The sequence below is a fragment of the Leptodactylus fuscus genome, chromosome 6 (assembly GCF_031893055.1).
Source record: "Leptodactylus fuscus isolate aLepFus1 chromosome 6, aLepFus1.hap2, whole genome shotgun sequence".
Lineage (NCBI taxonomy): Eukaryota > Metazoa > Chordata > Amphibia > Anura > Leptodactylidae > Leptodactylus > Leptodactylus fuscus.
The window spans coordinates 79,150,042-79,222,130 of NC_134270.1; the positions used below are offsets into that span (position 1 = coordinate 79,150,042).

General features: G+C 43.2%; 2 protein-coding genes across 2 annotated transcripts in view; one reads left to right on the forward strand and one right to left on the reverse strand.

Moving 5' to 3' along the window:
- The first annotated feature begins 12,665 nt into the window (after nucleotides 1-12,665).
- On the forward strand, nucleotides 12,666-58,496 carry LOC142210017 (C-X-C chemokine receptor type 3-2-like). Its single transcript, XM_075279047.1, has 4 exons — nucleotides 12,666-12,873; nucleotides 16,297-16,347; nucleotides 19,882-19,958; nucleotides 57,489-58,496. The coding sequence occupies exons 1-4, from the start codon at nucleotides 12,666-12,668 to the stop codon at nucleotides 58,494-58,496; spliced, it is 1,344 nt and encodes a 447-aa protein (XP_075135148.1).
- A 13,492-nt stretch (nucleotides 58,497-71,988) lies between these two features.
- Nucleotides 71,989-72,089, reverse strand: part of LOC142209587 (trypsin-3-like) — a 13,092-nt gene continuing 12,991 nt past the window's right edge. Inside the window, exon 5 of the mRNA XM_075278595.1 lies at nucleotides 71,989-72,089. This exon is cut by the window's right edge and continues 104 nt beyond it. Coding sequence (XP_075134696.1) covers nucleotides 72,044-72,089 — 46 coding nt within the window. The 3' untranslated portion in view covers nucleotides 71,989-72,043.

Here is a 72,089-nt window from a genome sequence, read left to right on the forward strand (position 1 = left end):
CACATTTGCATCAGAGATTCAATAAGCGACTCCATTACAATGTCTGTCTGAAATCAGTGGAAGAAAATGTCCTGCATACATGGCTTTTTTGTCTCACATGTTCAGTTTAAAAAATGGACACCTGGTAAAAGTTCCGTATGTAACCGCTATTTTCAGGGTCTGCTTGTCCGTTGTTCTTATCCTCTGACAACAGCCAGCCATCACTAATGTGAACCTAGTGTAATAGTGGGTTTGAAAATATAAGGTCAAACATGTTAAAATAAACAACAATTTTAACAAATATAACCAGAAACACTAAAATATACTAATAAACATATAAAAAACACAAATAAAACAAAATATAATATTTGTGTCCTTATAACCGCCATGACCCATACTAAACTGGATACAATTGCTTCCACTTCTCAGCTAAGTGCAAGACTAGCTGTAAAAAAAGCATACTCTTATACACTTACTACAGACTCATAAGGATAAAAAGTCCAGGAATTGAAACAGAAAGTAGCTAGCTGAGGAAAGGTTTCTTGTAAATTGTCATTTAGTTATCTATTAATAGAAAACCCCTTTAGGACTGAATTGGCCTCATCAAAGGGTTCATGTACTACCCCCTTTCTGTGTACTGTCCTGTGTGATATTTATAATGGCCAAATTAGGACTCATAGTAGTCCAAAGGCAGAGAAGGCAATGGTTAGCTGAAGCATTTAGGCCACTTTTTACTTAAAGCAAATGTCACTGCAGTCATAGAGTCTGGCAGAAGGAGAAGGCATTTATCATATCCTGGACTCACCCACATGACATGTTTAGAAATAACAAGTTTTCATTTCTATCTCCAAATGCAAATCCAAAACCCTTGACAGCTCCGTACACTATGGGGCTTTCCAGAATGCTTTCTTTTACCTGATTTGACATTTTTTAGCTTTCTTGTTTCCTCTTAACATTTTGCTGCTATCGTGTGAGGTTATTCCTCCTTTTGTACTTTCCTCTAGTGCACTCATAAAGCAGTATAAAACACTGGTAATAAAGATGGCGTAAGAACATGTAGAACATACCTCCCAACTTTAGTAGAAAGAGGGACAAAATGTGCCCACTTTTATGCTGACTCCGCCCATTCTCATTCATTTTTCACGTGCTCCCACACAGCATAATCTTCCTACAGTCAGCCGTAAATTATATGTCCCCCTCTATCTCTCCCTCAGTTTCATATACACCCTTCATCTGCCCCCAGTTTCATGTCCCCCCTCCATCTCTGCCCCCAGTTTCATGTCCCCACATCTCTGCCCCCAGATTCATGTCCCCCATCTCTGCCCCCAGTTTCATGTCCCCCATCTCTACCCCCAGATTCAAAACCCCCCATCTCTGCCCCAGTTTCATGTCCCCCCCATCTCTGCCCCGAGATTCATGTCCCCTCCATCTCTGCCCCCAGATTCATGTCCCTCCATCTCTGCCCCCAGATTCATATCCCCCCATCTCTGCCCCCAGATTCATGCCCCCCATCTCTGCCCCCAGATTCATGTCCCCCCATCTCTACCCCCAGATTCATATCCCCATCTCTGCCCCCAGATTCATGTCCCCCCATCTCTACCCCCAGATTCATATCCCCATCTCTGCCCCCAGATTCATGTCCCCCCATCTTTGCCCACAGTTTCATGTCCCTCCATCTCTGCCCCCATTGTCATGCCGTCCCCCCCTTCATCTGCACCCAGTTTCATGTTCCACCTCAATGTGTACACACATTAAATTCACCTTTTCCTCGCTCCCCCGCCGCTCTCTCCGCAGTCTCGCTAATACTGATGTAGGCGCGATGTGACATCATCACATCGCGCCTACACAGCCAGTAGCCGGAGCGACGCGGCAAAGCAAGGAGCTGAGCTCTGACAGCTCCTTGTTTCGTTGCATATGAGTTGAAATCGGGACATACCTCCAGCCAACGGGGACCGCGGGACACGTCACTGAAATCGTGAATGTCCCGCGGAAATTGGGACAGTTGGGAGGTATGATGTAGAGTTTACACCATCTTACCTGAGACAGAAGTAAGGTGATGCATTAGAAGAACCTCTGGTAGACCATGTCAGCTACAAAGTAATAAGCCTTAAAGGTCCAGCAACACCATTTGAAGATGATTTTGGAACCCGTCACTTACCACTAGAGTCTATTTCTTATGAGAAAATTTACAAATAATCTACTAGCCCTTCTTCATGATACATCCTGTGTGCATCAAGTGTTTAAAAATAAAATTTGAAATCCATTTTTGGGAATTTTCGGGTTTGCATGCAATTGAGCAAAATAGTGGCCATTTTCCAGGCAGGAAAGTTACCATTACTCAATTTATCTGGGTTCTGTTGAAGGTAAGTAGTGTTTTTTATTGGCATCTTCCTATCCCTCTGGTTATTATATCCTGGGGATTGATGAGACCACAGAGTATAATTAATAGAGATGAGCGAACACTAAAATGTCCGAGGTTCGAAATCCGATTCGAACAGCCACACACTGTTCGACTGTTCGAACGGATTTCGAACCCCATTACAGTCTATGGGGGGAAATGCTTGTTTTAGGGGTAGGCAAAATTCGATAAAATTATACTTGCCAAGTCCACGAGTGACGGTCGGGCGGGATTCTCCTTGAAGTCTTCTCCCGGCGCAGCATCCCCGCGTCTTCTTCCGGCTGGAATTCACTCTGCCTAGGACATGCGCTGTCGGCTCTGCCCGGCCCAACGCCTGAGCAGAGCCGACTGCGCATGTGCAGTCGGCTCTGCCTAGGCCAGATGCCTAGGCAGAGTGAATTACAGCCAGAAGACGCCGCGGGGACGCTGCACGGAGAAGACTTCTAAAGGTAAGAGAAACTTCGAACAGCTAGTAGTGTTCGATCGAGTACGAGAATTTCGAATACCGTAGTATTCGATCGAACACCTACTCGATCAAACACTACTCGCTCATCTCTAATAATTAACAACTTTTCCAGGTGCATCTAGTTTTGAACCGAGAAAGGAATTTTACTTTTGTGAACTGAATTTTGTCAGGCTCACTCAGCTTCAGATAACACAATTTGGAAGAAAACATGAAATGAATTGTTTCCTTTGTTTAGGTCAAGTATCCCAGCCCAACACAGTACTTATCATTAGAATAACAACTTTAAACTTTAAAAAGGCTATTGTATGCCTACCTTCCATTCTTTTCTTCTCCCCGCCATTTCTGATAAAATCCATTTCTTCTGTTATGCCAATTACAATCACTGAGAACTAGAGGCGTTCCCCTGGTGCTCCGAGCAACACCCGTGTCATTTGTGCAAAATTTCACTGAAAAGAGACACATTTGATAAATAACCCCAGTGAGTCAGGAAAGTATAGGATGACATAGCTTTGAGGGTCCATTCACGTGAGGCAGTTACAATTAGATCAAAACTGAAATGGGAAAATGCATGCAGTTTTGATGTGGTTTTTGGTGAAGTTTTCTGAATTTACAAGTGGAATAAATTTGTGTTGTGACTATAAATTCAAAAACTGCGCTAAAATAAAAGCCACATCAAAAAAAGTTTTTTGTTTTTCTTTTGTTAAAAATGATTTGGTAGGGATTTTTTTTTCCTGAGTTGTCTTGAGACTCAAGTTGGGAAACGCAGTGTTACAGGCTTGTTATTTGGGAGATAAGGCTGTGTTTGTCTATTTAAAAAGTGATGAAGAATTGACTTTTCATAAAAAAAAAAAAAAAATTATAAAAAATGAGCAGACGTGAAATCAATTTTTTTTTTTTATGCCAACACTTTGGCACCAGCAGTGTGGTAGCAGTGGTGGTAGCTGTAGCAACATGATTGGCAGTACATCAAGAAATGATATGATGGACCATCAAGTAGGATATTTCTGACTGAATGGTGGCATTGGTGGTAACTGTGCCACCATGATTGGAAATGTGGCATAGAATAATGTGATTGGCCTGGTTGCAGAGGTGATGTTTGGTTAGAGATGGGCAAACCTCTCAAGATTTATTTCAAGAAAACTCCAGCTGGTAACGGGCCCTATTTACTTACTGATCCTGGCAGGACCAGAATCAGTAAGTGACGCCAAGGGCCCCACAAACACTATCACTATCACTTTTCAGACCCCCGAGTATAATGATCGGAGGCCAGGGATAGGTAAGAAACATAAAAAACACTGTTACTTACCTCTCCACAATCCGGGGAGGCTTCAGGCCTAGTCGTCTGACGTCTCTGACGTCACATGACCCTGGCCTGTGTCCCGGGGTCATGTGTTGTCATGGGTGGCCGCAAAATTACGTGCGTTATACGCCCGTAACGACATATTGAAATGAATGGGATCTGTTTTGAGCGCTCACATTCTGACACATGTATATGTGCCAGCATGTGCGCGCGTTAACTCCATGTGAACTCGCCCTTAAATCCAGTGTGGATATGTGACCTGGAAAAAGAAATAGGCACTGTTTTAACAATGTTCAAGGTTACTACCAGCCTGCTATTTTAAAAGCAACAGACACGGTTTTACCAGCATGCTAGGTCGCTATGAATTTGCTATTACAGCGGTCCATCCATGCTATGAATGCTGACAACTTCCTAACCTAGAAGAATAACAGACACAACAGCAGCTTCTTGGTCGCATTTGGAATAACAATAGATGCTGTTTTAACAATGCTCCAAGTTTGCTGTTTAACTCTTTAACAGGGCACAATAAAACTGTATGCTTTGTGGTCATGTGACCTCTGAGGCCAATCAGCAAGCTTCAGGAAGAGGACCTGTGATGTCACAGGTAGTGACATTCAGGTCAATCAGCGGTTTCAGCGCAACGCCAGACGAGATCTTCCGGAACAGATAAACTGAGAGGTGCACGGGAACACTGGCCCCAGATTTAAACTTCAAAAGGGTTGTCCATTTTTATGCCTGGACAACCCCTTTAAGAGACTTAATGTAACCATGCATATTGCTACAGTAATTATCAGATATAGTATGCCAAGTACATTTATGAGCTAGACTCAACACATATCTGCATAAGAAATATACTCTATCCTAGCGGTTGATGCCATTAACCAGGGGATAAGAATATTTATACTTCTTTAACATTATTCTACCTGGTATAAATACAGCGCATCATTAGTTACTAACTACTACACTAATATCAGAGCACCTCAAGATATATTTAGTAGAGTATACAGGTTAATATATTTGAGAGGTTTGTATGCAAGGGACAGTGGTACACTGGCTAGCAAACCTATATATAAGCCATTACATATTCTATGAGGAATTCCAGTAGATACTGAATGCTTTTCCTCATAGACATTATATACCTCTGATGAATCAGCTTTGACATCTTTCTAGCTTGGGAAACGTGTCAGGTGTAGAGTGCAGCATCCCAGAGCATGCTGCTATATGTTCTGTGTTTGTTACAAGTACCCCAGGGTTGTCTTGTGTGTCTTGTATCTGTATGTGCATATGGTGAAGCACATTGTATCCGCCATTATACTGTACATACGCACTTATCTTTATACCTTCTTACTGTTTGAATGATGCATACTGCCTCTTGACCAATCACAGGCCACAGGGCGGGGTTTAAGGAAAGGGTTTATATTCTCTTGCAGCTGTAGGAAAGTTAGTTCCAGCGGTTAGTAGTCCGGTCCAGTGGTTGGAAGTTCAGCCCTTGGTAGTCCAGTGGTTAAGAAGTAATAGAAGTTCAGCTCTAGTACTAGACACTTTGCTGAGTGAAACAGCAGAAGAACTCATCCTAGAAGCTAAAGGTCAAAGCCATTTTATTCCAAGGTACAACTGGAGGCTGCCCCGGAGTTAGTGAGAGAACTTTGGGGATTCCCGAGAGACATTGGGGTCTGTGCCATTAGGAGTTACAGAGGTACCTTACCGAAGTGTTCCATATCAGGACCCACAGCTCCTTACAGTTCCCTATCTGCTGAGTTAGGGAGTGGTACAAGAGGAGGAGAGGAGAATAGTATGCTAAGTACAGTACTACAGTATCTATTTTACCGTGGCTAAACTCTTAAGTCTTGGACATTGTGCATTAAACTGTATGCTGTAACCATCTTGCAAAGCTGGTGGAGCGCCTGTTGGCATAGTTCAATAAAAGTTATCCTGGTTTAAGCTTCAACCGCTGGGCTCCTGAGTCGTTGCCTGCATCACCATCAGGGCACCTCCTGCACAATATCCATATGGCTCAGTACTGAGAGGTCCCCTCTTCTACAAGGAATGCCCCGGGGAAAGACAAGAAGTGCAGGCATCTCCATTTACTGCACAGCCTCGTGGAGGATTCGGAGTGTGTGAGTAGCGCACCAGACCTAGCAAGCGGCACATCCCGTGTCGCCGTATTTCCGCACTCTCTTATCCCCCTCCACCGGGTTGCTGCAAGAGTACGCATGTATATGAATAGCGTAATATGCTACACATGCAATACTATTAAATGGCTTTATCCTCTATGATACTGATGAAACCAATTAGAATATAGCGGACATAGTGTATTGTAGTTTGGAGGGCCTGGGTGAGTTCCACTTCCAGGATCCCCCATCTGCATACAGATAGTTAATATTAGTCCTCAATTATATGCTGCAGAAGGGATAGTGACATATGCCCGCACTTGAGAGAACACCCTGCAACATTATCCTGACGGTTATTCCTGTATGGGACTAAATATTACATCAACATTGTAGTGGTGGAGTGGCAATTTACAAAATTTCAAGGAAAAAATGGACTACACTACCAGCATACCTGGCATGTAAGCTGGAAAAATTATACCATGTTCTGGATGGATGTTGGATGGAATCTTTATTCTGACTCTGAAACAACCCTTCGGAGGAAGAAAAGATCTTGGACTAGGAATTGGTTATCCCTGTATGGGACCAGATGCCTCCTCACCACCGTGTTGGGGTTGGAGTGTCAATTTAGAACATTTTAAGAAAAAATTGGAGCCCACTAATAGTCCAACTCTTTCAGCAGCCAGGCCAAGCATGCACTATTTTCCAAAACCAAAACTGGTGATCCTGCTAGGTAGTTCTTTTTCTTCTCACAGAGCAATTATCCACTCCATTGTGTCTGTGGTTTACTGAATGAAGTGAATGATCATTCAGTGTATATTGCTGCTCAAAGTGAAACTCCAACATATGCAACAGTGCCACGCAATGTGTACTTTACCTTGCAACCATCAAATGAGGGAGGGGAGTATAAGAAATCGATTGCCCGCTGAAATCCTGGGTCAGAAATGGTCCATAATGGAGGAGTTGGAGAAAATGGATGGGTCTCAAATAGTGTTAAAACTGTTCCTGTCCTGCACCCAAGAGTTGATGTCAGTAAGTAGTACTAGAAAGCACTGGGCATTGCAGTGGTTCTATACTGTGACCGCTGACATTCAAAACAGTGACTCAGGGACGTGGCTTAGCATACCGGCATCCAGATGTTCCTAATCTGAGCTCGGTACCTGACCCAATCAAACAAGGGGAATATGCAAATCTGTTTCCAATCAAACAAGGGATTTTTCTACCCGATAATGGCAAAAATTCATTCCAAGAAGACTCCTAAGAGGGTGCTGACTCCTCTAGCTTCGGAATTGGCTATTTCTAATTATTTCCAGCCGCTCTTGAACCTGCCGAGCTCTGCGGGCAGTGACTCTGGATCAGACATCTCTGCCCTGCTATCTTCTTTACAGGTGGTTACATCGGCTTCTCTCCCTCCTCACCGCAAACTCATACAGAGCTCCTACCTCCTCAGCAGCTTTCTACGCAGTGTACTCTGACTGAGCCAACGTCTCATCCCTGCTGATCTGTCCATCTGAGGAAACAAGCCATGTGCGTACACATTCCTCCAGGTTTGCAAATGCCATCTTGGTCTGAACACGTCACCATTCAGCACTATGTGGGGAGCCTGCCATCACTGTACAGGAGAGCAATGAAACACTGCTGACACCTATTCATTCATCTGGCCAAAAACTTGCCTCTGGCTTTGGGGAATGTTACTGGGGTGTCAGCTCTCCTACCAAGAAGTCCCTCTTATGGTCCCCGGCTTCATTCTAAACATTTTAACGACCATGCCACTGACTCCGCTTCCCTTTCCACACAATGGGAGGCCTTGAAGTGTGTGGTACTGGAAGTTTTTATCAAGCATGGCTAATGAAAGACAGCCAAAGCTAGTACCAAACTTAATTCTTTTTTATTCACATTAGGCACATTTGAAGTCCAAAACAGTCTTTACAAAAAGACTCCCTCCACAGTCTCATTGCCACTCACCATGAATTACTCCAACTATTCAACCACAAACATCAACAGATCTGTCATCTTAGCTCACGAATGTTTTACAAGGGGGAAACCAAGCTGGATGACTCCTTGCTCATGCTATCAAGGAGCACCAGGCTTCCTCCTACATCATCACTTCCATCAAAACTCCTTCTGGCATGCCTGTTAATTGTACTAAAGATATCACCAGTTCTTTTAGGGATTATTATTATACCACATATTGTTCTCCTCCCCCACCCCCACCCTAGTCTCACTAACCCAGCACCGACCCCCTACTCTATATCTCTCTCAATACATCTCTGACACAGCCCTCTGTGTCTGTCCTTAAAAGTCCGTTCCCAAAGATTTCCGACTTTTCAAGCGGACAACAAAAACCTGTCGCTTGAAAAGTCGGACATCTTTGGGAACGGACAGTTAAGGACAGACACGGACTGTAAAAGAACGCACCCGATGTCCATTTAAATTAATACAATATGTCACGGACACAGCTAGTGTCCGCTGCTAATGTCCGCACAAGATTTTGAACAGACATTATCAGCGGACACTAGCTGTCAGACACCGACGGTAGTGTGAACGCCCCCTTAGAGATCATCAACAGTATAAAGTCCCTTTAGTATCCTCCATACAGTATAATGCCCCAAGTTGCAGACAGCAGGGATCACAGGGTGAATGATGGAGTGAACTATAGACTTAGGAAGTACTACCAACCAGTGGGAGGCATTAGAATTCTTTCTGTTTGTCTTTGTCCCACTCTAGTGGCCAATACACAGATTGCTGAAAAATGTAGGAAAATAAATGTAGACATAGGTAATTGAAGTAAACTATGGAACAACACCGTAGCCAAAAAAAGAAAAAAGAAGCAACATCTTAGTTTGACCAATTTCTTTTCATTAAAGCGTAACTAAACTTTCAGACAACTTTTGACTTTGACAGTATTTGTGTCAAAAATAAACTTTGCAATATACCAGGGGTAGGGAACCTTTTTTGTTTGGCGTGCCAATTTGAATTGAAAAATCAAAGATGAGGTACTCGGAGTGCTGGTTAAAAATTGTAAGGCTGATGACCCCTATACTAAAGTCATATATCACAAACCGAAACATAGAGGTGCTGTCATACTGCACTCCCAGCCACATATGTTTACCGCTATTTGCCTGGGTACACATGTTCTCTTCCAATAGAAGGGATGTAAGGGGGCATTCACACGATGTAACACGGAGTTGATTCTGACACAATAACTCGTGTAAGATTCAGCGCTGCAAAACAGAATCCCATTGACTTCAATAGGTTCCGTTTAGCGCATGTAACACATTTAAATCAATGGGAGGCTTTTTAACCCATTGATTTCTATGTGTTACGCGCATTATACGGAACCCATTGAAGTCAATGGGATTCTGTTTTGCAGCGCAGAATCTTGGACAAGTTATCATGTCAGAATCAACGACGCATTACATCGTGTGAATGCCCCCTCAGTAGATGTGTAACCCGCAATTAGTGGTAAATGTATACGACTGGTAGCATAGTGAGGTAACACCTGCAGGGGGAGACACACTATGTAACTGGATGCTGCATCCCCAGCAAACAGTATGTTCATTTTTCTAAAAGTGAAACATGGATTAATTTCAGCTATATTTAATTCCTTGCAGTGCGATAACAGAAATTAATAGGTGTCAAACCAGTGGCGTAACTACCGTGGTAGCAGTGGTAGCAGCTGCCACAGGGCCCGGGACATTAGGGGCCCGGCGACATCCGCTAACGCTGCGTTTACCTCCAGCCGGTAACGGGCCCTACTTACTTACTAAGTGACACCGCGGGCTCCACAAGCACTATTATACTCGGGGGTCTTTTCGGACCCCCGAGTATAACAATCAGAGACCCGGGAGAGGTAAGGGAACATAAAAACATTGTTACTTACCTCTCCGCGATCCGAGCATGCTTCAGGCCTACTTGCATGACGTCACATGACCTGGGACCTGTGTCCATACGTATCGCGACACAGGCCACCCGGTCAAATGACGTCCCGGAAGATGGCTGACAGCGGCGGAGAATGCAGAGGAGCCGGGAGATGGGTAAGTAACAGTAGTTTTTTATGTTTGGATATCCCCTCGGTTTCCGATTATTATACTCTGGGGTCTGAGACCCCAGAGTATAATAATTGTTCATGGGTGTCCACTATGGGACATAATACTGTGTGCAGAAGCCAATATGATGCATAATACTGTGTGCAGGGGCCACTATGAGTCATGATACTATGTGCAGAGACTACTATAGGGCATAATACTGTGTGCAGGGACCACTATGGGGTATAATACTGTGTGCAGGGACCACTATGGGTCATAATACTGTGTGCAGGGACCACTATGGGGCACAATACTGTGTGCAGGGGCAACTATGGGTAATAATACTGTGTGCAGGGACCACTATGGGGTATAATACTGTGTGGAGGGGTCACTATGGGGCATAATACTGTGTGCAGGGGCCACTATGGGGCATAATACTGTGTGCAGGGGCCACTATGGGGCATTATAGTGTGCGCAGAAATGCAGGGGGGTAGGGGTCAGTTGATCGAGGTCTTTGGCGTTGGTCGGGGGGGGGGGGCATGTCAAAAGTTCACCACGGGCCCCCTCCATTCCTAGTTACGCCACTGTGTCACACTTATACCAGCAGCACTGTTGCCTGGGGACTAGATTTGGCTATAGCTGCATGTGGGTACATAGTGTGTCACCACCTGAAAAGAAACACCTTAGGCTATAGCCCCACGTTTTGCAGCTTTTTTTTTTGTTGCAGATTTTGCTGCGTTCTACAGGACCAATGACAGGGGTGGATTTAGCAGAAGGGAGACATATAAGAAGGTTCCTAGATATTTACCATTCTTTTTGTAGCCATTCTTGGCTTTGGCTAGAAAAATTGCTGTAAAATCTGCAACAAATATGCTGCGCTTCCACAACATGGGGCCTCAGCCTTAGGGGAGCAGCACAAAACCAGCGACATACTGTCCTGCACTGTAATTGATATGGGGCAGTATGTCGCTGGTAGGCCGGGACTCATAGCACCATAGTTGACTATACTGCCAGGAGTCCCACTGTCAGCATGAATTTCATGCAGGTAAATCTGGCTGATATTCGGACACAAAAAACGGGACGGATATAGTTTTCACTGACTTATACATGAAGAATGAATTGACAGAGCTGCAAATGCAGACACATATAGGATCTGCACCATAATCTGCAGCTCTTCAATTTTGGCTCAGACACACAGCTGCAAAAACAATGGCCATGTGTACGAGCCCATTAAAATATAATAGTCCACAATATTATCCACAATTGTGAATAAAAAGTCTGGTCATGTGCATTACAATTTAGTAACTCCATGTGTCTCATATTAATAGTAGTTAACCCCATCATGTCCCTCACATTAACCCTTGTGTACTTCACATAAGAGTTACTGATATGTGAGAGACATGGAGCTAATAATGAAGTATCTTCATCATTGAGGTCCTTTATTATTACCTCCATATGTCTCATAGTAGTAACCCTTATGTGAAGCACACAGGGGTTAATGTGAGGGACATGAATGCTATTAATGTGAGGCACATGGAGTTACTAAAACTAAATTATCGGTAATAACTCCAAATGCCTTATATTAATGGGCATAGTAATCCTAGCATTTCCCTGGTGTTTTCTTTTTTTACTTTCACTTTGCTCGGATCTTTTTCTTCTCCCTCTCTTGTGTGCAGGATGCAGACGGCAGGAGCTCTCACTACAGGCTGGGTTTGGATCTCTATAGGGATAAGCTCTGTCCCCTGAGCTCACCTCTCTCCTCTCATTGGTGGGCAGAGAGCAGCCAGAGAAGGAGGATGGGGGGAAGCGTCCTGAGAGCACTGAAGGGACACTCTCCTGCTGCAGCTCCTGCCGTGCCAGCCAGATATGCCACGATATACTAAGATATGCTAAGAGCGGCACGCGTGCCAGGGGTTGCTGACCCCTGTAATATACTTTATTAACAAATTTTGGATCCTTTCTGTAAAATCCTCACTTTGTTCACTTTTTTCATTGTTACTGTATTAAGAGCTCTTTCTGCCTCTCACTGAATGGTACTGTGTACAGGAGTACGGGTCTGTGCATCATATAGAGGCAATGAGGGGAGGGTCACATCACACAGTCATACCTTAAAGGGGCGAAGGCTTTTACCTGGCATAGCCATCAGCTGAAGTAGTTTAGAGAAGCAGTTAATCTTACCTGGTTTATTATTAAGAATGACATGTTTAATATGGATATAGCTATAATAGTCAGCGTGCAGCAAAGAGAATTTGGAGTGGATATCAGCAAATGGTAAAACATTAGGCCATCCAAGGAAATATTTGATATTTTAGTCCTTTTTCTTTCCATTACATATTCTAAGGATTCGGAATAAACAAGTGAATGAATGAATACTCATCTGAGCCATATGAAGAAGTGTGAATATGAAACTCAGCTGGAGAACTTGCAGAAGTTCACATTGGAATACCCTATCTACCATGACTTTGGCCTGAACACGAGTGTGTCTGCCAATCTGTGGCTGAGCAGTGATGTGCTTGTCACAGACAAACAGACTACAATGACCAGGGACCCAAACGGAGACCCTCTGCTGAATCCCTGGCAGGACAGACTGATGAGTATGCACTGTTTATTATTGTAATCCTCCCCACAAGTTAAAAAAAATAAACTGGAACACCCCTTAAAGAGGACCTTTCATGGATTTGGGCATAGTCAGTTCTGTATACTGCTGGAAAGCCGACAGTACGCTGAATTCAGTGCACTGTCGGCTTTCCCGAACTGTGCCCCGGGTAAAGAGCTATCGGTCCCGGTACTGTAGCTTTTTACAGTCAGAAGGGCGTTCCTGACAGTCTTACAGGAATGTCCTTCTGCACAGCAGCGCCTAATGCTGCTGTACAGTGTGAGCGGGGAGGAATGCCTATTCCCTCTGCTCACAGTACTGGTCCATAGACGAGTATTATCAGGAGGGGAGGGGGCGTTCCCCTCTCCTTCTAACTGTAAAAAGCTACAGTATCGGCACCGATAGCTCTTTATCTGGGGCACAGATCGAGAAAGCCAACAGTGCTCTGAATTCAGCACACTGTCTGCTTTCCAGCAGTATATACAACTGCCTGTGCCCAAACCCATAAAAGGTCCTCTTTTACCCCTCCCTCCCATTTTTGACTCTCCCCCTTCCAAACCCCATAACTTTTTTATTTGTCCGCTCCCAGAGCGGAGGTCTTAATCTTTGCGGGACAAATTTTTCTTCATGATGCAACCATTAATTATTCTGTACAATGTACTGAGAAGCTGGAAAAAAATTCAGAATGGGGGGGGGGGGGTTTGAAGAAAAAGTGCATTTGTGTGATATTCTCACGGTCTCCGTATTTACGGCGTTCACTATGCAGCCAAAATGACGTCATCTGTATTCTATGTTTTGGTACAATTGCAGGATACCAAATTTATATGGTTTTATTTACAGTTTAACTCCTTAACGAAAATCCAAAACTGTGCCAATTTTTTTTTTTCTAAAAGTCTCCATATTCTGACAGCCGTAACTTTTTTATACTTCCGTGTATGGGGATGCATAGGGCGTCTTTTTTTGTGGGACCAGGTGTACTTTTTAGTTCTACCATTTTGGGGAATTGGCATTATTTTGATCATTTTTTATTCAAATTTTTATCAGAGGCAAAACAGTGAAAAAACGGCGGTTTGGTACTTTTGACCTTTTCTCTCGCTACGGTGTTTACCGAACGGGAAAAATATTTTTATAGATTTGTAGTGCAGGCGTTTTCGGACACAGAGAATTCTAACATGTATGTGTTTCATAGTATTTAACTACTTTTATATGTGTTCTAGGGAAAGGGGGGTGATTTGAATTTTTAATAGTTTTTAATTTTTTAAAATATTTTTTAACTTTTTTGTAATTTTTTTTTTGCATTTATTAGACTCCCTAGGGGTCTTGAACCCCAGGGGGTCTGATCGCTAATGCAATGCATTACAATGCTAATGTATTGCGATGAATTGCAAAAAATCTTCATTAATTTTGCAGGCTGCATAGAGCAGCCTGCAAAAGAAAATCACTGCAGACAGGCCGGGGAGCTTTTACAAGGCTCCCAACTGTCATGCCAACGTGACATTGGCCCTGGAGCTTGCTCCAGGTGCCGGCGATCACCAACAAAATGGCGGCGCCCATGCGCCGCCGGGAAAATCGCTCCTCGATCAGCTTTGACCGAGGTGCCAGAGGGGTTAACGCCCCTGATCGGTCACCGACCGGGGGCATTAGTGCTGGGTGTCTACTGTATAAATCAGTAGACACCCAGCAGCTATGGCGGCCGCCCGACTCCCAGGCGGCCACCATAGTTAAACACCCGGCGTCCACCGTACTAGTACGGCGGATGTTGGGAAGGGGTTAAGTTATATGACATAGTGGTGCGGGATAGTAAGTTTCAGATGGAGGGAGGCCACTAGCTAAAAATGTTATCTATACCTCTGGATATTAAACCCAAATCACATTAAAGCACCATGGATAATGAACACCTGTATTAAAATTTTCATCTCTCTTAGACCATTACAGATACTACACATTATGCACTTAGAGACCCTTTTATAAAAATCTCAGTGAATAGTTCGTTAATACCATCACTTACTATTGGTTCACAGAAAGAATAACTTAGACAGGGTTCGGGGGATATTGTCACTCCTTAGGGAGAGACCACCATATAGGTGTGTGAAGACTTGTTAAGCCTTTAGCACTCCACTTTGCAAGGAACTATGGGAAGAATATGCAAATCCGCCTTCCATGATGTAATTAGGAAGACAGTTGCTGCCTCATTGTTGCAAACCAATAGAGAGCGCTCACTGGAATGTGCAAGCCTGTCTTAAGACAGGATTCCAGTGAAATAACCCAATAATGGCTGCTCCCTTTAGCCTCATGCCCGACCTTCCAAGAGGCCTTTGTTTAGCAATGACGCTGGGATTATTACCAGGTTATAGTCTCTCAATCGAGGACAGCTGTTTCGATCTGGTTGGATCTCATCAGCCCGATGTAGAGAGGACTATAACCAGGTAGAGGTGAGAGGCTTAGACAGGGTTCGGGGGATATTGTCACTCCTTAGGGAGAGACCACCATATAGGTGTGTGGAGACTTGTTAAGCCTTTAGCACTCCACTTTGCAACTGTCTTCCTAATTACATCATGGAAGGCGGATTTGCATATTCTTCCCATAGTTCCTTGCAAAGTGGAGTGCTAAAGGCTTAACAAGTCTCCACACACCTATATGGTGGTCTCTCCCTAAGGAGTGACAATATCCCCCGAACCCTGTCTAAGCCTCTCACCTCTACCAGGTTATAGTCCTCTCTACATCGGGCTGATGAGATCCAACCAGATCGAAACAGCTGTCCTCGATTGAGAGACTATAACCTGGTAATAATCCCAGCGTCATTGCTAAACAAAGGCCTCTTGGAAGGTCGGGCATGAGGCTAAAGGGAGCAGCCATTATTGGGTTATTTCACTGGAATCCTGTCTTAAGACAGGCTTGCACATTCCAGTGAGCGCCCTCTATTGGTTTGCAACAATGAGGCAGCAACTGTCTTCCTAATTACATCATGGAAGGCGGATTTGCATATTCTTCCCATAGAAAGAATAACTGTGATATAATGTAGGATGCAATTTTCTTATAGTAACACTAGATGGTAGTATACACACTTAAAGACGTATGCCGAGTCCTTCCAGTTCACATTTACTTTTCTGTCTGTATTTCTCTGATAAATCTCTAACATGCCCTAGTTTAGGGCGGTAATGAAGGAGGATGCAAAAAGGAGATAATGGAGGTTATTGTTCCCCTAGGTCATACCCCTGTGATAGCCTCTTTGCTGATAAAGTATGGCGTGTCCTATATGTTTGGTACAAGCAGTAGGCAGGTGACGTGGCAGTTTTGCAGGTGTAGGTCTTGGCATTGTTTACTTCAGGCTCAAAGCAATAACAGTTAAACTTAGTCTTCATGATCACATAATAAACTTACATGACATTTGCTCTTTACTTCCTCTGTCTTTGTCTCTCAGTTGCCATTGTTCTCATCCCTGCAGTTACCCCAACTCCAAGTCCCTTCCTGGGTAACCAGGGGTGTAACTAACAAAGATTGGGCCCCATAGCAAACTTTTGACTGTTCAGCAACATTAGTCCAACTAAATCCTTGCCCATACATAATGATCCTGTGGGACACCACAAAAATTTACACAACATTCAAATGCTATCATCACTTACTGAGTTCAATAATAGCTTTATAAATCCATATACAGTTAGTGCCCTATGGTGATAAACAGAAAGTTGTTTTTTTTTTTGTTTTTTTTATAATTTAATCTACTAAATATGATATAAGTTTAATATATAAAGATTAAAGGGATTTGGAGCTCTATGAGGTTTGTCATGCCTCAAATCTCATTGATCAGCTGTTTTTTCTCAAGTGTATGGAGACAGTTCTTACACTGTGTATCGGATCGGCTGTGCTATTACACAGTTCAGATGATATTGCTGCGTGTCTGTTGCTTTTGGCGCCACCTTCTGTTACATTTGAAAATGCCTTTCCCCTATCAGAAATCGTGGCAAATTTAACATACGATGGGCAACTTTTGGTAGATTTGGCATGGTTTCTCCAGCAGGAAATCACTTTCTTTTTTTCTTTTTTTTACTCAAATCTCTTTTTTTAAAAGGATAAGTACATGAGTATAAAATGCAGTTTTAATAAACCTGACAAAGAATATGTTTCCTTAAATAAAACATAGCCATTAATAGTCATTCAAATGGACCAAAGGTTTGGAGGTGTGGATGTAGAACCCTCCAGTAGCCGTAAGATGTGGAGGGAAGGGAGAAATCCGGTCAGGGTGCAGTCAGAGATGTTACATAAGGGCTCGTTCACACGTGGGCAAAGGGGCGGATTTTGACAGCGGACTTCGCTTCAAAATCCGCCCCTTTACAATGGTGGTCTATGCAGACCACTGAGCTTCTTATGGTTATGGAAGGCCTGGTCTGTCAAAACATCTGGTTGTGTGGGAGAAGCCATCACTTCATGAGAATAACTTTATAATAAATGTCCGGCACAAAAACCTCCAAACTGTTTTTTTCTAATTAGTCTGTCATATGGTGAGCAAGGTTGTGGACCATTCCAAAGAAAGGAAATAAACAGAAATCCGATTTCCATAAAAAAGGATTGTGGGATATTAACCGAGACCATTTGCATTGTATATCTCATAGTAAATTCTTGCGCCCCATACATGAGACATATGGTAGGGAGAGTGAGGATAGTTGGGTTTTCACACTTTTCAATAAAGCTAAATAGCCTGAAACAATAGTTTTGGGTCTTTTGTAATCTGGATGGCAGAAAAGCGATATACCAGGAAAGACTACTGCACGGTTTGTATTGCACTTGAGAAAGGGCTCTGCCCTAGTCTTGTGCCTAGTAAACTGTTGAAGAGTGTGCGCGCTTACCCCTCCACTCCTGATTGGGTTTACCCTGAGGAACTTCCCCATTATTGGTACCAGATAAGGTAAGAGGAGCTCCGAATCAAGTGGCCATCTTGTATAGAGGTCCAGCTTCATCCCCCATTGGGAAACCACTTTGGCACTGTTCCCTACAGAGTTTTTCCAAAAAAATGAAATAAATTAGCCAAATACACCAACCCATTTGTGCCATTTTGAAAATTTGGTGCAAATTTCACTAAGCAAATTTTTTTTTAAAATTCCCTCTTGAGTTAGCTAGTCTTAAACGGCACATGGTTTAACCAAGTCTAATGCTGTTTAATAACACCCTTTTCTTGTTGAATTGTGAACACTTAGAATGGCATAGAAACTGTCAGTAGTATCTAAAAAGCAATAAATGAGGTATAGGTAACTTATCCCAGATTTGTGGCACATTTTCTTCATTAAATTTTCCCCAGTGTTTCCGGGGGGGTCTCTACTATTACTCTTATGTTTAGGCTTACATGATCTGACCTGACAGCATGAATTGCTTACTGTGTATATTACTATATTATTTATGTGAACATCTTGTTTACAATTGAAAGAAATAGTCCAGAAAACACTAATATACTATATTCTGCCTATAGACTCTGAGGTGGTGTGGAGTATGGCACAAAAAAATCAAACACAAACAGTGGCGTAAGTAGCAAAGACTGGCTGCCCTCACAGCATAGCGCCCCCTTTCCTGGCGCCCACACAGTATAACACCCCATTTACACACACTATTACATCCCAAAGTGGACTCCAGACAGTAAAATGTCCCATAGCAGCCCCTTTAAACAGTATAATGTCCCATAGCGGCCCCTACATACAGTATAATGTCCCACTATTGCCTCTGCACATGCAGTATTATGCCTCATAGTGACCCCTGCACACAGTGCTGTATAATGTCCCAACATGGTCCCTACACACAGTATTATGCCCCATTGTGGCTCCTGCACACAGTATTATGCCCCATAGTGACCTCTACATACAATATTATGCACCATAGTGGACCGACTATGAACAATTATTATACTCTGGGGTCTTTTCAGACCCCAGAGTATAATGATCAGAGACCCAAGGGAGGTGACAAACATAAAAAAAAAAACACTGCCACTTACCTCTCCCTGGCTCGGACGCACTCCCTGCTGCTTTCGGCCCTCTTCAATGTTGGAGAACACGTCAACTGAGCCAGGTTGGCACTGCGATGCACGATGATGCCGGCCTGCCCGCGTGATGTCTGGGATATCATCAAATAGACCCGAAGACTGTCAGAGTGCAGGAGAGGTAAGTAACACTGTTTTTTACGTTCCTTTAACTCCCCTGGGCCTCTAATCAATGTACTCCGGTGTCTAAAAAGACCCTGGAGTATAATGATAGCAGTGTGTGTTGGGGTTCACGGGCCCACGACCTCACTTACCTATCCTCACTCTTGATCAAAGACGACTCTGCTTCCACAGAAAGGGAAGCACAGGCAGCCGTGAGCAGGAGAAAGGATTAGTAAGTAAATAGGGCCTGTTACCTTCTGGGGTTACTCCAACAAATAACGGCTTATTAAAAAAAAAAACATCAGGGACCCTCTAGCACCCCTAATGTCTCGAGCCCTGTGGCAGCCACTACTGATGCTATGCCAGTATTTATGCCACTGAACACAAACAAGAAAATCCTGGTTCCATTGAATGCCCCCTGAAACCTTACAATAGGCATTACACATTGGATTTGTTTATTTTCGAGCATTTCTTTAGGTTGACACCACATATTGCACAAAATCTACTTTTTTTCTGCGATGTTTGAGCCAAAGCCAGAAGTAGATTTAGCTGAAGGATGAAGTATAAGTAGTTCCTCTATAAGCAGACTTTGGCTGAAAAAAAAAACATAGCAAAATTTGCAACAACAAAAAGAAGCTTTTCCACAACATCTGGCTTTGACCTTAAAAGGGAATGTCCAAATTTAGAAGCATGCCACATCCATGGGCTATGTGAGTTATTTCAGCTCAACAACCCTTTCATTATCTATTTCCCCAATCAATATAATTCAGTCAGTATAACCTTCTTCAGATATTCCTTTCTCTCTGAAAAATTATGAGATCCTTCCATACAGTTGATCACATGATCTTATTGTGACTCCCTGTCTTTCTGTTCTCTCTCCAGGGGTCACCATCTCAGGCACCAGAGTTCCTTATGCAATGAAAGGGCTTGAACTGTTCCGCACAAATTCTCTATTGTGGGTACACAAACTGGTATCACATCTACATCTGATGATTATACATATAACATACTGTATATAACACAGTTACGCTAGGTTCACACCTGTGTTCAGCTGTCCGTTCTGTGGTTTCCATCTTCTGCATGGCAGAAGACGGAAACCACAGAGCGGGTCCGGCCGTGAGCGGCGGTGAGCGTTTTATGCTCTCCGCCGCGAAACCGTTTTTTTAAATCCGGACACAGAGTACTGCATGTCCGACTCAGTGTCCGGATTATAAAACCCGGTTTCGTGGCGGAGAGCATAAAACGCTCACTGCTGCTCACGGCCGGACAGCTTTCTCACCCATTCAAATAAATGGGTGAGAAAGACTCCTGCAGGTTTCCGTCTCCTGCTCTGTTTTATGCAGGAAACGGAAACTTGAAGTACGGAGTCCCGGGCGCAGATGTGAACGAGCCCTGAGAATGAAGACACTGTTTATCCTAATCTATGCTCTGCTGGCATCAGATGAGCCAAATTCTTTGAGAGGTACATCTCAGTTGGCCCATGCACCAGAAGCTGAAATCTACACCAGGTGCTGACATACATAGTTTTCAGGTCCCTATAGATGGTTTTCATCCATCTATTAGCATGAAAATGACATTGACATGAGCAATGTAAAAAGTCACAATACAGTCTTTTACACAGAAATGTATGAGGTGTGAAAAGGTGACAGGCAGAGTGCTGGAGTCAGCCCTAGGTTTCCGACATATGTGTGGTCCAGGGCAGATCTGGAGTAGGCCTCAGCCCGGGTGTAGACCTTTGGCTTATTACTGGGCCAGAAAAGGCTGCAGTTCCTGCATTTCAGTGCAGTTCCATGAGATGAAAGGAGGTGTATGGTTCTGTCCTGTAACCTTGAGTCCGGGGAGCCTATATTGCTCCTGTTTTGTTCATGTCGCTGGAAGTAAGCCACACGTATAGTTAGGATATTAGTTCTGTTTAGTTAGTTGCTCAGACGAGCAGGTTTTTATTTTGTTCTGCCTGAAGTTAAGGCTGTATTTTGTGTTGCTCATTTTGTGCCTGAAGTCAAGGTTTATTTATTTTCCTGTTTTTTTCTAAATAAACCAGTTTGCTGCATATTTTGTGTCCCTGTCTTGACTCTTTGGGTATCACCACTGCTTCTATCGAGTTAACTTCCCCACAGAGGATAAGGGAGCAGAAATAGAACCTGTCCATTTTATGCTGTGCTGAGGCATCATGGAATTGATTGAACACAAAGAAAAAGAAATAAAATAAATGAAGATGGAGACACATTAGAAGGAGAACAGATACTGGAATGATGTGAATGCAATATACATCAGAAAAATCCCGAATGTGATAGACAGGTGCGTGGAGGGGAGATTGAAAAAAGTGCATTCGCTGAAGTGCTTTTAAAACTTCAATCATATTGAACTGTAATACCAGACATGTCCACGGACAACAGTGGTGCTGTTTCTGGATAAAAGCAAACATTTTTGCCACTAAAAGCCATATAGGTTCCTCACCATCTGATATTCATGCAGAACAGCTTTGCTGGATACTGATAGTTTTTTTGTTTTTTAAACTGAGCAATAATGGTTATGTCTTCCCAATGTTCTCAATTTTAATTAACTTTGATTTAATTCCTAATTGAATAAGGGAATTATGAGATCAGAGTGTGGATTCAGGGCTGGAAGAAATAGGGGGATTGTTCGCCTGGGTTTTCTATTAACTGTGTTTGATGTTTCTCTAAATTGAATTAAACAGCAGAGACGTTTGATCTCAGTTACTTCTATGGACAAGAAGACATGTTTGTTTTATTTCTTACACTTTCAGCAATGAATTGAAGAAAATTTGATCTTGTTCTTAGCTTTTATTAACATAAGTTTTTATTGAGATCATCAGGGATAGCACATAACAGACCGTATACAGTTTGAATATTTTTATACACTATAGTGCATATAGGTACAAAATTGTAAGCTAAATAGTGGCCTACGTGTCATTATCACTTTGACATAACTTTGGTTGTGTTTGCTTTAGCGAGCTAGAAATTGCATAGATAGGTTCCTAGAAGTCCAGTATAAGGACTGAAGTTGTTTGACCTGAAACAAATCTTGGGACCAAACCACCGGAATCTGAAATGAATCTTGAGATTCGCCCATCTTCTTACTGCATGTCCTCCTGTCTTCAAGTATGCACCATGTGTCTCCTTGACTTTTAACCTTTGTGTGTTAATCCTTACTACTTTCTTCCATATTGACAATAACCAAACACCTAGTTAAGGCTACGGGGTGGGGGGGGGGAGATGTATCTAAATAGGTTTACAAATAAACATTTACCACACTCCTACAGATATACTCAGAGTGCAAGAACGGTTTCACTATATTTGCTGTTGTTGTCTTTATGGTTTCCTATAAACTGCTGACTTGTTTGGATCTTATCATACTATTCTTCATGCTACACCCATAAAACACAAACAACAGATGTTACCAAAATTGAACAAATACCTTACATACAGGCATGTAATAAAGTAGTGATCTTACAAACAAGGTCACAGTAGCCCACAAGAGCATCCCCGCAATGGGAGATGTGGTGGGAGAAGGCAAAGCACTCAATTACTTCCACGCTTGTCATGATACTGTCATAATGTCAACTTTCGGTTGCCACTATTTGAAAAACTTTGTAAATACATTATTTTACTGTTTAAAGCCCAGAACTCCACTCATACCTCTGCGGGTCGCCAATGAAAATAGTCAAGAAGTCTATTCTCAGACACAAATTTAAAGGTGCGACCCCCTGGAGAATTGTGTAAATTCTGCAGGGGGTTGAGAGCTAACAGTAGTAATTATGCTGTGCAGCGCTGCACTACAGTCCAGATATGGCAGTTGAAAAAAGATCTCTCACAAATTTTTTGTGAAAACAAATTTTGTGGGGTTTCCCATCTCTAGTAATCAAGTGGCCCAAGGCATTATACTGTGTGGGGCAAATGTGGAACATTATACTGTGTGGAGCATATAATACTGGGTGGGGGTCACTGTGGGGAGCGTAACTTGAGGGGGTGCAGAGGGTGCAGTCACATCGGGGCACAGGAGGCTTAGGGGGCCCATAAGCATTGTCATCAGTATGGAGATTGCAGCTTCCATCTGGCCCATGAGCCGAGGAGACCCACAGATTATCCTAACTACGCTAAGATTGATTAAACTCTTATGCACCTGTAACCATTACTATCAAAAATTCGGTGTAAGGATGAGGTAGAGGGCCCCGGACAAAATATTGCACCAGGGCTCACAAGACTTTAGTTACGCCACTGGTGGAAAACATATTATAATGGATGGGGCCACTGTGGGGAGTATATTATACTGTGTGTGCTGCCACAGTGGAGCATATTATACTATATGGGGCCACTGTGGAGCATATAATGCCTTATGGGGCAACTGTGGAGCATATAATGCTGTGTGGGGGCCACCGTGGACATATACTACTATCTGGGGCCACTGTGGAGCATATTATACTGTATGGGAAACCGGAACCTTCATTATCAAGAATTTGCTCTAGGAAGGGGGTAGGGGGCCCCAGACAAAATTTTGCATCAGGGCCCTCAAGACTTTAGTTACGCCAGTGCTTGAGACCTCACTGATTGGAAAGTGATTGCATATCCTAACAGAGGGATAACTTCTTTAACAACTAATTTCCTTTAATGCAAAAGTGTCTAGAGTAAAAGCAGTGGTTTCCACAATGCAATTTACCAGAGTAAGTATGTGTATGAGTTCAGTGAGGAATGCTAACAGCTTTCCCTATCAGTACGTCTTTGAAATACGGGAGGAAAGCCACGCAAACACGGGGAGAACATACAAACACCTTGCAGATATTGCTCCTTGTGGGATTCAAACCCAGGGCTCCAGCGCTGCAGGGCAGCAGTGCTAACCACTGAGCCACCATGTTTCCCCCCTGCAAAATTAGGGGCAGAGTTGCAATTCCTTGGTGCCACTGTTATATAGTGGATGGGGCTTGAATAGGACAAGAGTTGTTGTAGCTTCCAGTCAGATCAGATACTGATGAACTGCTCTGTGGATAGAACATCAGGATGAAAAATGCTTTTAAGGCCAGAAAACCCCTTTAATTCAGCTCTGGAGTATAATATAGATTGCAGCTGAGATTGAGTACAAGATAAATAATTCCATATATTTACATTTATTTGACTCACTTCATTATGTATTCTATATATAAACTGTACAATATAATTCACTGATGGACAATCTCTTTATTTCATCTATACATGTGCTTTTGAAAAAATTCAAAACAAAAAAACCCTGACCAGATGTTAAAGCATAGAGAAGCAAATGCCATGCACAAAGTGTGACAAACCAGCAGTGAATGAACCACAAGATGATTGTTTGCAAATCCGCTAAGAGATGTGTTAACCGTTTTCCTTCCTCATGTAAAATGACTCTCCTGAATGGGGAAGTAATTGTGTTCATGTAAAGGGAGGGTTTACATGGGGCTTTTTTTCATCTTTTTTTTCCTATAAGAATGTATTCAAAACATAATTAAAAATGCCATAGCCAAATGTTACAGATTAATAATAAAATATGAGATGCTCAACATACACAGGGAAGATTTATCAAGACTCTGAAATGTGTACATTTTAGTCATCATTTATGCCATTAAAGTGGCAATAATGAGCATTTAATTTTACAGGGCCTGGGGCCCCTTCAGGGGTGTACGTGGCAAAGACTGGGCCCCATAGCAGACTTTTGACTTACCCCACACACAACATAACGCCCCTTTCCTGGCCCAAACACAGTATTACACCCCATTTACACACATTATAATGTTGCATAGTGACCTCCAGACAGTATAATGTCCTATAGTGGTCCCTCCACACATTATAATTAGAGATGAGCGAACACTATTCGAAACAGCCGTAATAGCACGCTCCCATAAAAATGAATGGAAGCGGCTGGCACACAGACTTTGCCGGTGGCCGAAACGCTTAACCCCCCGCGTGCCAGCTACGTCCATGTCTATGGGAGCGTGCTATTCGAAACGGCTGTTTCGAATAGTGTTCGCTCATCTCTAATTATAATGTTCAATAGTGGCTCCTCAACACAGTATAATGTCCCATAACAGCCCCTTCACACAATATGTATAGTGTCACATAGCGGCCCCTGCACACAGTAAAATGTTCCATAGTGGCACCTACAGTGTTCGTTACAGATATTGCAAAAATTTTAGGTTGGACAGATGCCAAGACCTGGTTGTACTTTGCTAAAGGCAAAGGTTCATTTCACTGTACTTACTCTGTCTGTCAATGGATAACCCCCAGCTGTGACCCTGTTTCATTGCTTTATTGTGTACGCTATATGCAGGGTCGATTTTAGACAAACCGTGGCCCTGGGTAAAAATTAAAAGCAGGGCCCCAAATGCTGATATATCAACAGCGCCATCATATTTTTAGTGGAAGCTCCTTTAATGACGCCCCTGTTCTTCCCCCAAAACAGTAACAACCATCCCCCGTAAGCCCACACACAATTCAAACAACCACCTTTGTACCGCCTAATAAATTTTTCCACTCCTTTATCAGTAATAGCCTCCTCATAAATAATCATAGTCATTTAGAAATAATAGTCCACATTATCAGTAGTAGCTCCCTTATAAATAATACCCCCTTACAAATGATAACCCTCTTATAAATAATAGCCCCCCTTATAAATAATAGCTCCTTTAGCAATAACCTCCTCCTCCCCATCTGCCTTAAGCTATTTTGAAATAGACCCTACTCACCCTGTGTTCACACTGTAGACCTAGTTCAGGTCCAAGAGAGGTAAATTGCCCTGTGTTGACACTGTGGACATGTCCAGGTCCAAGAGAAGTATTCTTATTTAGTGTAAGTTCCCATCTGTCGTGGCAGGTGGGCTTCTTACTGTTTGATCAAATGTGTATAATAAAGAATCTCTAAATTTATATCATAATATCAGTATTGCCTTTTAAGTCTTACGTATGTCCTTGTGCTGTGTGTAGAGTGTGGGCGCATTCACACCTGCACCCGGTCTCCACTTTAGCCAATCCGGTGGGTTTCCATCTTCTGCCCCGAGAAACTGGAAAGGGGACGTAAACCCAGCAGTCAGTTTTCAAACCCACTCACTTGAATGGGTTTGCAAAGTGACGGCCCCTGTGCGTCTTCTGCCTCTCTGTGGCGAAACCGTTTTTTTTTTTAACTAGACACAAAATCAGACACGCAGGAGGCAGACTCAGAAGATGCTCACAGGAAAATAATTAATCATGTACTTACCTTACCACGCTCCAATGATGAAGTCTCTCCTTTAGTAGTGGACCGTAGTGGCACAGGTGGCGAGACACAGGTACATCATCACACCACTTGTGCTGTGACGTCCTGTGCAATACTGGCGGTCCTCTATGAAAGAGCAGGGTCTTTTCAGCTCCCTGCTCTGACATAGGATTAAGCAGTATCGGCATGCTGTATCAGCTTGCTTTGCTTTTCACACCGAGCTGTGCAGCTCCTGGGATTTAAGTCATCAGGCTAAAAGCCTGATGCTCCACATCCCATGGGCCCCTTTGGGGGCAGGGGCCCTGGGAAATTGCCCAGTTTCCCCCCACCACCCCAGGCTGATCCTGCCAATATTTTAAAGGATTTTTCCACTGTAAACAATACCTACATGTTAAAGGGGTCCCTTGACAAAAAGCTGATTAGCAATTAGCTACAATCTGTGGGGAAACCCACAAAACACTGAGTGTTCAGTCTCCCAAGAGATAAGAGTTCTAAACAGAGGATCCCTCTCTAATAACTCAGAATTCTCTCGGTATATAACCTCAATATCACCATGAGCTGGTTACAAGCTGGGAGTATATATGCTCCTCCTAATGAACACCCGAAGGTGTAACTTGAAGCTCGGAGCGCCATTAACAAAGCTGTTACCTGGTCCTACACTACTGTCATATGCATTAATAATATTGATGTCTTTGTAGAGATGGAGGCCTCTCAGGCATAAGAATTTGAATGTGACTGCTACATATCTATTTCATGTAACTTTGTTACAGCACAGATGTAATTTTAGGAATATAAAGTGTAACTTTACCTGAAATCTTATAGAAAATCAATTGGAATGAAATATTTTTGAAATTTTCAAATTAATAATTCACCCGTGCTGAGCAAACAAACAGCTCTGCTACAGAAGAAAAACTAAAAATCTGTACCTGTAAGTATTAGTTCTCTGAACAAAGATGCTTTTTATATTACTATTTCAGCATGTTAATTTTTTTTTTATGTGGTCAGGTTATAATATGTTTCCGCCTGTGAATTAGTAAACTAATGCAGCTCAGGAAATTGTAAAGATTTGGGGGATTTTTTATATTTTTTTTATAAGAGATAGAAGTGGTAAGCAAAATGTATATGTAAACATGTGTAAGTAGCTAAAAGATCATCAGGGTGGAGTAATTTGACATATGTTACACTGAATTTAAAGCGTAATAAACATTTCAGGCCATACACATTCAGGTTCACTTTGACTTTGAGAAGGGTATGGTAAGGCTTAGGCCCCGTATAGCAGGAGGCAGCCAAAAAGTGTTTTGTTTTTTTTAATATAGATTGTGAGCCCCACATAGAGCTCACAATGTACATTTTTCCCTATCAGTATGTCTTTGGAATATGGGATGGAAATCCATGCAAACACAGGGAGAACATACAAACTCCTTGCAGATGTTTTTTTTTTTTTTTTTTTACCCTTGATGGGATTTGAACACCAGAACTCCAGCACTGCAAGGCTGCAGTGCTAACCACTGAGCCACCGTGTGGCCCCCGAAAAGTGCTTTTCACAGCAAGTCTGCAGAGTTTGCTTCTGTGGACTTTCTGCCCCTATTGTACCTATAAGGAAACCGTCAGCATTTCCGTAGGTATAACTGACACGCGGAATATTTATTTTTGTAATGTGTGGATGGGATTAGCCAGAAAGGTGTCCATACATCTTCAATTGCTGTACAAACTCTAATTACTGGCTTGGCTTAGGTAAGCATGCATGTGTTCTCAGTAAGAAAAGGGGAATAACTCCTCTGCTGCAATTTTATTTCTTATGAGAATAAATTATTCCATAGTTTGAAATCCATCTGTCTAAACCGTCTATCAAATGGCCTCATCAGAGGATTTCTTCTTAGGAAAAATAGCCAGTCCCCACCAAAATCAGCAAGTTTGACCAACTTTACATTGTTTTGTATGTTGTAAAGTTGCAGCTTTCATTTTGAGGACCGCCAGCTGACTGACCATGCTTTCAGCAGTGACAGCCTCGATGATCCTGGGTTGTTTGAAAGAAAGACTGGCTCAAATCCACTTTTTATTTTTCACGGAAAGCCACAAAGCATTTAGTGTAGCGACCATGGACTGTGAGGAATTTGAAGGTCATATTATGGGGTTAACCTAGTACACTGTGTCTTTATAGGAAGAGACAGAGGAGGATTTGGGTCTGACAGCAATGTTTATACTAAGTTTCTTGGCAGTTAAAGGGTCACCTTTAGAGATGAGCGAGTAGTGAAATATTCAAGACTCGATATTCGTTTCGAGTAGAGCCTCAATATTCGACTACTCGATCGAATATCGAATCCCATTATAGTCTATTAGAAAAAATGCTCGTTTCAGGGGAAACCACTATTCGACTAAAGGAGAGTCACCAAGTGAACGAGTAGCAGGAGGAGAGTGTTTAGGAGGAGCGAAGTGCAGTTAAAGCGCACGGACCCATAGACTATGGGCCGGTTCACATTAGCGCTTGCCTCCCATCCGGAAGGAGTCCGCAGGAGGACCCCCCCCCCCCCCCCCGAACGGAATATCAGCGCAACTGCAAGCACCGGACAGTTAAGCACACGGACCCCATAGCATATAATGGGCTCCATGTACTTGCCGCACACTGCCCGCATGAATCATTTGTGTGGGCAGTGTGCAGCAGGCATACAGAGCCCATTATATGCTATGGAGTCTGTGTACTTAACTGTCCAGCGCTTGCAGTTGCGCTGATATTCCGTTCGGGGGGTCCTCCTGCGGACTGCTTCCGGACAGGAGGCAAACGCTAATGTGAACCAGCCATTACTCGTCCTGCAGAACCAGCATTGATTGGTCGAATGCTATACAGTGTACAGCATTCGGTCAGTCAATGCTGGTTCTGCAGCAGGCTCTTCTTTGCTAATTGGGAGAGCTGGCAGCATGCGGTTATGCGGGAGCTGACTTTTTCTCATAGGAATGCATTGACCAGCGTTGATTGGTCGAATGCTATACAATGTAAAGCATTCGGCCAATCAACGCTGGTTCTGCCAGAGGCTCGTCTGTGACGAGGCGGAGTCTAAGATCGCACCACAGCACTCTTCATTGTGGTCTGAACTTAGGCTCCGCCTCGTCACATACGAGGCGCCAGCAGAACCAGCTTTGATTGGCTGAATGCTGTACACTGTATAGCATTCAGCCAATCAACACTGGTCAATGCATTCCTATGAGAAAAAGTCAGCTCCAGCATAGACCGCAAGCTGCCAGCTCTCCCGACTAGCAAAGATGAGCCTGCTGCAGAACCAGTGTTGATTGGCCGAATGCTATACACTGTAGGAGTAGTATTTGATAGAGTACAAGTATTTCGAATAGCGTAGTATTCGTTCGAATACCTACTTAATCCAATACTACTCACTCATCTCTAGTCACCTTCTTCCTGATTGGAGAGAAGAACAGTTGTCCAGGTTATACTTGTTAAAGTCTCACAAGATGGACATAGGTGGTTGGAAAGCACAAGACTCTACTGCAGGAGAGAGTTCTTCCTCATCAGCTCTTGTCCAGAACAAAGGTAGGCTGATGAGGAGGGCTGGGGCACTGGTCAAGCATAGCCCCAGTCTCCCTGGAAAGCCCCTTAAGAAAAGAGGTCATGTGGTCACCACCACATTGGCTGGAACGGTGGCTAGGTGGCAGGGCATCCCAGGAACTGCCAGGGTTTTACATAGGGACTTAGATAGAATCGCAAGTTCCCCCCACCCCCTTTGTAGTCCGTTCGGTTTGGGAGAGCACATGGTGGGTAAATGGCGCTGCTGCCCATCAGAAGATTAGAGTGCATGACAGGAGCTGGACCATGGACTTTGCTATACCACCAGGCGGGATGCACAAGTCTGTAGCAATTGGGGTAAATATGGAACAAAGGAGAAGCACTCGTCTTGCTTGGTGGATGCCGCAGGGAGCAGAGATTTGCTTCTCCCTGCAGTCCAGGTGGGGAGGAGAAGAGAAGTTATATGCCAAACTGTGTCAGGCAGCCGGTACTGCATTAATACTCTGGTCAGGGAGTGCCTCCTTTACCAGCTTGGGTGCCCCCTCCCTTCTTGCTTCATGGGAAAGAAGATTAATGTATAAGGGAGTCAGAGATGCTAGTGTACCCTATATGTCACGTAGCAGGCAGACACATAGGGGCTGCCAGGATGAACTATAGAGCTGCAGATCTGCAGCACAGACTCACTCGGCCCTTCTATGTCACCTAATGTACTACATCAGCGTGGTCAGATAAAGAAGAGTTTTCGCAGGTCAACTAAATGTACAGTGGGAGGAGCAAGGAGTGGTTGTAGCAGTTCCCGGGGATCTAGCACAGTTTACAGCCGCCAGGAAACAGACTTCTCCTCTGACCTTTCTTTTTCAGGTGGACGCTTTTCATCTCGTCGACATGGCAAATGGAGGCACAGATGCCATCAACATCATCACCATCCATTCGGTTTCTGTAGAATATAGGACACATTGCCGCTGTTCTTCAACCACATCCACATCAGCATCCGCATCTTCCTCCTAATTACCGGGCACAAGATTTTCACGGTATGCAGAGCTTCGTCTAACCGTCAAGGATTCATTACAGGAATCGGTTCAGGGGAGTGTTACATCCTGAAGTGTCTCTGCTGGTGGATCCATCCATCAGGAAACTCAACAGGACCCAACAAACTCCTCTGCAGCCTCAACTCAGGTCTGACTGCCTGGTCATCCCTGTCTACTTCAACCGCCAAGCCTCGCTCAGACCTAGTTTCCTCAGAACTTTATTCCAGCACCAGCAGCTATGTAATGCAGACTTGTGTTTATTCATGGATGTGGCAGAGTCAGACACTTTTGTTGTAGTATTAGGGAGCAAGTGGTGCAGGTCACAATGGCCCACTCAAGCCGTTGGGCTTGACAAAAAACATTACCTTATTAGAACTATATCCGGTTGTGGTTGCTTTAGCCTTGTAGGGGGATTGACATGCCAATCATCTAGTTATTTTCCTGTGTTGGCACTCCTGCGGCATCTTGTATTACTTTACTTGTGTTTCAACTTATTGTTCAAAGCAAAGTATATCCCAGGAGTTCAAAACCTAATTGCTGATGCAATGTCCCGTTCCCAGATGAGGATGTTTTGAGATCTTCACCCAGAAGCGGAATCAGAGGGAGAGGAATGCCTGGAATACTTGTGGAGTGTGGAGGAGAGAAACTTATAAAATTGATGATATCTGTGGAGGAGAGAAACTTATAAAATTGATGATATCGTCTGTGTCTCGTTCCACATGGCTCAGTCACAGCAGTGCATGGGAGGAGGGGCTACGCTTTTCCAACAGGTCCAGTCCGAGCGATGATGATAATACCTTGTTACGGATTACGCTGACCCTTTTAGCCAGCCTGCATGATAGATAGGTTTCTTTTATGTTAAAGCTACAGGATTTAAGGGATCTCACAAGACATGACCAGCCTCAATAACTATTTATAGAATCTCCCATAGACTGCAATAAAATAAATATTTTCCCATAAAATAAATGCTGCTGCGGGAAAAAAAAACAAAAAGTGCCAAACCGCTGTTTTTTCACAGTATTGCCTATGATAAAAATTTGAATGAAAAGTGATCAAATCAATAGACATTCCCCCAAAAGTACACCTAGTCCCGCAAAAAAAGACGCCCTATATATCCCTATGCACGGAAATATAAAAAAGTTATGGGTGCCAAACAAATTTTTAGAAAAAGGGGGGGGGGGGGTTGCAAGGTTTTAGATTTTTGTTAAAATGTAAATAAAGCCATAGAAATTTGGTATCCCTGGAATCATACCGAGACATAGAATACAGGTGACATGTCATTTTGGCTGCATAGTGAACACCGTAAAAACGAAGCCTGTAAGAAAGTCGCACAAATGCACTTTGTCTTCAAATCCACTCTATTCAGAATTTTTTTCCAGCTTCCCGGTACAATTTGTCCGGCAAATATTATGCTCTGAAAGTATAAAAATAAAGATGTTATGGGGTTTGGAAAGTAGAGAGTCAAAAAATGTCACCGATGGGAAGCTGTTCAAAGGCTTGTGCAAGGAAAAATGGTTTGGGATAGTTGGCGTCCGGATTCCTTTGAAATTCCTTCTAAACTGTGTGCAGGGGCCATGGTGGGATATAATATCATGTTCAGGGGCCACTGTGGGACATTATACTGTGTGGAGGGTCCGCTATGGAACTTTATACTATGTGGATGGGTCACTACGGGACATTACTCTATATAGAGGGGCTGCTATGGGACATTACACTGTCTATAGGCCACTTTGGGACATTATAGTGTGCAAATAGAGTGTTATATTCTGTGGGGCTAGAAAAGGGGGTGCTATGCCGTGGGGGGCCCAAGTCAAAAGATTGCTAAGGGGCCCAGTCTTTGCTAGTTACACCCCTGGTAACAGTCCAACATGTTTATTGCGCACAATCAGAAGTAACAACTTAAACTGGCTTGCTTCAGCAGGATAATCAAAAGTAAAATTAAACGTCTTTAATTCACAAGTACAAACTGACAACTCAAATTCAGGCTTCTCACCAGATGCTGCGGGTTCAGCCTTCCTCTTAGCTCCATGGCACTGTAGCCTCTGGCTTAGCACCCTGATGTGGTTTTTTTCTCTCCAGACATCACACCACACTGTTCTCTGGCAGCTCTAATTTTATTAACCCTTATATGACGCACACATTTGTGTTTTTGTTTTTACTCCCTGCATTCCAGAAGCCATAATGCTCTCATATCCTCATTCATTTTTTGTGTGGCAAGTTGTACTTCATGATGGTGACATTTATTATTCTGTACAATGTAATGGGAAAAATTCTGATTGAGTTGGAATTGAAAAAAGAAAATGCGGTACTATAATATTCTTACAGCTTACAGTTTTATACTCGGGGTTGGTACGATCATGGTCATATCACATCTCTATAGTGTTTTTCATGATTTAATAACGTTTCAAAAATTCAAAGAATTTATGAAAATAAGTTCCTTTGTAGATTTGGACAAAAACTATATTGAATTGTTATGGAAATGAGGCAATTGGAGCATTGAGGAGGACCTTCAGCTCCATCGAATACTGCTCTTGCAACTCAAACCCTTACAATCTCCTGCCCACCCTACCATACCAGACACCCCATGCAGTGAGAGTTGATGGTCTCATTTTTATAACAACCTCCATCCTACACGAGCAGCAACAGCAGTCTCCCAGAACTGAAGGCCTATCCCCAGTGCATAGCAAGTTACTTGACTACAAAAGTGATATACGTAACACATTTATGCTATTTATAACTGCAATGTGCTCTGTAACATGGTGGTAGCAGTTGAATATTTTTGGTAGAGATGCTAGACTCCCTTTAAAGAGCGTCAGCTTTGATACTTTTTCAGCTAAATTGAAGATAATATAAATACACCTCAAATCCAGAATATCTTATCACGTTTTCATCAGGTATCTGATGGGTGAACTTTCACTATGTTACAGTAAGTTAAAGAACACTATTTTGAAGAACATATAAAACTTCACTTTCTAACTTCTATGAGTCTGATTATTACTGTAGAGGAACTGTTAGTGGATGTTCACACTGAGTTTTTTGGTCAGGGTTTTGGTCCGCCTGACCAAAAAGACGGATCCCATTGAAATCAATTGGAACCGCTCAGGAGTTTTTTTCTGGGAGCTGTTTCTTCCGGCACCCAGATAAAACAAGCGAGATGCTCATTCTTCAGGTCGAGTTGCCTGAGGCTGCCTCCGCCTCAGGTTCCGGGCCAAAAAACTCAGTCTGAACAGTTTGGTCGGGTATTCACCTCAAAATCAGCCTCCCAATAGAACTCTATTGGAAGGCTTTCTTTATAGGCTGATTTTGTAGGCTGATTTTGAGGCAGATTCCTGACCAAACTCCTGACCAAAACAACGCCACGTGCAGTCAGCCTTATTAGGGTAAGTTCACACGGGGTTTTTTGGCTCGGAACCTGAGGCGGAGGCTTACATAATGTAGGGAAATATATTATTTAAAAAGAGAAAAGTAAAAGAAGTAAGAGAAAAAAAAACTCTCTTTTTTAGACCAATGGAGCCTGTGGCTCAGCCAGAACTGTGACATTCTTACATACTGTTCTTCTTGGTCTGAAGTCCAGGGTCTGGCCAGTGACACCGGGCTTCTAGGAGCCCCCAATACCTGATTGATCCTGCTGAAATGAGTCTGCCTTGCTCTATATGCTGCAAAACCAGCATTGCTGGTTCAACTTTCCTAGTGGGACATATAGAAACTGTAAACAATAAAAGCAATTATAAATGAATAAAGGCCATAACCCTTTCCTATATAAAATTACTTACCGTATATACTCGAGTATAAGCCGAGTTTTTCAGCTCAGTTTTTGGGCTGAAAAAGTCTGCCTCAGCTTATATTCGGGTCATTACGGTAATGCCGTAGTTACAGACCCGGCATACAGACATGGGGGTTGGTGCCGGGCCGCAGCATCGCCATGCTCATAGCAGAAGTCCCAGAGCCTTCTAGCAGAAGTACCGTAAGTACCTCTGTAGTTTGCAATGTACAGCATCACCATGGAGATGCTGCGGGCCCGGCACCCGCCCCGGTGTCTGGATGCCGGGTCTGTGCTGCGTGGTCTGTAGCTATAATGGCGACCGCTCTGCTCCAGAGCGGTCACCATTAGAATCGGCACCTCCACTGTAACTCTTACAGTGGTAATGCAGGAGTTACAGTGGAGATGCCCTCCGCTGCGGGGAAGCGGCAGGCGCGGCCATGCCCCTGGAGAGAGGAGAGAGCGGACGCGACCGCTCTCTCAAATGCGGCCCTGAAGCGCTGGGTTATCCCCGGCTGCCAGCAGGAGCGCGTACCTCAAAGAAGACCTCAGCCCCCGGATCTGAAGGAGAGATACCCGGCAGGAGTACGTACCTGAAGACCTCGGCATGCAAAAGAAAAGCTGGCCGTTGGCAGAAGCGCTGAGAGGAAATCCAGGCAGCTGAGTCTGCTGAGGATTCCCCTCAGTGCTTTTGCCGGTGGCCGGCCACAGTTCCCCTTCAGGTCCGGCAGCAGAGGTCTTCCTTCAGGTCCACGCTCCTGCCTGCGTCAGGGGATTCCCCTCAGCGCTTCTGTAAAGGCTCCCCGGCAGCAGTGCTTTTCTTTTGCAGGCTGCTCTATGCAGCCTGCAAAAGAAATGACGATTTTTGCAATGTATTGCAATGCATTAGCATTGTAATGCATTGCATTAGTGATCAGACCCCCTGGAGTTCAACACCCCTAGGGGGTCTAATAAATGCAAAAAAAATAAAATAAAGTAAAAAAATAAATAAAATATAGAAAATTCAAATCCCCCCCCCTTTCCCTAGAACACATATAAAACTAATATTGTGAAACATATACACATTAGGTAACCCTGTGTCCAAAAACGCCCGCTCTACCAATCTATAAAAATATTTTTTGTGTACGGTAAATGCTGTAGCTGGAAAACAAAGTTGTCTAACTGCCCCTTCCTTGAGACTGTTATTTTTTTTTTCCCCCACTTGGAATTCAGCCTGGCTGAATATAGGGGATCTGCAGTGCTCCTATTCCGTCATGAAGGGGTACTGCAGATACGCTTATACAGCCAGGCTGAATTCCAAGTGGGAAAAAAAACACTCCTCAAGCTCAGAGAAGGGGCAGACAGACAACCAAAACACCCCCTCCCCTTCCCCAGCACCCAGCATCTACTGCACCCAAAAACTCCGACCATTTTAATTTTTGAAATTTTCCAGTAGCTGCTGCATTTCCCCCCTCGGCTTATACTCGAGTCAATAAGTTTTCCCAGTTTTTTGTGGTAAAATTAGGGGAGTTGGCTTATATTCGGGTCGGCTTATACTCAAGTATATACGGTATATAAAAGAAAACCTTAACAGTTAATTTTAAAAAACAAAAACCCTGAAATAATGATTTTTGGCATTTTTTCTTACAAAAAAAATGCTGTAAAAAGACAGACATACCCCATAAAAATTTTACACATCTCAGAAGATGGTGATCCATAAATAATTGATTCATGTCCCCAAATGGATTTTGTTCTACAAAAATAGTAGCACCTAAAAAAACAATAAAAATTTGGTATCACTGTTATCACACCCACAGAATAAGGGTTACATGTTACTTATGTTGTATGCTGTGCGGTAAAAAAATGAAAAGGTAAAAAGCTATGCCAGAATTGATTTTTTAATCCAACAAGAAAGAGTTAATAACATGTAATTAATAAGTTAAAGGGGCTCTATCACTAGGAAAAGTCATTTTTAACTCAGGCAGCTGAGTCTGCTGAGGATTCCCCTCAGTGCTTTTGCCGGTGGCCGGCCACAGTTTCCCTTCAGGTCTGGCAGCAGAGGTCTTCCTTCAGGTCCACGCTCCTGCCTGCGTCAGGGGATTCCCCTCAGCGCTTCTGTAAAGGCTCCCCGGCAGCAGTGCTTTTCTTTTGCAGGCTGCTCTATGCAGCCTGCAAAAGAAATGACGATTTTTGCAATGTATTGCAATGCATTAGCATTGTAATGCATTGCATTAGTGATCACACCCCCTGGGGTTCAACACCCCTAGGGGGTCTAATAAATGCAAAAAAAATAAAATAAAGTAAAAAAATAAATAAAATATAGAAAATTCAAATCCCCCCCCTTTCCCTAGAACACATATAAAACTAATATTGTGAAACATATACACATTAGGTAACCCTGTGTCCAAAAACGCCCGCTCTACCAATCTATAAAAATATTTTTTGTGTACGGTAAATGCTGTAGCTGGAAAACAAAGTTGTCTAACTGCCCCTTCCTTGAGACTGTTTTTTTTTTTTTCCCCCACTTGGAATTCAGCCTGGCTGAATATAGGGGATCTGCAGTGCTCCTATTCCGTCATGAAGGGGTACTGCAGATACGCTTATACAGCCAGGCTGAATTCCAAGTGGGAAAAAAAACACTCCTCAAGCTCAGAGAAGGGGCAGACAGACAACCAAAACACCCCCTCCCCTTCCCCAGCACCCAGCATCTACTGCACCCAAAAACTCCGACCATTTTAATTTTTGAAATTTTCCAGTAGCTGCTGCATTTCCCCCCTCGGCTTATACTCGAGTCAATAAGTTTTCCCAGTTTTTTGTGGTAAAATTAGGGGGGTCGGCTTATATTCGGGTCGGCTTATACTCGAGTATATACGGTATATAAAAGAAAACCTTAACAGTTAATTTTAAAAAACAAAAACCCTGAAATAATGATTTTTGGCATTTTTTCTTACAAAAAAAATGCTGTAAAAAGACAGACATACCCCATAAAAATTTTACACATCTCAGAAGATGGTGATCCATAAATAATTGATTCATGTCCCCAAATGGATTTTGTTCTACAAAAATAGTAGCACCTAAAAAAACAATAAAAATTTGGTATCACTGTTATCACACCCACAGAATAAGGGTTACATGTTACTTATGTTGTATGCTGTGCGGTAAAAAAATGAAAAGGTAAAAAGCTATGCCAGAATTGATTTTTTAATCCAACAAGAAAGAGTTAATAACATGTAATTAATAAGTTAAAGGGGCTCTATCACTAGGAAAAGTCATTTTTAACTAATCACACCTTTGCATAGCCCTTAGAAAGTCTATTTCACACCTACCTTTTGTATGTAGATTGCCTCAGTGTTTTCTGAATAAGTCCGTTTATATTCATATGCTAATTAGACTAGTGCACGATAGATGGTGCACACCTCTCCCTGCTGTTTTCTATGGGAGACTGCTGCTGCTGTGCTGATGACTCAGCTTCCTGTTTGATTCACACGCATAGAAGATAATGGGAGAGAGGAGGCTGCTGGGAACTTCCTGATCTGGCTGGAGGCTCATTAGCATATCAATAAAAACGGACTTATTCAGACACCACTGAAGCAATCTTCATACTATAGGTAGGTGTGGAATAGACTTTCTAAAGCCTGTGCAAGCATGTGATTAGTTAAAAATGACTTTTCCCAGTGATAGAGCCCCTTTAAAGGCACCCAAAAATGATTTCAATACAAAATGCATCTCATTCAGAAAAAAAAACAACCCTCATATGGCTATATAACCATAAAAATAAAAAAAAATAAAATATAGACACTCTCTGCTGGCACGTGCGCCATCACCCAAATTGCTTACTAACAGGGAATCCAGTACAGATTCCCTCTTAGTAAGCGATCGCTGCTTTCAGCTGTATGTCCAAATGCATGACCTCTGAGTGTGACCTCTGCCCCAGTGCAGGCCCAATGACATAAGTCATCAGCAAAAATAGAACGACGCCCGTCGACTCTTCATGGGACTTCAGGTAAGTATAATCGTGTGTGGGGGGACTACTGTGGAACATTTAAAATTGTGTGGGAATGGGGGATACTGTGGAGCATTTAATACTGTGTGGGGAGAGGGAGCTACTGTGCAGTATTTAATACTGTGTGGGGAAGGGGGCTACTGTGGAGAATTTATAACTGTGTGTGGGGGGGCTACTGTGGAGAATATAATGCTATGTGGGAGCCCAAAGTGGAGCACTTAATAATGTGAGGGGGGCTACTGTGCAGCATTAAATACTGTGTGGGAAGGGGGGCTACTGTGGAGTATTTAATACTCTGTGGGGAAGGGAGCTACTGTGGAACATATAATACTGTGTGGGGGCCTAAAGTGATGCATTTAATACTGTGTGGAGAGGGGGGCTACTGTGGAGAATTTAATACTGGGGGGGGCTACTGTGGAGCATTTAATACTGTGGAAGGAGGGGCTATTGTGGAGCACATAATACTGTATGGGGGAGGCCTCCTATGGAGCATATAATACTGTGGAAGGCTACAGTGGAACATACAGTTCTGTCTGGGGGCCCAAAATGGAGCATATAATACTGTGTATAGGCCACTGCGTGGAAGATTGTACTGTGTTGGGGCCACTATGGGGCAGATTGTACTGTGTGGGAGTCACTGTGAGGAAGATTGTACTGTGTGGGGTCCCTTCACTATTTATATCACAGAGTATCTGTTTTATAGACTTGATATTCGCACAGGTCATAATAATGTTGCATGGTCACTATAAAACAGATCCTGTGTAATGTAAATAGCGAACATTAATTGTTCAAAAGTACCAAATGCAGAGACCTTTACCTTTCAGTACAAGCTCTGTAAAGCCCCATTCACACGACTGTAATTTGTGGGTCTGAAATTGTGGATCCGCAGAGTATTAAAGGTTAAATTGCTGTGTTGGAGATAATTTATTGGGTTTTGGGTTGCAGTTTGGGCACTTGGTCTCAAAAAGGTTTGCCATTACTGACCTAGGGGATTCTACTTTTCTGGTACCTTAGAGGCTCCGCAAACATGACAGCATCCAGATACCAAAATTCTAAATTTGCACTCCTTCACCTCTGTTCCCAGCTGTGTACCCAAACTACAGTTTATGCCCACATGTATGACACTGTTGTACCTAGGATAATCTACTTAATATCATATATGGATGTCAAATGTTGGTATAAACTGCTGTTTGTGCACAGCCGGGTACAGATGGAAGGAGCGCTATTTTTGTTTTTTGGAACACAGATTTAGACTGTTTGGTTTTTGATTTCATGACACTTTTGCACAGCCCTGAAATGGAAGGAAAGTGGAATTACCTTACATGTGATCCCATTTGGGAAACTACACCCCTGATGGAATTTAACCAAAACAGGTTAAAACATTGTACTGATACTTTAGGGGCTCTGCAAATACAACATTGCACCTGAAAACTATTCTAGAATAATCTGCCCTCCAAAAGCCAAATGGCGCTTTTTCCATTTCAAGCCCCACATGTACCCATACAGCAGATACAGGGCCGCTTTAACCATAGAGAAAACGGTGTACTTCCACCGGGCCCTATGGTAGCGGGGTTCCCTTTGGACAGTGGGACAGTCCTACATTTGCTGTTCAGCTTTCCAGGGCAGCGAGTTTGAGCTACCCCAACTGTTGACAACTGTTTTTTTGAGTTTAAAAAAATATATATATATATATATATATATATATATATATATATATATATATGTAGTATGTACACACATAGTGCGGAATACGAAACTGTAGAGGCAACTTGGGGGGCATCACACTATGAGGACAACCCAGGGGGTGAGGGGACATAATATTATGTGGACAACCTAGGGGGTGGTGCAACACGAAACTGTGGTGGCAACCTGGGGTAAGGACATAATACTGTGGGGGCAACTTGAGGGGGGTACGTCAGTGTGAGGAGAAATGATACTGTTGGAGCAACCTGAGGTAAGGATATGATACTGTGGGGGCAACCTGAGTGGGACATGTCAGTGTAGGCGGCAACAAGAATTTGTAGGGGCAACCTGGAGGCCAATATGAATCTGTGGGGGGCACCCTGGAGGGGACCATTATAAAGGGTATATTGTATGAGGCCACAAGGAAGCCATTATACTGTTTGAGAGCCACTAAGTTGCGTTATACTATGTGGGGGCCATTGAGGGAACAGTATAATTTGTACAGGTCAGTTATTTCTAGGTGGTGGTGATGGGGAGGCCCACTTCTGAAATCTTCGCACAGGGTCCACCAATTTGTTAAAACTGCCCTGAGCAGATTACGAATATATATGGGGAATTGCCGCGGTCAGGAACATTTGTTTAACAATCTGTGGAGTGCTCTTTCTCCTTTACCCTCTTGTGAAAATGAAAACTGAGGATAAAAATGACATTTTAATAATTTTTCATTGACACATCCTAATGTTAATAAAATATTTGAATCGGCTGTAGCATCAAAATGCTCAATATACCCCTTGAAAAATTCTGTGAGGGGTATAATTTCCATAATGGGGTCAATTTTGTGGGTTTCCATTGTATTGGTACTTTAGGAGCTCTGTAAATAAGACGACATGGCACCTGAAAACTATTCCAGCAAAATCTTCTTTTCAAATGCCAGTTGTCGCTGCTTCTCTTCCATGCACTGCCGTATTCTGTGCTCTGGAGAGAATGCATAACAAACTGTGAGATGTATTTTCTCCTATACAACAACAAGATACAAGATACAAATGAGCTTTATTAGCGTTGGTGGTGGTGGAGGGGGGGGGTACAGGGTCCGTGGGTTGGGAGTTTGAGTGTCCTTAGGGTCTCGTCGTTCTTGTTTCGGGCGTGTGGGTGTCAGTGGGTATGGGGTAGACAGGTGATGGGGGGGGACTTAGTGATGTTTGGGTGGTGGGTGAGGGGTTTAATAGTCCATGGGGGATGGGTGGTTTGATAGTCCATGTATTGGACTCTGTAGTTGTTGGGGTCGTATTGGTCTCCATTCTTGTAATTGGGGGTTATGAGGCCTTTGTTCCAGTCTTGTGGGAAGTGAGTATGAGGGTGAAAAGCTTTGCCGGTGCCGCGTGTATTGCTGGAGGGCTGTGTTTGATCATCTCTGGTAGGATGCCGTCTGGGCCACTGGCTTTTCTGCTTTTTATCATGGTGATTCTTTCTTGTATGTCTTTTATGGTGATTGTTGAGACCAGAGGGTTCTGGTAGTCCTTGATAACTTTCTCCATATCTCTCAGTTTGGTGGTTATCTGTTGCTGTTCTAGGGTTAGGTATTCTTCAGGGATGTTTTTGTAGAGACCTCTGAAATAGTTGAGCCAGATGTTGCCATTTTGGATGTGGAGGAAGTTTTTCTTGGGCTTTGTGCCCATATGGTACCAGGTCTCCCAGAATGAGCTGTCTTTGATCTAGTTGCTCTATTTTGTGGGAGAGGTACCTCTGTTTCTTCTCTCTGAGGGTGCCTTTGTATCACTTGTCGTAGGCTTCCCTCGCCTCCTTGTTGTTGGGGTCTCTGTGTTTTTGGTTGGAGGCTGTTCTTAGGGTACGGCGTAATGCTCTGCAGTCGCTGTCGAACCATTTGTGGGACTGTTTGTTGGTTTGTTTTATGGGTTTGGTTCATTTCAGGCCTGCTAGTTCTGCTGTGGTCTGTAGGATGTACTTGAGACCCTTCACAGCTCTGCTGACTCCCTGTTGCTCTGGCTGATAGATGTTTGTATGGAAGTTTGTGAGCAGTGTCGTGATTTCGGGTCGGTTGGTTGTGTTGGTGTATTCCACGGCCTTGTGGTTGGCCCATTTGAAATGTCTTGGTAGGTTGTAGAGGCCGATCTGTTGGGGCTCCTGTGGGATTGTTTTGTTCATGTGTCATGTAGAGTAGGATCTGGTTGTGGTCTGATAGGTGAGAGTAAGGGGCGATTGTGAAGTCTTCAATGTGTGAATGTGTTAATCTTAGGGCTAAGTGAATGTATTATTGAAAAAAAAATGAAATGTCTAAATTTCACCTCCTGTAAAATTCATGTGAAGTGCAACTTTCCAAATGCTGCTTTGATTTATTTGACGGGTGCAGTTATGAAAAAAGGGTCATTTATGAGGGTTTCTAATATCTAGACCTTAAAAATTCCCTTCAGAACTGAAGTGGTCCCTAAAAATTAGCTTGGGGAATTTTCTTTTAAATCTGGAAGATTGCTGTTACATTTGTAAGCCTTCTAACATCCAAAATAAATTAAAGGATGATTGAAAGATGATGCCAATACGAAGCAAGATATGGTAGATAATATGTATTAATGGATTTGGATGATATGGGTATCTGCCTGAAAAGCAAATCATTTCACATTTTGAAAATTGTGATCAAATTTCCTAGTTTTGATCAATGTTTACCACTTACATGTAGTACAATGTGTCACATAAAACATTCTCAAAATCACTTGTTTAAGTTAAAGCATCTCAAAGTCATTGCCATATAAAGTGACATGTCTGTATTGAAAAATGAGGCTGTGTCCTTAAGTTACTTTTAGGCTGTGTTCTTAAGGGGTTAAAGTCATGTTTTGAAGCTGCATAGACAAGACTATAACAGAAAAGTATTTTGGTTTCTGTGGCTTCTTACTATTCAACAGATGTGAAGAGAGATTTCAGTTAAAATATAAAACCTCAGGAGACGGATCCATCACAAGATTATGCTTCAACTGCTTTAATCATTTAAAGGTGCAGTGGTTTCTTAGATCGGCAGCCAGGGCTCCACGATGAGCTACGTTTGTCCACCTGTCAATGTGTCCAGCACAGGAATGATTGAAGCTGAGCTGCATTTTACGTTGAATGAAGGAATGTACAGTGCATGCAAAAGTATTCTCACATTTTGTCACCTTACAACCACAAACTTAAACGTGTTTTATTGAGATTTTAAGTGATAGACCAACACAAAGTAACAGATACTTGTGAAATGGAACAAGAATGATACATGGTTTTCAAAATTTTACAAAAAAAAATCTGAAAAGTGTGACATGCAAAAGTATTCAGCCCCTATATCAATACTTTGTAGGGCCACCTTTCGCTGCAATTACAATTGCTAGTTTTTGGGGTATGTCTCTACCAGCTTTGCACATCTAGAGACTGAGATTTTTGCCCATTCTTCTTTGCAAAATAGCTCAAGCTCAGCCAGATTGGATGGAGAGCGTCTGTGAACAGCCATTTTCATGTCTTTCCACAGATTCTCAATGGGATTTAGGTCTGGACTGTGACTGTGCCGTTCTAAAACATGAATATTGTTTGATCTAAACCATTCTACTGTAGCTCTGGCTTATGCTTAGGCCATTGTCTTGCAGGAAGGTGAATTCACAGTCCCACAGTGAATTCGCTGCCTCCAGCAGGTTTTCTTCCAGGATTGCCCTGTATTTAGATCCATCCATCTTCCCATCAACTCTAACCAGCTTCCCTGTCCCTGCTGAAAAAAAGCATCCTAACACCATGATGCTGCCACCACCATGTTTCACATTGTGGATGGTGTGTTCAGAGGGATGAGCAGTGTTATGTTTCCGCTACACATAGCGCTTTGCATTTAGGACAAAAAGTTCAACTTTGTTCTCATCTGACCAGAGCACCTTCTTGTATATGTTCGCTGTGTCCCCTCTATGACTTGTGGGAAACTGCAAACAGCACTTCTTATGTCTTTCTTTCAACAATGGCTTTCTTCCTGCCACTCTTCCATAAAGACCAGATTTGGGGAGTGCATGACTTATAGTTGTCCTGTGGAAAGATTCTCCCACCTGAGCTGTGGATTTCTGCAGCATCTCCAGAGTGACCATGAGCATCTTGGCTTCTCTTCTGACTAGTGCTCTCCTTGCTTGATCTGTCATTTTAGGTGGACGGCCATGCTCCTAGGGATGCTCAAAGCTTGGGATATGTTTGTATGACCTAACCTTGCTTTAAAAACTCTCCAATTTTATGATCTGTCTGGTGAGTTCCTAGGTCTTCATGATGCTGTTTGTTCACTAATGTTCTCTAACAAACCACTGAGTCTTTCACAGAACAGGTGTGTTTATACTGAGACTAAATTACACACAGCTGGACCTTGAAGGCAATTGTGTGCACTTGATTTTATTTAGGGGTATCAGAGTACAGGGGGCTGAATACTTTTACAAATCACACTTTTCACATTTTTATTTGATTGAAATTTTGAAAACCATGTATCATTTTTATTCCACTTCACAATCATCTGCTACTTTGTGTTGGTTATCACTTAAAATCACAATAAAATACATTTAAGTTTGTGGTTGTAAGGTGACAAAATGTGAAAAAGTTCAAGGGGTACGAAGACTTTTGCAAGCCACTGTATAGTCAATATAGGCTATTGAATATATATTGAATATCAGATTATTAACACTAAGGCTACGGCCCCACGTAGCAAAATACAGCAAAAAAAAATGTTGCGGAAAAAAAGAAACTGTAGAAACATAGTGTTTTTTATTGCGTTTTTCAGTAAATTTTCCTCTTCGGACTTTCAGGTTTTGCTCTAATACAAATCAATACAAAAGTGGATTAAAGTTTAGCTATTTATTCAGATACCAAAGGGGTAGGAGAAAGGAGAAGACTAGTAAGAACCATAAGCATCCCAGAATTTTCTCATGAAATCTTCTCATGAAATAGTACAGTCCTATGAAAAAGTTTGGGCACCCCTATTAATCTTAATAATTTTTAGTTCTAAATATTTTGGTGTTTGCAACAGCCATTTCAGTTTGATATATCTAATAACTGATGGACACAGTAATATTTCAGGATTGAAATGAGGTTTATTGTACTAACAGAAAATGTGCAATATGCATTAAACCAAAATTTGACCGGTGCAAAAGTATGGGCACCTCAACAGAAAAGTAACATTAATATTTAGTAGATCCTCCTTTTGCAAAGATAACAGCCTCTAGTCGCTTCCTGTAGCTTTTAATCAGTTCCTGGATCCTGGATGAAGATATTTTGGACCATTCCTCTTTACAAAACAATTCAAGTTCAGTTAAGTTTGATGGTCGCCGAGCATGGACAGCCTGCTTCAAATCATCCCAAAGATGTTCAATGATATTCAGGTCTGGGGACTGGGATGGCCATTCCAGAACATTGTAATTGTTCCTCTGCATGAATGCCTGAGGATTTGGAGCGGTGTTTTGGATCATTGTCTTGCTGAAATATCCATCCCCGGCGTAACTTCAACTTCATCACTGATTCTTGAACATTATTCTCAAGAATCTGCTGATACTGAGTGGAATCCATGCGACCCTCAACTTTAACAAGATTCCCGGTGCCGGCATTGGCCACACAGCCCCAAAGCATGATGGGACCTCCACCAAATTTTACAGTGGCTAGCAACTGTTTTTCTTGGAATGCTGTTTTTTTTGGACACCATGCAGAACGCCTTTTTGTATGACCAAACAACTCAATCTTTGTTTCATCAGTCCACAGGACCTTCTTCTAAAATGAAGCTGGCTTTTTCAAATGTGCTTTTGCATACCTCAGGCAATGGTGGTGTGGTGTGCTTGCAGAAATGGCTTCTTTCTCATCACTCTCCCATACAGCTTCTCCCTGTGCAAAGTGCGCTGTATTGTTGACCGATGCACAGTGACACTATCTGTAGCAAGATGATGCTGCAGCTCTTTGGAGGTGGTCTGTGGCTTGTCCTTGACTGTTCTCACCATTCTTCTTCTCTGCCTTTCTGATATTTTTCTTGGCCTGCCACTTCTGGGCTTAACAAGAACTGTCCCTGTGGTCTTTCATTTCCTTACTATGTTCCTCACAGTGGAAACTGACAGGTTAAATCTCTGAGACAACTTTTTGTATACTTCTTCTCAACAACTATGTTGAACAATTTTTGTTTTCAGATCATTTGAGAGCGGGCTGTCCATGCTCGGCGACCATCAAACTTAACTGAACTTGAATTGTTTTGTAAAGAGGAATGGTCCAAAATACCTTCATCCAGGATCCAGGAACTGATTAAAAGCTACAGGAAGCAACTAGAGGCTGTTATCTTTGCAAAAGGAGGATCTACTAAATATTAATGTCACTTTTCTGTTGAGGTGCCCATACTTTTGCATCGGTCAAATTTTGGTTTAATGCATATTGCACATTTTCTGTTAGTACAATAAACCTCATTTCAATCCTGAAATATTACTGTGTCCATCAGTTATTAGATATATCAAACTGAAATGGTTGTTGCAAACACCAAAATATTTTGAACTAAAAATGATTAAGATTAATAGGGGTGCCCAAACTTTTTCATAGGACTGTATATGGAAGCATAAAATGTGTTATGTATCACAGAATGGTATCTGTAGTTACAAAATAACATTTGGTATGACATAATTGTATGTTGTTTCACATATATTGCCATATATGTTTATTCGAGTGGAAGTCAGTCTTATTTTTTCCCAATTATGTGCAAGTTTTAAAATAAGATATAGTAATATAAGATAAGATGATCCTTTAACAGTCCCACCATGGGAAAATTCAGTGTGTTACAGCAACATGAATAATACAGTAATATATTTCAAGAAAGAACACATATAAGCTCAGAATAGCAGATAGAAAAGATACTAGGAGTCATAGCAAGAAAAGACTTCAGGATCATTTAGTTTTCTGTGCAGAGTGATCTTCATTTAGCCTGATGTTGATTATTCTGCCTGACCACGGTTGGGAGGAAGGATCTCCGATAATGCTCCTCACACATGGGGTGAGGCAGCCGGTCACTGACAGTACTGCCCAGCGCTGTCGCAGTCTCATACATGGGATGGGAGTTGTTTTCCAGCATATATCTTATTTCCATATCTCTTCATAATTCTTGTATCGTACAAATGGCCTAATTCTGAATGAGAATAGTGGGCCTCATAGAAACACCATATAATGGCACACCAAAGCCCTATGGAACTCTACATGGTGCCATATTTTGTGTGTGAACATTATCACTTAAAAAGAGAATTATTCCATTTAAAAATGCTTCTTAAAGGGATTGTCTCATCCTGGCACCACGTCAACTGAGCCAAAGAGGAAACAGAAATGTAGTTTTACATTACAGTGAATTCATTTGAATGGCTGTCCATGTAATACAAGGACTTGGAGAACAGAAGTTAGGCTCCTTTCCCACGGAGTAACGCACTGCGCATTCAGACACATATACACGTGTCACAGTGTGATCACTCAAAACAGATCCCATTCACTTCAATGTGTGCCGACTCACGCGCGCTACACATTGAAATCAAAGGGTTTAAAAAGCCTTCCATTGATTTCAATGTGTAGCACCTGTAAGCCGGCACACATTGAAGTGAATGGGATCTGTTTTGAGCACTCACACTCTGACACGTGTATACGTGTCTGAATGCACGGTGCATTACTCCGTGGGAAGGGAGCCTTACTCTCAGAGATCAACTCATATGGGCAAGTCCCAGGATAGGAACCTTCTTTATGACATTCATAAAATCTTAGAAAGCATATGGATTGAGTTGCCTTCAGCACAAATGAAGCTCATGAAAAAAAATTTGGGACAGAATTTTGTTATTACACAATTTAGAACAAATCATTTTTTCTCAAAAAGATTTATAGTATATCTGTGACAAAATTTGGGTTTAACCTGACCCCATTCATGTGCCTTACATCTACGATTTCTTTTTTTACTACAAACACATACTATTACTAGTGAAGGTTAGAACTGAAGCTCATTTATATTCTATGGCTTTTTTTGGCCACTTCCTTTTCCTAGATAAAGGCATCCCCTCTGTTTAGGTATCTCACAATCCTTTCAGAAGCAAAATCATCTACACGTGGAGTTTTTTTTCAAATATTATTACCATGGTGTTTTCTGAAGACAATGAAGTTACAACCCATCTGGATTACGATGTAAGTAGATCTTAATATATTGCTTTCAAATTTGTGTCAGATTATGAAACTTTTAAGAAATGTACAAGAAAAGGTTGTAAAAGGTAAATTTCTCAGGAGCTTGTGTCTGTTTTTCTATATTACTGATATTTGTCACATGGCTGTTACATGAAAATATTCTGAAAGTTGTAGTTGCATTTGTATTGTCGCTCATGGTATCAATCAGTTGTTATGACAGCTGTAAAAGTGTGTAACGTAGGTGTATGTATACAATACACATTATTAGCATTATTAAATATAGTCCCCTAAAGATACACCCGTCATTGTCCTGCACAGCCGTCTAACCGCTTACCTGACTATATAATATTATTAGAATTATATTATATTTTTTTCTTTTAGAACAGATTATTGTGTGTAAATCTTTGTTCTTTTTAAATACAGAAATACGTTTTTCTTACAAATAATGTTATTTTGATTTCTTTGTGTACATCAATTGTCCTTTTTTTATTTCATATGATTTTACTTTTTGTGTAAATTTCATCTTATTTTAAAGGAGCTTTCTGGGCTGAAGAGAAATTCAGGCTCGGTCTGGTGCTGAACTCTGTAGCCCTTGAATAGGAGCAGACCTGCTTCTACTTCCATCCACTGTATAGGTTGTAGTAAGGGACCCCCATCTGGAACAGTTGGTCTCCCCAGGGTTCTCTTTTCACCATTGTGATACTGAGAATAGCATATCAATATCAAATATACCCCCAGTCTGGGAAAAAAATGATTTATTTATTTATTTATTTATTTATTTTTAATAACATTTTTGGCAAATTTTTGAAAAGAATATAAAAGTCAAAAAAAGCAGTGAATGTGTCATAGACATTAGGTGCAAACCATAAATACACAATAGAAAGACTCAAGAGTGTAGTTCTTTTTCTTAGCAAATTAGAAAACCTCCTTTAGGGAGCATTCACACGATGTTACGCTCCGCTCATTCTGAACTTAAAATCCGTTCAGAATGAGCGCGTAAGAAGCAGCTACCATTGATTTGAATGGGTGCCGGCGTGTCGGCATACACACGCTACCCATTCAAATCAATGGGTAGTGCTACCGATTCAAATTAACGGGAAGAACCACTGCGTGATCGCATTGTGGTTCTTTCCGCAGCGCTTTTAAGAGAAAGTTCACAGAGTTTTCCTCTGCGGACTTTTTCTTAACATTATATCTACGGGAAAGCCGCCAGCGTTTCCGTAGATATAATTGACATGCTGCGATTTGCAAAGCCGCCACGGCTCTGCAAATCACAGCGTGGACACGCTGCGATCTTTTCCGCAAAGTGGGGATGGGATTAGCATGAATCCCATCCACTTTGCCTGCACTGCGATTTTTCCCGCAACGTCTCCACTGCGGGCAAATCGCAGCGTTTCCGGTCCATGGGGCCCCGGTCTTAGGCTATAGGCACATGTTGAAATGCTTTTTTGTTACCTTTTGCTGCGATTTTATATATGTTTAACTTTAGATACAGTACAACTGAGAGACAACAAGTTGTCTATGAATTGCTGAACAATCCAACTTTTGCTTAACAAAAAAATTAAAGTGTAGAGTCCATCATATAAATATTAGACTGTGTTGGAAATTTTCTGTTTGACATAAAGTAGCTTTGAGTCTTGTTGCAATTTTCCCCTGATGCTTAACAGCATTGTATCCCCGTGTAGCTAAATACTTACAAGTAGAGATGAGCGAACAGTGTTCTATCGAACACATGTTCGATCGGATATCAGGGTGTTCGCCATGTTCGAATCGAATCGAACACCACGTGGTAAAGTGCGCCAAAATTCGATTCCCCTCCCACCTTCCCTGGCGCCTTTTTTGCACCAATAACAGCGCAGGGGAGGTGGGACAGGAACTACGACACTGGGGGCATTGAAAAAAATTGGAAAAAGTCATTGGCTGCCGAAATCAGGTGACCTCCATTTTAGACGAATAGTGGATTTCAAATCCGGGTCATATGAGAATGTGAACTTTGTGACTATGAGACAGGGATAGCTGTACAGGCAGGGATAGCTAGGGATAACCTTTATTTAGGGGGGAATGTTATTAAAAATAACTTTTTGGGGCTCTATCGGGTGTGTAATTGTGATTTTTGTGAGATAAACTTTTTCCCATAGGGATGCATTGGCCAGCGCTGATTGGCCGAATTCCGTACTCTGGCCAATCAGTGCTGGCCAATGCATTCTATTAGCTTGATGAAGCAGAGTGTGCACAAGGGTTCAAGTGCACCCTCGGCTCTGATGTAGCAGAGCCGAGGCTGCACAAGGGTTCAAGCGCACCCTCGGCTCTGATGTAGGAGAGCCGAGGGTGCACTTGAACCCTTGTGCACCCTCAGCTCTGCTACATCAGAGCCGAGGGTGCGCTTGAACCCTTGTGCACACTCTGCTTCATCAAGCTAATAGAATGCATTGGCCAGCGCTGATTGGCCAATGTATTCTATTAGCCTGATGAAGTAGAGCTGAATGTGTGTGCTAAGCACACACATTCAGCTCTACTTCATCGGGCTAATAGAATGCATTGGCCAGCGCTGATTGGCCAGAGTACGGAACTCGACCAATCAGCGCTGGCTCTGCTGGAGGAGGCGGAGTCTAAGATCGCTCCACACCAGTCTCCATTCAGGTCCGACCTTAGACTCCGCCTCCTCCGGCAGAGCCAGCGCTGATTGGCCGAAGGCTGGCCAATGCATTCCTATGCGAATGCAGAGACTTAGCAGTGCTGAGTCAGTTTTGCTCAACTACACATCTGATGCACACTCGGCACTGCTACATCAGATGTAGCAATCTGATGTAGCAGAGCCGAGGGTGCACTAGAACCCCTGTGCAAACTCAGTTCACGCTAATAGAATGCATTGGCCAGCGCTGATTGGCCAATGCATTCTATTAGCCCGATGAAGTAGAGCTGAATGTGTGTGCTAAGCACACACATTCAGCACTGCTTCATCACGCCAATACAATGCATTAGCCAGTGCTGATTGGCCAGAGTACGGAATTCGGCCAATCAGCGCTGGCTCTGCTGGAGGAGGCGGAGTCTAAGGTCGGACCTGAATGGAGACTGGTGTGGAGCGATCTTAGACTCCGCCTCCTCCAGCAGAGCCAGCGCTGATTGGTCGAGTTCCGTACTCTGGCCAATCAGCGCTGGCCAATGCATTCTATTAGCCCGATGAAGTAGAGCTGAATGTGTGTGCTTAGCACACACATTCAGCTCTACTTCATCAGGCTAATAGAATACATTGGCCAATCAGCGCTGGCCAATGCATTCTATTAGCTTGATGAAGCAGAGTGTGCACAAGGGTTCAAGCGCACCCTCGGCTCTGATGTAGCAGAGCCGAGGCTGCACAAGGGTTCAAGTGCACCCTCGGCTCTCCTACATCAGAGCCGAGGGTGCGCTTGAACCCTTGTGCAGCCTCGGCTCTGCTACATCAGAGCCGAGGGTGCGCTTGAACCCTTGTGCACACTCTGCTTCATCAAGCTAATAGAATGCATTGGCCAGCACTGATTGGCCAGAGTACGGAATTCGGCCAATCAGCGCTGGCCAATGCATTCTATTAGCCCGATGAAGTAGAGCTGAATGTGTGTGCTAAGCACACACATTCAGCACTGCTTCATCACGCCAATACAATGCATTAGCCAGTGCTGATTGGCCAGAGTACGGAATTCGGCCAATCAGCGCTGGCTCTGCTGGAGGAGGCGGAGTCTAAGATCGCTCCACACCAGTCTCCATTCAGGTCCGACCTTAGACTCCGCCTCCTCCAGCAGAGCCAGCGCTGATTGGCCGAATTCCGTACTCTGGCCAATCAGCACTGGCTAATGCATTGTATTGGCTTGATGAAGCAGTGCTGAATGTGTGTGCTTAGCACACACATTCAGCTCTACTTCATCGGGCTAATAGAATGCATTGGCCAGCGCTGATTGGCCGAATTCCGTACTCTGGCCAATCAGCACTGGCTAATGCATTGTATTGGCTTGATGAAGCAGTGCTGAATGTGTGTGCTTAGCACACACATTCAGCTCTACTTCATCGGGCTAATAGAATGCATTGGCCAGCGCTGATTGGCCGAATTCCGTACTCTGGCCAATCAGCACTGGCTAATGCATTGTATTGGCTTGATGAAGCAGTGCTGAATGTGTGTGCTTAGCACACACATTCAGCTCTACTTCATCGGGCTAATAGAATGCATTGGCCAATCAGCGCTGGCCAATGCATTCTATTAGCGTGAACTGAGTTTGCACAGGGGTTCTAGTGCACCCTCGCTTCTGCTACATCAGATTGCTACATCTGATGTAGCAGTGCCGAGTGTGCATCAGATGTGTAGTTGAGCAAAACTGACTCAGCACTGCTAAGTCTGCATTCGCATAGGAATGCATTGGCCAGCCTTCGGCCAATCAGCGCTGGCTCTGCCGGAGGAGGCGGAGTCTAAGGTCGGACCTGAATGGAGACTGGTGTGGAGCGATCTTAGACTCCGCCTCCTCCAGCAGAGCCAGCGCTGATTGGCCGAATTCCGTACTCTGGCCAATCAGCACTGGCTAATGCATTGTATTGGCTTGATGAAGCAGTGCTGAATGTGTGTGCTTAGCACACACATTCAGCTCTACTTCATCGGGCTAATAGAATGCATTGGCCAGCGCTGATTGGCCGAATTCCGTACTCTGGCCAATCAGCACTGGCTAATGCATTGTATTGGCTTGATGAAGCAGTGCTGAATGTGTGTGCTTAGCACACACATTCAGCTCTACTTCATCGGGCTAATAGAATGCATTGGCCAATCAGCGCTGGCCAATGCATTCTATTAGCGTGAACTGAGTTTGCACAGGGGTTCTAGTGCACCCTCGGCTCTGCTACATCAGATTGCTACATCTGATGTAGCAGTGCCGAGTGTGCATCAGATGTGTAGTTGAGCAAAACTGACTCAGCACTGCTAAGTCTGCATTCGCATAGGAATGCATTGGCCAGCCTTCGGCCAATCAGCGCTGGCTCTGCCGGAGGAGGCGGAGTCTAAGGTCGGACCTGAATGGAGACTGGTGTGGAGCTATCTTAGACTCCGCCTCCTCCAGCAGAGCCAGCGCTGATTGGTCGAGTTCCGTACTCTGGCCAATCAGCACTGGCCAATGCATTTCTATGGGGAAAAGTTAGCTTGCGAAAATCGCAAACTGACAGGGATTTCCATGAAATAAAGTGACTTTTATGCCCCCAGACATGCTTCCCCTGCTGTCCCAGTGTCATTCCAGGGTGTTGGTATCATTTCCTGGGGTGTCATAGTGGACTTGGTGACCCTCCAGACACGAATTTGGGTTTCCCCCTTAACGAGTTTATGTTCCCCATAGACTATAATGGGGTTCGAAACCCATTCGAACACTCGAACAGTGAGCGGCTGTTCGAATCGAATTTCGAACCTCGAACATTTTAGTGTTCGCTCATCTCTACTTACAAGTAGTGATTAGATAGACAAGATGCCATTGATCAGATATAGCCATAAGGAGTCCAGGACCTCTACTACAAATATGCTCATAAAGCCCCCCTTTCATGGTGAATGGTATTCCAATAAAGCTTGAGTGCCTAATGATATATTTATATAGCAAGGTCTGACCTTTTACCCTCACTGGTAAAGATTTATTTTTGTACTTAAAATAGTCTAGATGTATCGGAGACTGACTCATTCTGAAAGATCCAAAGGTGAAGTTCAAACCATTGTGTGTGTATACTGAGTTACAAATATGACATTTAAAAGAAAACCGTGAAACTGATAGAAATAAAAACCAACATATAATGGCTCTATTCTGTATGGAGCCATAATAAGGTGCAAGAACTGTCTACTGTATCTCTGTATGCCTCAGGCTTCATACAGCTGCACAGACGTTTTATACAGGGCCGGTATTAGGGGGGGCAAACTGGGCAATTGCCCACGGCCCACATCCTCAGAGGCCCATGGGATTCGGTGGCTTGAATTCAGGGAGCTCCACTGTTGTATCAGCGTGCTTTGATTTTCTGTGCACGTCAATATTGCTTAATTCTATGTCAGAACAGGGAGCTGAAAAGTCCCTACTATACCATAGAAGACTGCTGGTAACTCACTGGATGTCGTGGCACAGGTGGTGTGATGACATCACTGCAATGTGTCACCTGTGCTACTACTACAGGGAGAGTCTTTGGCTGCTCTGCTCATCATGAGAGCATGGGAAGGAGAGTACAAGAATTATTGTTTTCTGGTAAGGGAAAGGGATTACCTGCTAAGGGGGCAAACTATTATTTATAGTGGGGAACTATTTATAGGAGAACTATTAAATATAAGGGGGCTAGTATTTATAATGGAGGAACTATTATACATAATGGGCAGTATTATAAGAGGGGAATTTTTATACATAAGGAGAGCTGTTATAAGAGAGAAATTGTATATAAGGGGGACTGTTATATATATGAGAGGTCTTTTATAGGAGAGGAACTATTGCATATAAGGAGTGCTATTATAAGAAAGGAATTATATATAAGGAGGCGATTATGAAGGGTGACTGTTATATATAAAGGGGGCTATTATAGGAGAGGACCTATTATATATGGGGAGACTCATATATAAGGGGCTATTATGTATAAGGGAGGAACTATTATATGTAAGGAGGAGTCTATATATAAATGGTGAACTGTTATTTATAAGGCTGCCTTCACACGGAGTAACGCCGGGCTTGTAAAAATCCTCATTCACAGCCGTACACGCGTGCGCAGTGGACGGCTCCTGAACACTTCCCATTCACTTCAATGGAACGCTCGTAACGCCGGCTTTATGAGCGCTCCCATTGAAGTGAATGGGAAGTGTTCGGGAGCCTTCCGCAGCGCTCACGTGTATGGCTGTGCATGAGGATTTTTACAAGCCCGGCGTTACTCCGTGTGAAGGCAGCCTAAGGGGGCTACTGTGTATAAGGTGGATGCTATAAGGGTAAGACTGTTATATATAAGGGGGCTAGTATGTATAAGGGAAGAACTATTTATAATTGGGTTATTGTTTATAAGGGAAGAAACTAATAAATATAAGGGGGCTATTATAAGGGGGAAACATATAAGGCGGGGTATTATTTTTAAGGGAAGAACTATTTATAATAGGTCTATAATAATGGGGCACATTATATAGAGGCGGCTATTATAATGTGGTCACTTTTATTTATAGGAGGGTATTGTTATAGGGGCAATTATTTATAAGAGTGTAACATCTCTGCCTGTTCGGGTCACTGCACCACCCTCTGCTCGTGAGCTGCGGCGCAGGAGGCGTGTGCAGTTTGGTTCATGGCTTAAAGTTTTTGGTCGCACTGTGTGAACACGGCTCTAGTGCTGTGATTGTATTCGCACCACACCCGTCTTCTGCCCTTGTTTGTCTCTGCTCCTCTAATGGTTAATCTGACCTTGCCCTGTGATTGACAGCCTGCCTTCCTGTCAACTCCATGGGCGGGTTCTTCCTCCCTATATAACATTGGCTCTCATTCACTCCAGTGCTTGCTATTGCCATGTGCATACTTGCTCTTTACTGTCTTTTTTTTCTTACACTATTATCCTTGACCTTTGGCTTTCCTCACTGACTATTCTTTGGACTCCGATTTGGCACTGCATCGCTCGACTGTTACTGACCCTTGGCTAGCTGACCTCTCTTTGTTGTTGTCCGTCTTGTCTGCGTTTTGTGTCTCACCTATACAGGGAGGGACTGTCTTCGTGGTTGCCGCCTATTACGTAGGATAGGGCCTGGCAATAGGCAGGGTCAGTTGGTGGCTTCAGCTTAGGGCTCACTGTCTCTTGTGTCCTGTCCCAGGGTTTAAACAGTTACTGGGGAATTGATGTCCTAGCAATTCCCTTACAAAGAGGGTGAATAGTGATAATGTGGACAATTATTTATAAGAGCGCTAATACAGATAATGTGGACTATTTCTAAGGTGAACTATTTATGAGAGGGCTATTATTAATAAGGGGGAGTATTTATATTGGAGCGCTGTTATTTATGAGGGGAGCTATTGCTGATAATGAGAAACTATTACTGATATGTGGCACTGTTTATAAGCAGGGACTATTATTTATAAGGAGGTGCTATAATAACTGATGAGGACGTGCAAAAATCTATTAGACGGTACAAAGGTGGTAATTTAAATTCAGCATTTGGGGCCCCGATTTTAATTTTGTCCAGGGCTCCAGTTTGTCTAAAACTGGCCCTGTTTTTATTTGTATTATTGCAACATAAAAATGTTATAGTCCCTTGATTCCAGTGCTCAAGCAATAATGCCAGTGGCCCCATATATAGCCATTGCAACTAATCCTGGCTTCAGAGGTCACGTGCAGTAATTGTTTATGTCATTTCTGCAATGCAGGGACCTCTTTAGCTCAAGAAAGAGCCATAAAAAAGAGCCAAAATGGGTGTAAATGGGTTAGTTAATCTCCAATGTTTTCTTTTCTACTTGTGTCTAAATGTAAACTCGGAATACTGTTGTATCCCTGTTATCAGATTGTGTGAGATCAAGTGCTCAGGTTACATACTTAGGGTGCATTCACACGGAGAAAAATGGTGAGGAATTTGGTGTGCAATTTCAGCGCTGAAAAAAAAGCCTCCCATTGACTTCAATGGGTTCCTTTTTCTGCTAGCAGAAAAGGGAACCCATTAAAGTCAAAGCGAGGCTTTTTTTTTTCAGCGCTGAAATTCCACACCAAATTCTTCACCATTGTTAATGGACCCTAAGAGCCCAGAACTACTTGGGTTTTCCCATAAAAGTAAATTATACCCTCCATTACAATGGGAATGCCAGTGTTTTGCTATCTCTGGCACTCCCATTGAAATGAATAGAGTGGTGCATGTGCTGACAACCACTACATTCAGAACGAAGGGCAAAAGTGGATCCCCACTGATCTGCAAGATTCCCAATCCTATGTATAGGCGGTAACTTGCTTTTGTGGAAAAACCCCTTTAAATCATATGAAAGCAGAATGGCACTAATCCCCTATCTGTTTAAATGTTAAAGTATATATGTGAGAATGAAAAAAATGTCTCTTCAACCTTTGCCAGATCTCTTTCAAATTGAAGTTCCAATGTAATATACAGTAAAGAAGACATTCTCTGCAGAATATTAATAACTGTTTGCAATTGTTTCTCTAGGATTACACATCCAACAATGTGGAAACTGAACCTTGTGAGCCGAATGGGACATTTCTTGGATATTTTCTTCCAGCAGCCTTAACAATTGTATTTCTATTGGATCTAATAGGAAATGGATTGGTGCTGATGATACTAATGAGCAGACGAACCTCCTGGCATCTAGCAGATTACTATCTGTTCCAGCTGGCCTTGTCAGATCTTCTTCTTGGTGTCACTCTACCATTTTGGGCTGTTCAGTATGGCTATGGTTGGTCGTTTGGTCAAGTTCCTTGTAAAATATTGGGAGCTCTTTTCACCATAAATATGTATAGTAGTATTTTACTCCTAGTTTGCATCAGTTTGAGTCGTTACTTCTCCATTGTCCATGCAGTGGAACTTCATAAAAAGCAACATCGCAACCACACAATCGTGATCTGTGTTTTTGTCTGGGGGTTATCTTGCTTTCTTTCGTGGCATGAATTTTATTATCGAGCGGTTGATAATCCACTGACTGATAAATTAATCTGCAACTATAAGTTTGACCCAGAAAAATCAAACTCATTAAGGATTGCATTACAACTTACAGAACTCACTATTGCTTTCATTGCCCCATTGATTCTTATGTTGTTCTTCTACTCTCGAATATTTTGTACTCTTCAAGGATCTCGGTTAAATCACTCCAGAAGGTCTCAGGTGGTAATTGTTGTTCTCCTACTAGTTTTCTTCTTCTGCTGGGCACCATATAAATCCTTTCTGCTCATCGATACTCTTCAAAGAATGGGATACATTTCCAGGAACTGCCAATTTGAAAAGATGTTGGACATTGGCCTGGTGGTTAGTGAGGCACTGGGCCTTTCTCATGTCTGCATAAACCCAATTATATACGCCTTTGTTGGGGTTAAATTTAGGAAAGAAATTTTAAGAGTTTTCAAAAAGTTAAGTGATCGGGTGGTCAATTCCAGTATGGTTCTTTCTAGGGAGGGAACAATCTTTACTGATTCTAATCCTTCATATTCCAAAATTATGTAATTCCAGGTTATAAGATTTATGAGAGTCTATAAAAATTATATTAGAAAATTTCTGTAGTTTAAATATGTTGGATGTTAATTTTCAATACGTGTCAGGTCTCTCGTGATGATGCCCACCATTGAAGGGGCTATATGTAGTTGTAAAAAAATATTTGTTTTTTAGGAGTTGCTTCACTCTTGCCCATTAGCTATTTCTATTTCTATTCATAGCTTATGGATAAAATGCCATTATATCTACAGAAACACAGAACTTTCATGTACAACCCTTTGATGGTAAATATCACTTAAATGGAGGTATCCATTTTACATGCTTGCTTTATGTCTAAGGTGTCCACTGATCATAAGTAGGATATTCTGCTGTTGCAAAACCACCCCCTCCAAGTCCTGACCTGTACTTGAGAGACAGTGTTTAATTGTATAACTCTCTTTGAAGTGAATGAAGCATGTATATGATGCATAGACATGTATGGTTCTCCATAGTACAAGATTCTCTTTGTATCAAGCCATGGCTTAGTATTAGACATTAGATTAATATATAATTTTTAGCAATGCTTCGAGTAACATTTCGTGCACAAATTGTATCATTTTCAGAAAACAATTAGATGGAAATATAATAAATAAAAATATTAATATAACAAAGAAGTCGGATGTATATTTTTTTATTGGGGGTATCCTGACAAGGGTTGTGCTGCAAAAAGTATTACTCATCTATCCATTTCACAGAGAATAAATAGCTGGTCTGAGGGATTCTGACCCCCACTTCTTCTGATAGCAGGAATGTATTCATCCCTCTGTGACTTCTGTACTAACCACAGCCTGGCTGAATGTAGTGTTCCCTTTCTGAACAGGATTAAACTGCACTCCCATACACTTAAATGTGAGTGCCAGAGATAGCCAAGTTCCACCTAATCTGCAATAGTTTCTCTCCTATAATAGCCTTCTTATATATAGAAGTTCCTCCCTTATACATAATAGCCCCTTATACATAACAGCCTCTCCCTTATAACAGCCAACCATATATATAATAGTTCCCCCTTATAATAACCCTCATATATAATAGTTCCTCTCCTATAGTAGCCCACACTTATATATAACAGTACCACCTTATAATAGCCTCCATATAATATGTCATCTCTAGAGATGAGCGAGTAGTGTTCGATCAAGTAGGTGTTCGATCGAATACTACGTTATTTGAAATACTCGTACTCGATCGAACACTACTAGCTGTTCGAAGTTTAAGGTTCAATGCAGAACCAGCGTTGATTGGCAGAATGCTATACATTCTGCCAATCAACGCTGGTTCTTCTCTTACCTTTAGAAGTCTTCTCCGTGCAGCGTCCCCGCAGCGTCTTCCAGCTGGAATTCACTCTGCCTAGGCATCCGGCCTAGGCAGAGCCGACTGCGCATGTGCGGGCATGCCCTCACATGCGCAGTCGGCTCTGCTCAGGCATCGAGCCGGGCAGAGCCGACCGCGCATGCGCAGTTGGCTCTGCCTAGGCCCCGATGCCTAGGCAGAGTGCATTCCAGCCAGAAGATGCCGCGGGGGCGCTGCGCCGGGAGAAGACTTCAAGGGGAATCCAGCCCGACCGTCACTCGTGGACTTGGTAAGTATAATTTTATCGAATTTTGCATACCCCTGAAATGAGCATTTCCCCCCATAGACTATAATGGGGTTCGAAATCCGTTCGAACAGCCGAACAGTGTGCGGCTGTTCGAATCGGATTTCGAACCTCGGACATTTTAGTGTTCACTCATCTCTAGTCATGTCCTATAATAAGACTAAGGGAGCTGTTATAGGGGGGGATATAAAATTATACTATTATTTATAATGGGGGCTATCATAAGGGGGGACTATTATTTATAATGGTGCTTTTATATGGGAGGAGCTATAATATATAAGGGAACTAATATAAGGTGGGGAGAATTATATACAAAAACTCCCCCTTATATATACTATGTCATCTTTTATAATAAACCACATATACAGTGGTTTCCTCTTATATATCAGCTAAAATATATAATGGTTCCACCTTATAAATAATACTTCTACTTTACAATAGCTGCCATTAATATTTAATAATTCCCCCACTATAAATATTATCTCCCCCTATAAATAATAGTTTGCCCCTTTGTCAGGTAATCCCTTACCAGAAAACAATAAACCTTTTACTCCCCTTACCGCCCTCCCACGATGACTGAAGTAGCGCAATGTAATGATGCCATCACACCAACCGCGCCACGATGTCCCCTGTGTTACCGGCAGTCCTCTATGGCAGAGCAGGGACTTTTTAGCTCCCTGCTCTGCCAAAGGCTTAAACTGTATCAGTGTGCACAGGAGCCCCTTTGGGGATGAAGGCCCTGAGCAATTGCCCAGTTAGACCCTCTAACACTGGCCCTGGTGTGTGGATTATACCCAGTGTGGAGGGAGGTGGCGAGGCACATGTCCAGGACAAGGGGAGCTATGGTATGCCTATTCTCTGTCTCCATGACATTACATGATATAACCTAGCTCTGGAGGCACTGACTGTAATAAGGGCTTATCTTTAGAATAGGATTTGTATTTCAAGCCTACTCTGAAAACCCTGCAAAATCAAGATTATTTTTGGAGAAACACATACTTTAGTTGCTGTAAAACATGATAATTAGAGATGAGCGAATACCGTTCGATTGAATAGGTTATCAATCGAATATTGCGGTATTCAAGATTCAATTCCAATCAAATACCACGCGGTAAACGCAGTAAAAATTTGAATCCCTTCCCACCTAACATGGCGCTTTTTTTGCACCAATAACTCTGCAGGTGAGGTGGGACAGGAAGCAGGAAAATGTAGGCATCGAAAAAAATAGGAAAAAGTCATTGGCTGGCTAAATCAGGTGACCTCCGATTTATAAGAATAGTGGCAGCCATATTCGTGTCAGATGTGGTTTGTTGAGATAGGGAGAGACATCGTGATCAGGGTCAGAGAGAGATTTTAGCTTCTGCTAGGCAGGAAAACTGAAAAACAACAGCTCTTTTCAGAGCTAAACTACTTCAACAGTGTATATACACCACTAGTATATACACTAAGCTCCTGAAATTTCACAAAAGCCCTTTTTAGGGCTCAAATTCTCCACCACTGGTATACTCTATATATTTGTCCCATAGGGGTGAGAAGAAAGCTGTATACTATCATCCGGTATATACGGCAGTATATATGCCCAATATACACTCACTGGCCACTTTATTAGGTATACCATGCTAGAAACGGGTTGGACCCCCTTTTGCCTTCAGAACTGCCTCAATTCTTCGTGGCATAGATTCAACAAGGTGCTGGAAGCATTCCTCAGAGATTTTGGTCCATATTGACATGATGGCATCACACAGTTGCCGCAGATTTGTCGGCTGCACATCCATGATGCGAATCTCCCGTTCCACCACATCCCAAAGATGCTCTATTGGATTGAGATCTGGTGACTGTGGAGGCCATTGGAGTACAGTGAACTCATTGTCATGTTCAAGAAACCAGTCTGAGATGATTCCAGCTTTATGACATGGCGCATTATCCTGCTGAAAGTAGCCATCAGATGTTGGGTACATTGTGGTCATAAAGGGATGGACATGGTCAGCAACAATACTCAGGTAGGCTTTGGCGTTGCAACGATGCTCAATTGGTACCAAGGGGCCCAAAGAGTGCCAAGAAAATATTCCCCACACCATGACACCACCACCACCAGCCTGAACCGTTGATACAAGGAAGGATGGATGCATGCTTTCATATTGTTGACGCCAAATTCTGACCCTACCATCCGAATGATGAAATCGAGACTCATCAGACCAGGCAACGTTTTTCCAATCTTCAATTGTCCAATTTCGATGAGCTTGTGCAAATTGTAGCCTCAGTTTCCTGTTCTTAGCTGAAAGGAGTGGCACCCGGTGTGGTCTTCTGCTGCTGTAGCCCATCTGCCTCAAAGTTCGACGTACTGTGCGTTCAGAGATGCTCTTCTGGCTACCTTGGTTGTAACGGGTGGCTATTTGAGTCACTGTTGCCTTTCTATCAGCTCGAACCAGTCTGGCCATTCTCCTCTGACCTCTGGCATCAACAACGCATTTCCGCCCACAGAACTGCCGCTCACTGGATGTTTTTTCTTTTTCGGACCATTCTCTGTAAACCCTAGAGATGGTTGTGCGTGAAAATCCCAGTAGATCAGCAGTTTCTGAAATACTCAGACCAGCCCTTCTGGCACCAACAACCATGCCACGTTCAAAGGCACTCAAATCACCTTTCTTCCCCATACTGATGCTCGGTTTGAACTGCAGGAGATTGTCTTGACCATGTCTACATGCCTAAATGCACTGAGTTGCCGCCATGTGATTGGCTGATTAGAAATTAAGTGTTAACGAGCAGTTGGACAGGTGTACCTAATAAAGTGGCCGGTGAGTGTATCTACCATCTGTGTATACAAAAAAAAAAGTATACAATCCATCAGTTTGTGAACTCACTCACTCACTCATTCCTGTATACTGTCATCCGGTATATATGGCAGTATATACGCCCAATATATCTACCCTCTATACAAAAAAAAAATAATAATTTGTATACAATCCATCAGTTTGTGAACTCACTCACACAAAAAAATTAACATTTGTATACATCTCAAAATGCACAAGGCTAGCGCAAAGGGAGGCCGGGGGCGTGGAAATGCAGCTGGGGAGCAAGGTTGTGGTCAAGCTACAGCACATCCAATGGCTACTGGTGAGGGGCAGCCAGCATCTCGCTTCTCCATAATCCCTGGCTTGATGGCTACATTAAGTAGAGTACAAGGTACAACATTGACCAGGCCCGAGCACCAAGAACAGGTGTTGCAGTGGCTAGCGGATAACGCTTCCAGCAGCTTTTCCACCAGCCAGTGAGCCACTACCTCCAGTCCTCTTCCTAGCCAAAAGTCTGCCCCTCCTTCCTCCCAACATGCCCAATCTTCCCAGCAGAGTCATCCCAACTTTGCTCCTTCCCAGGAGTTGTTTTCAGGTCCTTTAACTGTCCCTCACTGTCCCACCACTTCTCGAATCCCAGGAGGTAACAGATGACTTTCTGTGCCCTGATGCCCAAACACTGGAGCATCCACCATTACCTGGCGATTTTGTGGTTGTGGCCCCGCAACCCGTCATCAGTGATGATGACGAGACATAGTTGCCATCAGAGCAGGCTGTTGTCATGTGTAGTGTGCAGGAGGAGGAGCAGACTGAGGAAATGGAAGAGGAGGTGGTGGACAACGAGTCCACCGACCCGACCTGGACAGGGGTGATGTCTAGCAGGGAAAACAGCGTAGATCTGGAGGCAAGCGCAGCACCAAAAAAAGTGGCTACAGGCAGAGGCATGTCCAGATGCAGAGGACAGCTGCTTCACAGAAGCCAGGGCAGACCCAGCAAGGCCCAAGATGCTCCCTGTCCTAGTCACTCGAGAAAAACTCCCCCATCCAGGCCACGTTCCTCTATGGTGTTGAGATTTTTTCAATGTATGCGCGGAGGACAAATTTAGTGCGGTTTGCACACTGTGCAACTCCAAACTGAGTAGGGGCTCTGAAAAGAGCAACCTTACCACCTCAGGCATGCGCCGTCATTTGGAAGGCAAGCACTGGGCTCAGTGGGAGAGAGCAAACACAGGACAATCATCGTCATTTGGAAGGCAAGCACTGGGCTTAGTGGGAGAGAACAAACGCAGGACAATCGTCGTCCAGCGTTGCCGCCACTGCCTCTTCCACTGTGTCCAGTGCTGTTGCTGCAGTCTAGACCACCAGCCAGGACACCGCCACATCTGCCGCTGCCTCTGTCACTTTAGGGACTGCACCCTCATCCTTCCCTTTTCCTGCCTCCGCTCCTTATCTTACACCATCATGCGCCTCTTCCCAGCAACCCACCATCTCCTAGGCGTTTGAGCGCAGGCAAAAATATAGTAGATATAGATAAAGTAATGAGAACTGCGTCTTACCACTTCTCTTAGGCTTTTCTCGGAGGTGCCTAATAGATGCTATAGTAAAGCAAGAAGGACTTATAGAAATTTTATGTCAAACCGCTATAGGCTAAAATTGGCCATGTGATCTGAAAATGACGTAACGGCGATATATATATCTGTCACTATATTCAATCTAACCCTGCCGCCCATTGGGAACCTTCTAGGCATTTGATTGGAGTTGATCTAACCATAATACTTGTGATACATACCATATGGTAACGTTCCTGTAAATTATGTGGTATAAAGATCTTTAACTTGTATATGTATACCTATTCGGCCTCTGTTTATAATGTATTTATATGGTTTAACCCTTACTTTTCTAAAATAACGTATCAGGCTGCTAACTTGAATCATGTGGTAAAAGTTTATCTCCCAAGTAACTTATAATGGCACAAAATAATAAAAATTATACAAGAATAAATGGTTATAGTAATTTATACTCATTACTTATGTCATGAATATATATATATATATATATATATATATATATATATATATATATATTTATTTAATGTAACCAATGAATTTGTTGCGATAGATCATTTTGACTGTTCAAAACTTTATTGTACTCCGAGATGCTACAATTTGCACATGACAGGGCAATTAAGCATTACACCTGTATGTAAGCATTTATTAGTCCTTAGATGTTGTAAGTATAACATGCTATGATTAAGGGGGACACCCCGAAACGCGTAAGCGTCTTCTTTTAACGCACCATGTGTGAATTTCTACGGACACCCTTTTGTATGCTGTCATTTTAATCGCTATGGAATAAAAAATTGGATGTTTTAAAGGCTCAGGAGTGTCTGCAGACCATCTCTTCACTTCACTCTCATCAAAAATATAGCAGAACCCAACCATATGCCCAAGCCTTAAACGGGCACATCTCCAAACTGCTGTCCCTGGAGATGTTGCCATTCAGGCTTGTGGAGACTCAGGCCTTCCGTGACCTGATAGCAGCTGCAGCACCTCGCTATGCCATCCCTAGCTGTCACTACTTTTCCCGGTGTGCCATCCCCGACTTGCACCAGCACGTGTCGCGTAACATCAGGCGTGCCCTTAGTTCCGCACTTTGCACTAAGGTCCACTTGACCACCGACGCGTGGACAAGTGTATGTGGACAGGCACCCTACATATCACTCACGGCACACTGGGTGAATGTAGTGGAGGCGGGGACCAGGTCACAAAGTGGGGTGACCTAGCTCCTTTCCCCGCTCAAGATTCCTGGCAGGGGTTCTGAACCACCCTCCCTCTCCTCCTCCTCGGCCGTAACATCAACCCCAGCTGCGAGCTGGAAAGGCTGCAGCACTGGCGTGGGGAGACGTCAGCAGGCCGTGCTAAAGCTCATCAGCTTGGGGGACAGACAGCACACTGCCTCCGAGGTGAGGGATGCCATCCTCGATGAGACGGCAATGTGGTTTGCGCCGCTGCACCCTAGCCCAGGCATGGTCATGTGCGATAACGGACGAAACCTGGTAGCAGCTGTTGAGCTTGCCAGCTTCCAATACGTTCCATGCCTGGCCCATGTTTTCAACTTAGTGGTGCAACGGTTTTTAAAGGGGCTCTATCAGCAAAATCATGCTGATAGAGCCCCACATATGCGTGAATAGCCTTTAAAAAGGCTATTCAGACACCGTAAATGTTATAATAAACTACCCCCCCCCGTTTTAAAATAAAACCCTAAAACAGAATGTGATAAACTTACCGAACGTGCACGGGGGGCGGGCATTCAGGGTCCGACGTCTTCTTCATCCACACCTCCTCTTCCTGCGATGTCCTCGGCCTTTTTAAAGGCTATTCAGACATATGTGTGGCTCTATCTGCATGATTTTGCTGATAGAGCCCTTTTAAAAACATATCCCAACATTCATGAGCTACTGGTGAAAGTACGGCGCCTGTGCGCCCACTTTCGTAAGTCGACAGCAGCCGCTGCTAGCCTCCGAACACTCCAGCAATACATCTGCCCAAACACCGGCAGTTGTGCGATGTCCCCACATGCTGGAACTCGACGTTCCACATGTTGAGCAGGGTGTGTGAGCAAGCAGAGACCCTTGATGGAGTACCATCTCCAAAACCCAAGGGTTCCTCAAAGTCAACTCCTGCAGTTTCTGCACCATGAGTGGCCATGGATGGCAGACTTATACGAGATCTTAGGGAGCGTTCACACTACCGTCGGTGTCCGACATGTAGTGTCCGCTCCTAGTGTCCGCTCAAAATCTGTCACGGACACTAGGAGCGGACACTAGATGTGTCCGTGACACCTGTCATTCACTTTAATGGGCATCGGGTGTGTTCTTTTGCACTCCGTGCCCGTCCTTCCCTGTCCGCAAGAGAAGATGTCCGACTTCTCAAGCGGACAGAGGAACCCTGCTTGCATATATACCAGTTAAAGAGGACCTTTCACCGATTTGGGCACAGGCAGTTCTACATACTGCTGGAAAGCTGACAGTGTGCTGAATTCAGCGCACTATCGGCTTTCCCGATCTGTGCCCCGGGTAAAGCGCTATCGGTCCCGGTACCGTAGCGCTTTACAGTCGTTTCTGACACTTAGCCAGGGACGCCCTTCTGCCCAGCAGAGCCTATCGCACTGCACAGTGTGAGCGCGGAGGAACTCCCCCCTCCCTCTCCTGATAATACTCGTCTATGGACTAGTACTGTGAGCAGAGGGAGGGGGCGTTCCTCCCCGCTCCACAGTACAGCGCGATAGGCTCTGCTGGGCAGAAGGGCGTCCCTGGCTAAGTGTCAGAAACGCCCTTCTGACTGTAAAGCGCTACGGTACCGGGACCGATAGCACTTTACCCGGGGCACAGATCGGGAAAGCCGGCAGTGCGCTGAATTCAGCGCACTGTCAGCTTTCCAGCAGTATATAGAACTGCCTGTGCCCAATCTGATGAAAGGTCCTCTTTAAAGGGATTTTGGAGGACAGTTGAAAAACCACAGGGCTCAGTCACTGGCCTCAGCGGTCACGTGTATGATGCCAGTTATGTATCAGCAGGTAAGTGAACCTCAAGAGCTTCCAGACTAGCTAGTCTGTGCCCTGGAGGAATAGGGGAATGGTCCAAATAGAGAACTGTAGATAGGTGAGTATCACGTTCTATTTTTATTTTACACCACCCCAGTCCACCCCTGGGTTTTCAATTTATCGTGGATAACCCCTTCTCAGATGCAAGAAATAAAATGTAAAAATCAGTTTTGTGCTGCTGTGCCAAGTGTCTGCTGAGTAAAGGTGTAACATGAAGCCTCCTAATGCAAAATCTGTACCAGACCCCACTAGTATATTGTATTTTTATAATATTGGACTACTCAAATTGGGAAGAGACACCTCATGGGCCCCCTAAGGCTACTGAACCTACTGAATACAGAACACCCCCTGCATGGTGCTGAGTGTTCTGGGCATCCTGCAAAGAACAATCTCCAATCCCTCCCTGTGTTCTTAAGTGATGGATCTATCTACAAAAAAAGCAGAATAAGCCAATAATGGTGAAAAAATGCTAATGTTAGAACAGTAGTGCCAGGTTTCATTTCATTTGTAGAATTGGGGGAATTGGTTGATTATGAACTTAATTTCACCCAAATATTCCAAATAGTTTTGGGGTTTTAAAAAACAAAAAAACAAAAAACAAGCAAATGGTGATTCACTTCAGATGAACAAAAAATAAACACGCTATGAGAAAGTGATCGCCGCCAGATGTTTGACCAGGAAATGCAGACATGATTTTAGTAAATAACTATGATGCAGGCATAGCAAATATGGCCTGCATAAGAAATTGTAAGCCTCCCCACAATATAAATCACCACATGGTATATAATGCTCCACATTGCCCTCCACAGTATGTAGTGCTCCCCTAACTCCCCCCTCCCCCAGTGTTTACAATGCTCCACAGTGGTCCCACGCAGTATAATATACTTGTAAGGATTGGGGTCAGGGTCAGGCAGTGCAAAGTGACACAGCTGGGAAAGCAACACTGTGCAGCTAATGAAAAAAGGGGTCGTAGGCCCTGCAGCTATAACTATGCTGTAATATCTGAGATGAGGCAGACCAATGCACTTCCTAATTGAAGTGCGCCTACCACGGCTCCTAACCTTCTATCCGGCGGCTAGGATAAGGGGAGAGGAGGCCCTGAAAGTCCTAGGGACTGGAGTCACGGGGTCACACATAAACAGAAAGCACAGTGTAAATGCAATGCAAAAGACTAAACAACATGGAACCAGGGAGGACCACAAGTCCCAGCAAGACACAGAAGAGAAGGCGAGGTCAGACGAGCAAGAGGTCAAGCCAGGAAATATAATAAAGGTACCGAATCAAAAGACAAGGGATAGTCAAAAATACAAGCCGGGTCTAAAAACCAAGAGACATATGGAAAACAAACAGACAGGGAATCAGACTGAGCAGGGGGACCAGGAAACCCAAAGTGAATGGCTGACAAGGATTCATGCCTGGGTGGGGTTTAAATAGCAGCAGAGAACACACCTGATGGCTAATGACATGGAGACTGAAGGCAAGGAAAAGATTAACCCTTAATGACCTAAGCACACCCAATAGAACTCCTAACACGTCTCCCAGGGAGACGCCGCGCAGCAAGGAGACCGCGGCGACTCCGTATCCTGACAATACTCCTCAGAGTCTGTTTCCTACCACAGTATAATGCTCACCAGCAGCCCCATACAATATAATATTTCCTACATAGTGTAAAAGACTCCCTTCAGTGTCCCCCCGTTTAATGCTCTAATGTGGCCCCACTATGTATAATGCCCCTCAGTGGTCCCACATAGTATTATATGCTAAGTGAGTATCTGCTTGCCACCCACACAGTATAATGCTCCCCAAAGTCTGCCCCACCTCAATGAAATTTTGCACACAGTCACACCCACATAATATAATATGCTCCTCAGAGCTCCCAAGCAGTATAAAAACCTCACCAGAACCTGCCCCCACTGCAATATAATGCTCCACAGTGGCCCTCACAAAATATAATTTTCTCCACAGTGGCCCCCACACAATATAATTTGCGCCTCAGTGGCCCCCACACAGTATAATAGGCTCCCCACAATGCCTGCCAGTATAATGCTCCAAAATGTCCCCATACAGTATAATATACTTGCCAGGGATGTTACCAGGCCAGCTGGAGATGGTCAGGGCCCCAGACCACCATGATAGCAGCTGGAGAAAGCCTGATTCTCTGCTAGCTATACATCTACTGAATGGAAAGGGGCCTGGAATTATTTGATATCTGTACATATGATTGCAGAGGCCCAAGCACAGGCCCCAGCAATGACCTCAGTCGCATGCAAAAGAGGACTGAAGAAGAGCTGGATACAGTGAGGATGCCCAGGAGAGGTGAGGTAAAGTGAGTATAAGTGTTTGTTATTTTTAAACACCTTATCAGGGCCTCACTGACCAGGAGGTGACCATTTTAGTGCCTTGCAGTTTTTCTTGACATATTTTTTGGTTAAAAAAAAAATAATACAGTGTCAGAATTGTTGCCAAAGCACTAGGCAGTGTGCTGTAAAATGACTGGAAGAAGACAGGACAAGGGATAGACAAAAGGAGAGGGAGGAGTAAACACTTGTGCAAGCACTACTACTAACAATAAGAATGTGGATGTCAACAGCAACACTATTTCTCATGTGGAATCTGCTGAGAGAGACATTCCTCATAGCTCAAGAGTTCCTCTTCTTCCTCTTTCTCTTGATGAGTTGGATGAGAATTGCCATAGTTTGTTTTTTTTTATGTAGAAGAGGTAGAGGTGTTGGTGGAGGTAGTAGTGGCCGGGGGGCAATCATACAAGAATTTCATTGTCATGAAGAGTGACAAAAAAGGTGAGGAAGGTGTTGCAGAATCCAATGATGATTCTATTACATTTAAGACCTGGCAAATGGTTCTGGGTGACACAGGAAGAGGGTGGTGGCAGCTGCAACATCCAAACATCCCAGCCCAACATCCAAAAGACCTGCCTGGGGTAGATCTAAGGCAAGATGGGGTGGTGGCACAGCAGACACATTTCAGGCAGACATGTACTGCAGCCTGGTCCATCATATTATGCCCTGCTGCACTGCCAAACACATTTCTACAGCTACCACCACTGTCACCACTTAGACATGTCCTGCGGCCTCGGCCACCATCACGTTGCTTTTTGTAATATAACTGTTTTGCGTGTCTAAAAAAGTAATACAAAGGCAATTAACTTTTCCCACAAAAAAAGGTAATTTTTGGAATGTTTTAAATGCTAAAATTCTTAAAATCAAAGTATGGTTAAAGTCAGAGTGTGTATCCGCTGCTTACCATTTGTTTTTCCATAGACATAAATGTCGCTTTCACTTTGACGTAATTTCAATTGTATTTGCCTTCGGGCTCCTAGGAACCTATCTGTACAAATTCTAGCTCTCTAAGGCCCAGTTCACATCTGCGTTCGGGTCATTCCGTTTGCCTATCCACATGAAATATACAGAGAGAAAAGTCCTGCAAGCAGCACTTTTCATCTGAAAACAGACAAATTTTAGTCTATGGGGTCCGCAGGTTTCCTTTGGTAACCACTTTTTTATGTGGATAGGTTTCTGTTCAGGGGAACCCAAGTGGACTCCCTGAACAGTAGCCCGAACGCAGATGTGAATAGGGACTAAGAGTGTTCTATACTATGTTTTAGGTTAATACCCCACGTTGTGGAAAAGCTGCCTTTTTGTTACAGATTTTGCTACGGTTTTTTAGCCAAACACAGGCGTAGCTACAAAATGAATGGGAAAAATATTGAAGCACTTACAGTTCTCCTGCCTGTTTATTCCAGTCCTAGCATTGGTTTACAAAAAAATAAAATAAAAAGCAAATGTGAAACCAAAAAAAGCAGCTTTTCCACATGAATGCTACCTGGGTTTTTCCCAGGTAGCACGCTGACACATTCATTTCTATGACATTACATGGTCACATGTGTGGACTGACAGCCCAGGCTGCAAAATATGAAACAGATATTATTCCTGTCCGATTTTCCGGCCCTGCTTCTGAGGCTCCTATTCATTGAATGAAAGGAGCCGCGGAAGCACAGCCGGTGCATGGGCAGCACACGTGTGACATCCGTGTGTCTCCCGTCCTATTCATTTGCGGCCGCTGGTTAGCATACGATCATGTGCACCCGGCTTTAAGACAATTTAATGGGTGGTTTGTATCGAACTTGTTTGACCCAAAACAAATCTTGGTGCCGAACCACCTGAGCCTGGTACAAAACAAATCTATATTCATTGTGAACCTTCTGCCAAACCAAAAAAAGTTCAGAATGAACTAAAAGATTGCACTAAAAAACACAAAAGATTGCATCTACCTGCTTCTACCGCCCAGAATCATCTGTTACTCTGCACAGGTGTCCTTGTATTTCTTGGTTTTCTGTTACACAACAAATTTCTAGGTTGTGGTGAATAAAACATTTGTAACTCAGAACCACTTGTGTTTCAGTATTTGTTCAGCAGTACTAATAACCACAGACAGGTCACAAGAATACACACACATACTGGAAATTTCTAACTGCAGAAAATTTAATGCATACTGATACATGAAATGAATTGGTCATTGTTAATAGTCCTCAATAACATGCTTGATCCAGTCGAGATAGATGCAT

Excerpts from the sequence above, each read along its gene's own strand:
- LOC142210017 (XM_075279047.1), top strand. The coding sequence starts at position 12,666 with ATGAAGAAGTGTGAATATGAAACTCAGCTGGAGAACTTGCAGAAGTTC. Across the intron at positions 12,874-16,296 it reads CTGGCAGGACAGACTGATGA|TTGCCATTGTTCTCATCCCT; the intron begins GTATGCACTGTT and ends TTTGTCTCTCAG. Across the intron at positions 19,959-57,488 it reads GCACAAATTCTCTATTGTGG|GATTACACATCCAACAATGT; the intron begins GTACACAAACTG and ends TTGTTTCTCTAG.